Source organism: Pongo abelii, chromosome 19 (assembly GCF_028885655.2).
Source record: "Pongo abelii isolate AG06213 chromosome 19, NHGRI_mPonAbe1-v2.0_pri, whole genome shotgun sequence".
Lineage (NCBI taxonomy): Eukaryota > Metazoa > Chordata > Mammalia > Primates > Hominidae > Pongo > Pongo abelii.
Window position 1 is genome coordinate 10,572,688 of NC_072004.2, and position 58,936 is coordinate 10,631,623.

Here is a 58,936-nt window from a genome sequence, read left to right on the forward strand (position 1 = left end):
CTCAAGAAATATTTAGATAGGGCCCCTGTTTGCCTCTTATAGATTTCATGGCCCATTAATCTGCACGTGGCCCCCTCTGGGCTCTGTGGCTGGGCCACCAGGTGACTGCTGAACACTTTGTCTTCTGATCCTGAACTCTAATGTTAACCATTATTTCCTTTCCAGTCCCCCCATTTCTGCAAAGTTGGTCATAGGTACATAAATGAGATCAGGCCTCAGCCCTCATGCCTTCGCTTGACCCAGCCTCACAATGTCACTCCACTGTGAGCCTCTCTGGTGTGTTTCTGCCTTTCTCCTGGAGTGATGACACAGGCTGAAATCTTTTCTTCTTGCATTGCTATCTTCAGCATCTTATATCATTCAGTCAGCTAAATTCCATCTTCGTGATAAATCCCCCACAAATATTTTGTGATTTCTCTGATCTAAGCAGTGTTAAACCTTTTGATTTCTTGTATCCTTCCTCTCCCCTTTCTTAAAATAGTCTGTAGCGCTCATGTCAAGGACCTGCTCAGCTTCCCTTTCTCTAAAATTGCATAATCCTACAAGAATGTTTTCCCTTCTTTTCCTTGAGGAGCAAACATTCTCAAAACATTCTTAAATGCAAACCCGCAGGCACAGCATGTGTCTATCAACTCCAAGAGCATTTGGATGTTCGAAGGGAGAGGATGTTTGACATCTAACCCGTCGTGGGAAGAGGAGTCTCTGTGAGTATTTCTTTACTTCTTGGTAGGAATAGGGTGAAGGAAGAAGAGTCTGATTTAGGGTATTGTCACAGCTCTGGGTCAGACTCTTATGGGGGTTATTAGAGGTTAGATGAGTCAACTTGGCAGGGAGGGAGTGGTTACTGTTCTGAATTTGGCTAAGGGAGCATGGCAGGGTCCAACTACAGTATAGTATGGGAATTTCAGGTTGGGGGGCTTCTCATCTTATGCCTGTTTTCAGGGTAAGCCCATAAGTGTGGGGGCACCCTTGCAGAGAGTAGCCCAGGTTCATTCTGAATTTGGAGAGACCAAGAAATTTCAGTCTGTGTCAGAGAAACCGACCCTTGGTTGGGCCTGACTTGGGCTAGGGAAGGGATGTCAAGTAGAACAGTGCTTGGCACATAGAGGTACCAGAAATATCTGCTGAATGACGGTGCCGGTGATGTCACTGAGTGGTCGGTAGCCAAGGTCTGGCATGAGACGCTGAGAAAGATTCTCAGGCCAGGCTTGGCGAGAAATGCTGTAATTTACGATTGCTCTGCCACAGGTGCAGGTGAGTGAGTGGAAGGGGCGCGATGCAGGTGCAGGACCTGTGGTGGGACGTCAGAACTGGAGTCTGAAGATGTTGCAGTGACACTCCATTGCAGATGGGAACCAGGGAAGAGTCTGGGCACATCCACTTTTGGATAACCTGAAACTAAGGGACTCTGCTGAGCGTAGACCTGGGCAGATTAGCAGACAGGACACCCCCAGGTTCAACCCAAGGTGGTTAGAATTGAGGCAGCCTCCACGGCAGCTACCCTGGTGGACCTGCATTTGACAGACCATAAAGTGATTCCCCTCATAAGTGACCCAGCCCTGCCCTCTGGTGGTCATTTCCATCAACTGCACCTCGGTTTAAAAGGATTGGTGTGGGAGCTCCTTTTCCTCACCACTTAGTGGATGTCCTCAGCATTGGAGCTTTAGGACTAATTTTACTAATCCACATGAACCCAATTCTGCTTTGATGTGAGTGTAATAAGCAGGAAAAGTCAATGTACTTCAAGACTCCATCTGGTTCCACCCACTATCTGAGACAATTCAGTTATAGTTATAACATGTGACAGGCATCATGCAGGGCCTTGAATTTGCTTCATAGCAGAAATCTTTTAGGGCAGGTACTATAATTTTTCACATGTTACAGAGGAGGAAACTGAGGCCCAGAGAGGAACTCTCACTCTTGCTGCAAGAATATGACATTCAGCTGGGCGCGATGGCTCACACCTGTAATTCCAGCACTTTGGGAAGCTGACGGGGCAGGATTTCTGGAGCCCAGGAGTTTGAGACCAGCCTGGGCAACATAGTGATACCCTGTCCATACAAATTTTTTTTTTAATTATCCAGACGTGGTGGCGAGTGCCTGTGATCCCAGCTACTGGGGAGGCTGAAGCAGGAGGAACGCTTGAGCCAGGGAGGTCTAGGCTGCAGTGAGCTGAGATGGCGCCACTGCACCACTGCACTCCAGCCTGGGTGAGAGAGTGAGACCCTGTCTCAGATAGATGGATAGGTAGGTAGGTAGATAGATAGATAGATAGATAGATAGATAGATAGATAGATAGATAGGAAGAATATGACATTCAGTTCTGGGTGCCACCAACCTGTTAACAATGGTACCTCCTCGCCTTACCCCAGCCCATCCTTCAGACGGTGGAATTGAGGAGAATGGACAGGGAGGGGCACTTTCTATTTTATGTTTTACAAATGTATTTTTAGTATGAGCATATATTATCTCTATAATTCTTTTTTAAATTGTAGACTAAATTCTGGGTGTCATCCCTGATGAAGGGATCTTGCCAGCCTAGGAAGGAGGAGGCAGGATACAGGAACTGGAGCTCCTTCCTTGAGAGAACAGGGGTTCATAGGAGTATGGTGGCTGTCTAACGACCCTGGAAGATCCAAGAGAGCAGATTTACTCCGTGTGTTCGCCCAGACCCAGGGCCAGGAGGTGGAGTTCTCAAAACGGGAATTCAGCTGTGTGACAAAGCATCTTGCTAGCCAGGAGGGGCTGCCCTCTGCTGGAAAAAGTGGGATAACTTTGAAAGAGCTTAAGCTGGAAGTTACTGGGATGTTTATACAGGAGTCAGTGGTGGGGAGAAGATTGGGGTTTAAAGTATTAAAGCTATGGCAAGGTGCTGTGGCTCACACCTGTAATCCCAGCACTTTGGGAGGTTTGAGGCTGGAGGATCGTTTGGGCCCAGGAGTTCAAGACCTGCCTGGGCAAGGTAGTGAGACTGTCTCTACAAAAAAATTTTAAAAAGCATGGTGGTGTGCGGCTGAGCGCGGTGGCTCACGCCTGTAATCCCAGCACTTTGGGAGGCCAAGGCGGGCGGATCACGAGGTCAGGAGATCGAGACCATCCTGGCTAACACGGTGAAACCCTGTCTCTACTAAAAATAATAATAATAATAAAAAAATTAGCCGGGCATGGTGGCGGGCGCCTGTAGTTCCAGCTACTTGGGAGGCTGAGACAGGAGAATGGCGTGAACCTGGGAGGCGGAGCTTACAGTAGCCGAGATCGCACCACTGCACTCCAGCCTGGGCGACAGAGAGACTCTGTCTCAAAAGAAAAACAAAGCAGAACAAACAAACAAAAAAAGCATGGTGGCGTGCGCCTGTAGTCCCAGAGACTGAGGCAGGAGGATCGCTTGAGCCTGGGAGGTTGAGGTTGCTGCGGGTCATGGTTGCGCCCTACACTCCAGCAAAGCCTTTGATATTCGGGTCTCCCAGTCTGTGATCCTACCAGTGGGCTGCAGTACCCACTCCTGCCTCTAGGTGACAGCCTTGGCTCTGTAAAACCCAGGCCTGTTTTTGGTGCCCTGGTTCCCACCGTTGGCTGGGTATTGTTTTCATCTGGAGATTTAGGGTATTGCAATCTACTGATGCCTGGAGCTGCACCTCCGGATATCCTGATTTAATTGGTCTTGGGTGGGACCTGGGAATTGGGAATTTTGAAAGCTCCTCAGGTGGCTCTAAGCCAAGGTTCAGAGTGACTGAGTGCTTAGACCCTGCCATTTCTGTGGGTTCGGTGGGCAGATTGTTTCATTTTATTTTCTTTCACTGTACTCTGCAGGGGGAGACTGGACCCATGGAGAGAAAGTAGGAGCATTAAAAGAGATGTCACCAGAAGCTACAAAACATACCAGCTCATTAAGATAGAGACAACAAAATAGGTCCCTCTAAAAACAGGAGAGAGAGAAGAAACAGGAGCTTAAGCAGTGCCCATGAAGGAGTTACAGGCCTTTAACTCCCCCAGTAAGTGAATTTACTCCAGCCATGTAGAGGGCAGGGGAATGTTCCAGAAGGCAGGGTGACATGCTGGCTGGGGGCCAGAGACCTCTCTCTTTCAATAGCAGTGGCTTTAGCATGCAGCCAGGCAGTGGCAGTTCTAGAATTCAGGACTCTCTGGGGACCTGTGGGCAGGGGCTGGCAGAAGGGGCTTCACAGGGAGAATAAGGGGCCTGTGGGGAATTGGCTCCAGCCAGTGACAGTGAACTGACCCAGCCCAATGCCTCTGTCCCTAGGCATGGTGGCTGCTCTCATATCTGCCCCAGCCCAGCACTGGGATCTCACGGAGAGAAAGGGTCTTCCATAAGGGCAGAAAATAGCTATTGCCAAACTTTTCAAGATGCTGGGCCACAAACCACATTGCTGCGGCCCAAGCCAGGACTAGAGGGAGGCAAGTGAGGCACCCTCTTCGGGCACAAAATCTAAGGGGACTGCAAAAAACCCTCAGTAATCAAGGCCGGGTGCGGTGGCTCATGCCTGTAATCCCAGCACTTTGCAAGGCTGAGGTGGGTGGATCAGCTGAGGTCAGGACTTCAAGACCAGCCTGGCCAACATGGTGAAACCCAGTCTCTATTAAAAATACAAAAATTAGCTGGGCGTGGTGCCACGCCTGTAATCCCAGCTACTAGGGAGGCTGAGGCAGGAGAATTGCTTGAACCTGGGAGGCGGAGCTTGCAGTGAGCCGAGATCGTGCCACTGCACTCCAGCCTGGGCAACAAACTGAGACTCTGTCTCAAAAAAACAAAACAAAACAAAACAAAACAAACTCAGTAATCAAAATGAATCATATTGTATTGCAATATTTTTTAAAATCAAGGTTAGTGCAAAAAACACCCATGATGAACAAAATTTTAAATGAAGATGGGATGGGTGTTCTTGCCTTTATGAGCCTCAATGTCTTCTCTTGCCTTTACTCCGCTGTGGCACAGCACGGTTCTGGACTTCTGTAAGGGAGTCTTCTATTTTTCGCCCACACCTTGCAGGAGTCCCCAGTCAGCTTTGGCACCTCAAGAACTTTAGCGCTCAGGGTGAGGCCAGGCTAGAGATCCTGATGCCTGGCAGAGCAGCAGTGCCACCTAGTGGCTCGCGCCTATAATCCCAACACTTTGGGAGGCTCTAGTGCCAAGGCATGAAGGGTGATGCCAGACAGAGCAACAAAGAGGGCCAGGAGCTGTCCGGGAGAGAGGGTTTTCCAGAGCACAGGAGCACGGGAGCCTCCGCATGGGCAGCTGCACGGGTGGCAGCTGAGGTGGGGCAGCAGGGAGGCTGCATGAACAGATGAGGCAGGAGCAGGGAAGTGAGAGTCAGTGTCGCTGAGACTGATTTTTCCTGCAGGCAGAAAATTCCCATGCACAGTCTTAGCACTGCCACAGGCAGATGGGGTGACTTGGAAGCAGTCGCCCCTCCTTGTCCTCATCTATGAAACAGGACGGTCAGCACAGACCGTCTCTCTGTGGCTTGCATACTCTTCAGAACTTATGCCCAAGTTTCCAGTTCCAGGGACGGGTGTGAGAAATCAGCTTTCAAGCGACAAAACAGCCCCCTGTTGGCAGCTCCAGGCCACTTTTTTTTTTTTTTTTTTTTTTTGAGACAGAGTCTCGCTCTGTCGCCCAGGCTGGAGTGCAGTGGCGCGATCTCGGCTCACTGCAAGCTCCGTCTCCCGGGTTCTCGCCATTCTCCTGCCTCAGCCTCCCGAGTAGCTGGGACTGCAGGCACCCGCCACCGCACCTGGCTAACTTTTTGTATTTTTAGTAGAGACGGGGTTTCACCATGTAAACCAGGATGGTCTCGATCTCCTGACCTCCTGATCTGCCCGCCTCGGCCTCCCAAAGTGCTGAGATTACAGGTGTGAGCCACCATGCCCGGCCCAGGCCACTTTTTTTGTTTTTGTTTTGTTTTGTTTTATTTGGATACAGAAAGTTGTGGGGAGATTTTTTTTTTTTTTTTTTTTTTTTTGAGGCGGAATCTTGCTCTGTCGCCAGGCAGGAGTGTAGTGGCACGATCTCGGCTCACTGCAAGCTCTGCCTCCTGGGTTCAAGCGATTCTCCTGCCTTGGCCTCCTGAGTAGCTGGAACTACAGGCTCGTACCACCACACCCAGTTAATTTTTGTATTTTTAGTAGAGATGGGGTTTCACCATGTTGGTCAAGATGGTCTCGATCTCTTGACTTCGTGATCCACCCACCTCGGCCTCCCAAAGTGCTGGAATTACAGACATGAGCCACCGACCCCTGCCAAGATTGGGTGTTAAAGTCTTAAAGCTATGGCAGGGTGCTGTGGCTCACCTTCCTTCTTTCATTTTCTCTCTCTCTCCTTACTTCCCTCCCTCCCTCCCTTCTTTTCTTTCTTCTTTCTTTCCTTTCTCAGACAGTCTCACTCTGTCACCGAGGCTGGAGTGCAATGGCATGATCTTGGCTCACTGCAACTTCCTCCTCCCGGGTTCAAGTGATTCTCCCACCTCAGGCTCCCCAGTAGCTGGGATTACAGGCATCCACCACCATGCCCAGCTAATTGTTGTATCTTTAGTAGAGATGGGGTTTCACCATGTTGGCCAGGCTGGTCTCGAGCTCCTGATCTCAGGTGATCCACCCACCTCGGCCTCCCAAAGTGCTGGGATTATAGGCTTGAGCCGCCACGCCTGGCCTCCAGGCCACTTTTGACATGACAGTCCCAGGAGCAGCATCACCGGCCATCACATACCCAATCTGAGGGAGAGGAAGGAGGAAAGGACTTCTCCATGTGGATGTCCTCACCCAGCCTCGAGGTTGTGACTTTCTGGAAACTTTAATAACAAGTGCTGTCTGTACCAACAGCTTAGCACTTGGTTATATTGTTAATTAATTCCCAGAATCTTAGACACTAGGGTGGCGAATAGGATTTTATGAGTGCCTGAGTGCCAGAATAGATAAGAGAAAAAAAAAACAGAATGGAGAGGTTTCACACTTGGACATGGAGTTTTGAGAAATCCTCCAGGGCCTGGTTCTCAAAGGGTGGTCCCTGGACCACCAGCATCAGTATCATCAGGGAACTTGCTAGAACCATAAAACCTTGCGTCCCACTCCAGACCTGAGAATCAGAACCTGGAAGGTGGGGTCTGGTGAGGTGGGTTTCAGCCAACAAGCCCTGCAGAGCATTCCGAGGCATGTTCAAGTTTGAGAATCATTGATTTAGAGCCATGCTTCTCAAACCCCTCTGTGCCTGCTGGTCACCCAGGGATCTCATTAGAATGCAGATTCTGATCCAGCCGCCTAGGGAGGGTTCTAAGACTTTGCAGTTCTGACAAGCTCCCAGGTGACACAATACTGCTGGTCTTTGGAAAACTTTGTGTAGCAGAGATCTAGGCCTGCATTTCCCAGACAAGCTTTATGATGAAAGTCACCTGGGTGCTTATTAACTGTACAAGTTACCAGGTCTCTCCCCTGGAAATTCCTGTTTTGTGGATCTGGCTTCAGGCCCAGGAATCTGCTTTTTAAAACAACTGCTCTAAGAGTTTACCTTTAGACAGATCATTAGAATCACCAGGGAGCGTTTAAATGCAGATTCCCAAGCTCCAACCCAACCTACTGACTCAGAATCTCTGACGGTGCAGCCCTAAATTCTGAATTTTTTTTTTTTTTTTAAAGTAAACCAGGCGGCCAGGCATGGTGGCTCACGCCTATAATCCCAGCACTTTGGGAGGCCGAAGCGAATGGATAACAAGGTCAGGAGTTTGAGACCAGCCTGGCCAATATGGTGAAAACCCGTCTCTGCTAAAAACACAAAAATTAGCTGGGTATGGTGGCCTGTAGTCCCAGACACTTAGGAGGCTGAGGCAGGAGAATTGCTTGAATCCAGGAGGCGGAGGTTGCAGTGAGCCAAGATTACGCCGCCGCACTCCAGCCTGGGCGACAGGGTGAGATTCCATCTAAAAAAAAAAAAAAGAAAAGAAAAGAAACCAGGCAATGCTGATGCCCAGCTAGGTTTAGAAACCCTTGGAATAGTTCAGATCTCTCCTTTTTCAAGTAAGGAACCGGAAACCTAGAGAGTGAGATGCCAAAGATTGTGAAAGAAACTGGAAGAAAAGTGAAGACTGGAACAGAGATTTTCTCATTCCTACTTGAGTGTTCTTCCAATGACTGTGTGTGTGTAGCTTTGAAAATACAAAGTATTGGGAATAGGAACTGTGATACAAACAAAGGTAGGTAGGACAGTGTAAGTCATGACTGCTACTCAGGGAGAGTAGAGGCAGTTTTTTAAAATGCCCCTAAAAAGGCACACAAAAGATAGGGGCGTAGCCGCTGGTGGGTGGGGAGGACCAAGACAGCCTGAGGTGTGTTAAGATTTCAAGGGGAGGTGGCCAGGCAGGAGTAGCGAAGGGGAGCCACGTCTGCGGGCACACGTGGAAGGACAGGTTGAGTATTCATCTGAGGCGGCCAGACGTGGTGGCTCACGCCTGTAATCCCAGCACTTTGGGAGGCTGAGGCGGGCGGATCACAAGGTCAGGAGTTGGAGACCAGCCTGGCCAATATGGTGAAACTCCGTCTCTACTAAAAATACAAAAATTAGCTGGGTGTGGTGGTGGGCACTTGTAGTCCCGGCTACTAGGGAGGCTGAGGCAGGAGAATCGCTTGAACCCGGGAGGTGGAGGTTGCACTGAGCGGAGATAGCACCACTGCACTCCAGCCTGGGTGACAAAGCAAGACTCTATCATCAAAAAAAAAAAAAAAAAAAAAGAAGTATCCATCTCTGAGGCAAGCGTACTAAACTGATGGGCCGGGCGGGGGCATTCACCGTGTCTGGGCAGAGCAGTGACAGGTCAGAGCTGTGTTTCAAATAAGCCTAAGGAGGACTAAGTTGTATTAACTAACTTGAATGGACTCAGCTGTAACATTGTCTGTCTTGAACACTACACACTTTGGAGCCAAATGGCTGGTGAACCATGTGTACCCCAGATCAGCTGCTCTTCGTATCACCAGCCTTTACAAGCCAAAAAGTGGTTTCAGTTGAGTCGTGACATACAGGAAGAGACTGCCCAAAATTGCTTCTTCCTTTTCCTGTAACACTTAATATTCAAACTGTCTTTTTAACTCAGCAACACAGGATGATTTAAACTATAGACCTAGTATTAATATTTCCTTACAGAGGTGGCAACAGCCACCGAAACAAACAAAAAAGCTCATGTTCATCTCCACCCCCATATTTCAGACAGTGACATGAAGGCAATGGATTCTCAGCATTCCAAGGCAAGACAGAACTTGAAGGAAGAAGGCTGGGAGGAAACCAAGGTTGAATGAACACTGACTCTGTGCTCAGCCCTCAGCAAGCAGTGGAAATGCCCCTGGGCTGTGAGCCAGGAATTAAAATCCCAGCTTGTAGAGCTGTTCTGGGGGTTAGAAGTTTGGGGTCCTTCGTTGCTGCACTCATTCCAGGTTTGGAGCTCGTACTGCCCTTCTGACCCCTCCCTAAGGTGGACACAGGAGAAGGAGCGGGGAGGAGAAACAGGTGGCCAGAAGACACCCCATTGAGGGCTCCCTCCGCTTGCAACAGGACCTGCTGAGGTTGCAGTTGAAGTGCTGGTCTTCCCAGAGAAAATAACCCCTCATTCTCAAAGGATGAGAGTGAGCCCCATGGGGCTGCGTGCTCTTGGCCGTGGGAGATCAACTGTGGCCACGTCGAGTGTAATCAGTGTGTATTTATGGCTCACTCACTACATGCAAGACCGGGACACGGCCGGGATTTACTGTAGGGCTGAAAGCAAGTCACTTAAAGAGGTAAAAATTCATGTCCTTTTAATCTACTTTTCAACAGGGAACATCATGTCTGAATGCTCGCGGCCTCTGCCTGCCTCGTGGGACGGTGCTGGAAATTATACTCGTGTTTAGATAGCATTCTCTGCAAGTGCTGCTGTTGTCCTTCCATCATCAGCACGGGCAGGTGCTGGGAGTACCCACCTTGGGGTGGGGTGGCAAGAGAGGGCCAGCTTGTATCCGCCTCGTTGTCTTCCTTCCTGACTTGACTCTCTCCTCTGTGGCCTTCTCAGGAGGGGGATGTGATTGTGAGGAGAATGTGTACTTTACCCCTCACCAGTCCAGAGAGGGGCACATAGCCCAAACCTCTCCCCTTCCCAGAAACCTACAAGTGCCCCTGGGTGCCCCCGTGTGATGAGGCAGGCTCCGAGAGCCACAGGCTGGCCGGCCACTAGGGAAGCAGTAAAGGAAGACATTTGATGATTCTAGCTGGAGATAATGAATTGAAAAGCTGGTCTCTGTTTCTGGAAATGATGCCAGGAGGCCCTCAAGATAAACACCCACCTGTCCTTCAGGTCTTAACACCTGTTGCTCTTGGGACAGAGACCCCAGGCCCAAAATAGGCACAGCTGCTGTGGATGCTTGTCTTGCCCTCCTGGAGCCGAGACTAGGCCATGTTTGGAAATACGTCTCCCTCCATCCCCTCCTCCCGTCCTCATTCGGAGCCTTAGGGCTTTAAGACATGAGCTCTTTCCTCGCTCCCCCTCCCAAGTCTTTCTTGGGTATCTCTGCTTCTCCCACCCCCTGTTCCTGGGCATGTCATAGGCAGTTGGTAAATGACAGATGAATGAATACATGTATAAGGAAACACAGATCTGAAATTTCTAGCAGCAAAGTTTGGAGCAGGAAGCTCTGGCTGGCCCTGGGCTTTTTGCTAAGGGTGTCCTGGCTTCGCATGGCAGCACCCCTCCCTGCCGGGCCTTTGCCAGGACGCTGGATCCTCTCTTCGGGCTTCTGAGCAGTGTGAATTGTGAACAGCCACGCCCACTCACCAGGCCAGGAAAACCAAGTTCATGGCCAGGATTGCTCACACGCAAAAAAGAACCACTTCTGCCTTATCATTCTCTCTTTATTACCGAAATGCGGAGGCAGAAAGTCAACAGAGAAAGAATTGTTTTCCCTAAGGCCACACAGATTGCCCCAACACTTGACTTTTCCTGCTAGGAACTCAATCCAAGAGATGGGCTTTCTTTTGTTCTCTGACTATAAAAGTGTGTCACCCTGTCACCGTCTTCTATCACACAGGACCCCTATGGGCTTGGTTTGGTTTTGTTCTTTCATCATTATTATTTGGAAAGTTATATTTCCTTTACTGTCCTTGAGGTGTGAGGCTTCACCTCATCTTGTCTCCATATCCCTGAGTCACTGAGGAGTCCTATGTCAATGACACCTCTCCATATGCTTTACCTAAGCTGCCCCTTCTCTCAGCAAGTTCGCGCCAGGCTTCCCCATGAAGGCCACCTAAAGGTGTCTATCATCCCCCTCCTAAATCTCCCCAGGACTTTTGAACAAGGGCCATGTCCCGTTTAATGTCACACAAAGAAGACTCATCAAAGCCCAGGAGTTGGGAGTTGTTGCTCCTCACTGCCACGGAAAGCATGAAACATCTTAGATAAAAATAATCTGTGCCATCCCCTGACTCCGGATGGCCAGCAGTTGGGGCATGAGCGCCTCCAGAATGTCTCGGCATTGCTGAGGGTAACCGGATCACCGCTGAGATCCAGCAGGCAGCCTCAGAACCTCCCAGCCGCTGTGTTCTGGGTGGCTTACTCACCCCACATTCCTAGGCACACTTGTTTTATTAAAGCTCTCAGCTGTCGGGTGATCCAGGCGTGGAGAAATGAAAGGCCACCCTCACCAGCTGGTGGTGGACTGCAAACTGCAACCAGTTTTCCCCCATAAGGACATGTTACTCCTATTAGAAACTGTGTCCCTCACATGTCCTTAAGAAGCAGGCCATCTGCCAATCGTAAATCAAGATCTCAGCCATTACAAATAAAGAAAGAGTCTACCCTCCTTGCTGACAGCCCTTTTATAGTTGACAGATTTTTTTTTTAATCTTGTGCTTGGCCATGTATTTCTTATGTAATTAAAAAATTATAAAAGGTAATAAAAATACAAATCCACTGCTAAGAGATTTAAGACTCAATAAAAATTTCAGAAAGCCAGAGGTTTCTGGATAGTATGAGGATTACAAGGAGAAGGTTAATAAATTCCATGCCCCAACACCAGAAAAAAAGAATAAAAGAGAAAAAACAAAGCTATTTATGAAAAGGAAAAGTAATTAGAAATGGCCCTTAATGGCTGAGTGTGGTGGCTTATATCTGTAATCCCAGCACCTTGGGAGGCCGAGGTGGGTTGATCACCTGAGGTCAGAAGTTCGAGACCATTCTGGCCAACGTGGCAAAACCCCGTCTCTACTAAAAATACAAAAAAATTAGCCAGGCATGGTGGCGTGTGACTGTAGTCCCAGCTACCCGGGAGGCTGAGGCACGAGAATTGCTTGAAACTGGGTGGCGGAAGTTGCAATGAGCCAAGATCACACCACTGCGCTCCAGCCTGGGTGACAGAGTGAGACTCCTTCTCAATAAAAATAAAAAATATAATAAGAAATGGTCCTTAATTTGGAGAGGCTCACCCAAAAGTGTGAGCCTGAAGAGAAGGCGCCCTTCATTCTTTTGCCACCCTGTTCTGGAGCCCATATACGAAAGAGCCAGTGGATATTGCAAATGAGCTAAAGTCACCCAAGTTCCTACTGAATGGTCAAAGGTCCTGTCTTAAGAGAGGCTCTCTGAGGATGGGGTGGGCTGAGGTGGTGGACAAGAGGAGGGTTATAGAGAAACACCTGGAGGATGCTAACAGAAACAGTCAGTCATCAAAAAGAAAACGTGAAGTACGCTTTGGGTTCTATCAGCCCAGTTTCAACACAGCTTTACTCCGTGCTCCAGCTCTTTGAGGGATTTCACCTGTCTATGTGGCCAGCTGCCCCGGTAGAAGGTCAGTACTTTGTAGGGTAAAGGAGTCTTAGGATCTAGAGAGAATCCAGCTCTGCCATTTTGACCTTGAACAAATCACTCAGTGTTTCGTCTTCATCTGTAAAGCGGGGTGATAAGGTCCATCTCCTCATCGCCGAGTCTGTGTGCTGAGGGCACGAGAGAGTGCGTGCCAAGTGCACATGGGTGGAGTTCAGTAAATAGTGGCTGATCTCATCCTCCTCCTCTCCATGGTCGGAGGAGACCCCCTCCCCGGCTCGTGTGGCACAGCAGCTCCTGATTTGGAATGGAATTGGTGCTTTCATTTTTCACTTCTTAATAATACAGCTTACATTTTCTATAGTCGTGGGCATCCTTTTTTATGGAACAAATGAATACTGGTGACTTTGGTCATAATATTCACTCTGAGAAAAGGAATCTTTTCATTTATATCCTTCACAAAATCAGAGCCTAATAGAGATAGTCACAGGTCACTTCCAGCACCAAACTCCGCACCTTCTCCTTTGTGGGAAATGTCACACTTTGCCAATAAGTGGACACGGGGTCCCACGGCCCCAGGTATTTTCAAGTTCAGAGGCACTCCAGTTCTGCATAAAATGCATCAGGGGCCTCTTTTATTAACTGTTTAAGTCTTAACTTCTGTAAAATAAGTTTACTTCAAATATTTCTCGCTTACTCTTCCTTTCTGGTCTGTACGTATTTTACCACTTTTTTTTTTTTTTTTTTTTTTTTTTTTTTGACAGAGTCTCACTCTATCGCCAGGCTGGAGTGCAGCAGCGTGATCTCAGCTCACTGCAACCTCCGCCTCCCAGGTTCAAGCGATTCTCCTGCCTCAGCCTCCCGAGTAGCTGGAACTACAGGCAGGCACCACCATGCCTGGCTAATTTTTGTATTTTTAGTAGAGATGGGGTTTCACCATGTTGGCCAGGATGGTCTCAATCTCTTGACCTCGTGATCCACCCACCTCGGCCTCCCAAAGTGCTGGGATTACAGGTGTGAGCCACCGCGTCCGGCCTTTACCATGTATTTTTAAAAGATAAGGACTATCTTAGAAAGCATATCACAAAATCACATTAGACCTTAAACTGAACAATAATCTCATGTCACCATCAATATCCAGTCAATATTCAAGTTTACCAGTTGGAGTGTGTGTGTGTGTGTGTGTGTGTGTGTGTCTATTTTTTAACAGCGTGTTTGTACAAAGCAGTATCCTAACAAGGTCCACACAGTGCAGTCGATGGATAGGTCCACTAAGTATCTTTTAATCTACAGGTCTCTCTTCTATTTGTTTTATATTTTTTTCTTTGCAATTTATTTATTGAAAAAGCTAAATGATTTGTTGAGTTCCCCCACATCTGGAGAGAACACCCCTTGGCCTTTCATTCCCACCTGAGTCAAACAAGTTCCCCTAATCTTCTGGAATCAGACAAAGAAGGGAACTTGGCAGCTATTGCTAATAAATTTAATGATGACAATAAACAAAGGATCCCAGGCTAGAAGATGCTCTTTCTAGTAGCAAGTCAACCAGATGGTTATTTGACTTCCTGCCTTCCTTCCCTCTTAAGGTAAAGACAAGATTGTCTTGGGTCAGGGGTGGGATTTTCTGTTGTGCAGCTTTGAAATAGTGCACACTGAGCTAAGATAACAGTAGTAGATTTAGACTGAGCGCTTGAAGGGGCCAGCCTCTTTTTTATTCATTTGTGTATTTTTGATAGCACAGTGCTGACATGAACAGCTGCCCAACAAATATTTACTAGATTTCAGATGTATTTCCCCAGTAGAATGTAAAGAAGGGGAATGTGGGCCTTTGCTTTATAACCCTATTCAACTCAAGACAAGGGCTTTTCATGAGCCTACCTTTGTGTTTCCTTCATGTCATATGAAGAGATGACTCTTTTGAAAAGCTCTCCCTCCCATTCCCCACCAAAGCAAAGGTTAACCCGGAAGTTTTTTTTTTTTTTTTTCTTTTTGATTTAAGCCAAAAGCCATCTCTCCCTCCGCACATGCACACACCAGTTGAATTTACCGAGCTATCTGCTTACAAGGCTTTCACCTCTGAGCATACAAACCATCAAACTAGGAACCATTTCTGCATGGGGAAGAGGAAAACAAATACAGCAAAGCAGCCCCAGATTGAAACAAAGCAAAGTTTATCGCATGTGAAAAAGAGTCACATGGACATTGAGTATCAATGGTCAGGAACCAAGAAAATATACATTTTGCATATCTTCTGTCCTGCTCCAGAAGGGCTGGCTCACTCTTCACTCTCGTGGACCACCATCTACGAAGAAAGTAGGCACCTGGAGTCAAGTCGGGTGGCAGAGACACATTCCCGCCCACCACTTCTGCCGGCTGGCATCAGAGAGTTGCTTGCCTACTTCAGTGGGACACAGGATATTTTTTGGACCTTGGGAAAATGCACGATTGCACACATGAAGTCACCCCATAGCCTGAGAAACTGGCCCTCCGAAAGAGCAAGCCCTGAACGCTGGACAGCCAGCGACCTACTGTTGGATGCTGTGTGTTCAGCGGGCTCTGGAGGGGGCTCCTGCAGCAGCCTTTTGTTACCAGCAGGGGGCGCGTGAAAGAGCTCAGAGGGACCCGCTGGCTCCTTTTCAGGATGGCGGTTTGTTTTGTTTTGTTGGGATACATGTGCAGAACGTGCAGGTTTGTTACACAGGTATACATGTGCCATGGTGGTTTGCTGCACCTATCAACCTATCATCTAGGTTTTAAGCCCCACGTGCATTAGCTATTTGTCCTAATGCTCTCCCTCCCCTTGCTGCCTCCACCCCCCCGACAGGCCCTGGTGTGTGATGTTCCCCTCCCTGTGTCCATGTGTTCTCACTGTTCAACTCCCACTTATGAGTGAGAACATGTGGTATTTGGTTTTCTGTTTCTGTGTTAGTTTGCTGAGAATGATGGCTTCCAGCTTCATCCATGTCCCTGCAAAGGACATGATATCATTCTTTTTTATGGCTGCATAGTATTCCATGGTGTATATGTACAGGATGGCGGTTTTTATTGTGACTCACAGACCTGGATTCTAGCGAGGGTCCAGTCAGCTAAGTGACTTTAAGCACTTTCTCTTCCTGAGCCTGAGACTCCCCAGCTCTAAAGTAAAGGGTTCTCTGAGGTTCCTTCCAGCTAAGAAGTTTCTACAGTCCCTGGGGGGGCTCTTTCCAGCTCAGCGACTCACCCTGCTGGAGGTGAAGTCTCGAGTCTTAGCGCGGAGCTTGTTCACTTGAGATTCTGCGATATCCGCACGTTCCTCGGCCTCCTCCAGCTCATGCTGAGCCTTTCGGAATTTGGTGAGATGAGCATTGGCTTGTTCATCCTAAAACCAAAGAGCCCAGGCAGGTTAGATCAGCACACGCCTCTCTCAGAACTCACCACGGGAAACAGCCCGGTCTGCCTGCAGCAGTCAGCACCTATCTCACTTACAGCCTCCTCCGCCTGCCTCTTGTAGGACTTGACTTTTACTTGCAGTTTATCCACCAGATCCTGCAATCTCAGCACATTCTTCCTGTCCTCTTCACTCTAAGAATGAGAAAGTGGGAATGTTACTGGAGAGGAGGGGGCAGATTTGCACACGGCATGGGCAGCTTTCTGGGCTAAAGTGTTTCTTCCTGTAGTTTGGTAGAGAATCTGCAAGTCACAGAGGACACGATCATGGCGTTTGCTTTCCACTTACCTGGTACGTCAGCTCCTTGACCCTCCGCTCATACTTCCTCAGGCCCTTAACAGACTCTGTGTTCTTCTTCTGCTCCGCCTCAAGCTCAAACTCCAGCTCTCGGATCTGGGGGAGAGGGTGGGGAAATTAGTCTGGGGCTGGAGCGTGACTGGGAGACTGGAAAGCTCGGCGCAGGCGGAGTTCCTCCTGCACACACCCTGGTCTCCAGTTTCTGGATCTGCTTCTTCCCGCCCTTCAGGGCCAGCTGCTCAGCCTCATCTAGACGGTGCTGCAGGTCCTTCACGGTCTGTTCCAGGTTCTTCTTCATCCGCTCCAGGTGGGCGCTGGTGTCCTGCTCCTTCTTTAGCTCCTCCGCCATCATGGCAGCCTGAAAAGCACATGGGACTCGCTAGGATGCAGAGGAAGCTCCAGTGCCTCGGAACTGTCAAAACCTGGGGACCTCAGAGGACCAGAGACCATGCTAAAGAAAAAGGACAGGACAGGCACGGTGGCTCACGCCTGTAATCCCAGCACTTTGGGAGGCCAAGGCGGGTGGATCACCTGAGGTCAGGAGTTCAAGACCAGCCTGCTCAACATGGTGAAACCCCATCTCTACTAAAAATACAAAAAATTAGCTGGGCGTGGTGGCAGGTGCCTGTATTCCCAGCTACTCCGGAGGCTGAGGCAGGAGAGTTGCTTGAACCCAGGAGGAGGAGGTTGCAGTGAGCCGAGATCTCGCCATTGCACTCCAGCCTGGTCAATAAGAGTGAAACTCCATCTCGGGGGTGGGGGAAGAAAGAAAGAAAGAAAAAGGACAACAGGTGAGACTGTGATGAAGCACACTGTGCCACCCTGGAAGAGGGCCAGAGCTACACGCAGTAGATAAAATAACCTAATCAATGAGGCAATGAGAACTTTAGGGACAGGCTGGGAAACAGTTTCTTCCCTTTCTTAAGCTGGCCTCCTTTGAAACCCTCCCCTGCCCCAGGGAAATTCTTTTTTTCATTATCACCAATATATATTTTCAAAGGAGCTTGAGACTTGGAGTAGTCTGACGGGATACCCAGCCTTATAGATTTGGGGATAGTGAGATTAAGGGAAGTGCCACTGGAGAATTAAGGCTGTACAGGGACAGCAAAATCGCTTCAAGGTAAAGTTCTCCCGCCGGGCAGCAGGTGGCGCCATGAGCGCGGTGGGCCGCTGGGAGAAAGCCTCGGAGACCCAGGGAGAAATGTGTGGGATATTGACTCCTCAGGTTCTTGTTTTCATATTTGGAATAAGTCAGATGTTGAAGGAAAGACGTGCACACCTCTTCACAGGCAGAACTACTAGGATATAATCCCTTCCTGCCTTTTTTTCTTATGCCCTTCTTCTAAAGTGCAGGAGGGAACAGGGGAGTTTTGAGCGGAGATGGAAGCGCTCGGGGAGCAGAATGTGCACCAGGTGTGGCTGGGGGAGACCGCACCTGTCTAACTATGTGAGGGCTTTAATGCAATGCAATCCTGGCAGCCCGAGGGCAGAAGGAAGGAGACGCCTTACGTCCGTGATGGCCTTCTTGGCCTTCTCCTCAGCGTTCCTTGCATCCCTGCTGGCATCTTCTACCTCACTCTGGAGCTGCATGAGGTCTGTCTCCAGCTTCTTCTTGGTGTGGATGAGGCTGGTGTTCTAGGGCAAGAGGAGGGCTGTTAACCAGGTGCGTCTGAGGCTGGAACCTCGCCTGTGTTCCTCTCCCTGCCCTCACCTGGGTGTGCAGCAGCTGCACCCTCTCGTTGGAGTCCAGGAGCTCCTGTTCCGCCAGTTTCCGGGCCCTCTCCGTCTGCTCCAGAGTGGCCCGCAGCTCCTCCACCTCGGCCTGCAGCAGGTTGGCTCTGCGCTCCACGATCGCCAGCTGCTCCTTCAGGTCCTCCTGGCCCCGGAGGGCATCATCCAGGTGGAGCTGCGTATCCTAGCCAGAGAAAAAGGAACATTCTATTTGAAGTTGAGGCATTAGGACCACGAGCCTCATCTACATCTCTGAGTTTTTGTTTGTTTTTGTTTTGTTTTTTTGTTTGTTTGTTTTGTTTTTGTTTTGAGACAAGGTCTTGTTCTGTCACCCAAGCTGGTGTGCAGTTGCGTGATCTCAGCTCACTGTAATCTCTGCCTCCTGGAAAGCAATCCTCCCATCTCAGCCTCCCAAGTAGCTGAGACCACAGGCTTGTGCCACCATGCCTAGCTAATTTTTAATTTTTTTGTAGAGATAAGGTTTCGCTATATTGCCCAGGCTGGTTTCAAATTCCTGGGCTCAAGTGAGTCTCTTGCCTCAGTCTCCCAGAGCGCTGGGACTACAGGCGTGCACCACTGTGCCCAGCCTACATTTCTGAGTGTGTGAGGACGAGAGAGGCTTTTCCCCGATGGGTTCTCTCAAACCTTCAGCTGTCCCTGGACACTCCTGAGGTGTTTGAGGGTCTCTGCCGCCTGGCGGTTGGCGTGGCTCAGCTGGATCTCGATTTCATTCAGGTCCCCCTCCATCTTCTTCTTGAGCCGGATGGCTTCATTCCTGCTCCGCACCTCGGCGTCCAGGGCACTCTGCATGGTTTCCACTGTTCTCTGGTAGTTCCTCTTCAGCTGCTCGATCTCTTCATCCTTCTCGGCGATCTTTCTATCAATTTCTGATTTCACTTGTGTCAATTCAAGCTGGATTCGGAGGATCTTGGCTTCTTCATGCTCAAGAGCAGCCTTTAAGAAACAGAAGTAAATCAAATAGTGTCCGTGATGGGATGGAGCCGGCTCCACTTCCCTGCAAGGTAACAAAGCTTCAGTGGAATAGTCCTAAATCTAATCCTACAATATTCACAATTCACTTTTTAAAAGTTCCAAATTTGGCCGGGCTTAGTGGCTCATGCCTGTAATCCCAGCACTTTGGGAGGCCGAGGCAGGCAGATCACCTGAGGTCAGGAGTTCGAGACCAGCCTGACCAACATAGTGAAACCCTGTATCTACTAAAAATACAAAAATTAGCCAGGTATGGTGGTGCCTGCCTGTAATCCCAGCTACCTGGGAGGCTGAAGCAGGAGAATCACTTGAACCCAGGAGGCAGAGGTTGCAGTGAGCCGAGATTGCACCACTGCACTCCAGCCTGGGCAACAAGAACGAAATTCCGTCTCAAAAAAAAAAAAAAAAAAGTCCCAGATTTATCTTCAGGGCAGAAATAAAACTATGTTTCATTGCTTTTTGGTTTTGATTATACTATCAACCAATAATAATGTTTAAATCATATTTCTTAGGGGAATAAAGCATTTTCTAGATATTTTTAATTCATCTAATATTTTGTAAAATCTCGTCTTTAGGCCTATTTAATATGACAGTCTTCTCCAATAAATTTAAGATAATTCACAGATATTATTCAGCCTCACAGTTTTGCTGTGTGACAGGAAAGCAGCAGGCATTAGGACTGTGATTTGACAAAGGCAAAAATGAAGACACAGCGCGGAGCAGCTAGCCTCTCGCCGCGGCTCACCATGGCTGCGTCTGCGCCTGCGCCTGCCTCCCAGCACTCACCTCTGCTTCCTCGAGAGCTAGCTGGATATCAGCCTTTTCCAGCTCAATCTGCTTTCTTGATTTCTCCAGTTCATGGATGGTTTTGCCATTTTCAGCAATTTGTTCTGTGAGATCTGCTATCTCCTCTGTAAAGAAGTAAGTTTCAATTGCATATGAGCGCCTCTGCGTGGGTTTCCAGACATGCAAAGCATTGACTCAATGCTTTTTACCTGGTTTATTATAATCCTAAGGTTTCCTGTTTCCTAGAGATAAGATATTGTATAGAGAGAGGCTAAAACGTAACCCGTCAGATGGTGAACACTTTCTGCATGTGCATTAACAGACATTTGTGTAGGAAACTGAGTGATGAAGCCACACCCACGGAAGCATGCTCTCGGGCAATAGAGCATGAAAGGAGGAGGTTTCAGAGGGTTTCGAATAGCTTACGCTCTAAGTTCTTATTTTCCCGTTTCACAGTTTCAAGTTGATCTAAGGCTTCCTCGTAGGCATTTTTCAGTTTGAAGAGCTCAGTGCTCAAGGAGCGGGACTCCTTCAGGGATGCCTCCAGCTCTGCTTGGCTCTCCTCACACTTCGTCTTCCACTCTGCCAACACCTGAAACACCAGACGGAAGGTCTCTCCATTTCTGAGCTCTCCTCTAGGTTTCTAACTAAATACTAAATAACTAAATTAAATGCAGAGTTAGGGCTACGCTTGGCATCACTTGCCTGGCTCCTTGTTATCGATTATTGGGCTAATCAAGATTTTGTTCCATAAATGTACTCAAGGTAATGAGTCAGGAAAAATTGCCATCTTGAAAAAGCAAATAGATCCTTCGAGAAGGAATTAGCTGGGCATAATTGTCCTTTTCCTAATGCAAAAATGGCTCCGTACTTCTGAATATTTCATTAAAGCATTGGTTCTAATCAACTTTATCTGCCATCTTGAAGGAAGGGCTTCCAGAAAGCCTCCTAATAGGACCTCAGCTTAGACAGACCAGAAGTACAGCAAGGAAAAATGCTTAGGGCTGCACGACATTGTAGAAATTGGTTTGTTTCCATGGACGACATTTGAAAGGGACCTCTACCCCCAGCCCATTCCCATTCTGTTTTGCAGATGAGGAAACTACAGCCCGGTGAAGTTCAGGGACTTGCCCAAGGCCACACTGCTGGTGAGGGCAGAGTCAGGCCCGGGATGCATTCACCTCCTTCCACGGCTGCTAGAAATCCCCTACATCATGGCATTCACCCAGCACACCGCGGACCCCACACCTTGTCAAAGTTCCTCTGCTTCTTGTCCAGAGCGGCGGCCAAAGAATTGGCTCTTTCAACATCAACCATCAGATCCTCCACCTCTCCTTGCAGCCTCTGCTTGGTCTTCTCCAGTGAAGCACATTTAGCATTCACTGCCTCAACCTGTTCCTCGGAATCTTGAAGGCGCTGAGCAAGTTTTTTCCTTAAAGAATATGAAAGAGAAGCAGCTGTTATTTAAGTTTCCATCCACTTGAACATCACTATTCATCAAGTTGGAATCACTGATCTATGTGATTCAGATACCCATGTGTTTTTATACGCCCAGGAGAATTTCCTGTCTACTCAAAATCCGGGATCAATAACTTGCCTTGTGTCTAACCAAGATCAAAGTTGTTTGTTTTAATAAAATGTGCTAATGCCAGGTCCCTCTAATGGCCCAGCACCGCATTTAAAGACACATGAGATGGGGAAACGTCTAGTAATAAAAATAAATTCATCGAATTCATTCCCAAGTAGTTCTTCTAAAAGTAAACAGAGCTGCGCACTTGGCCTCCTCCAGCTCCTCTGTGCGCTGGATGGCGTCTGTCTCATATTTGGTCCTCCACTGGGCAACCTCACTGTTGGCCTTGGACAGCGCCCTCTGCAGCTCGGCCTTGGCTTCCTGCTCCTCCTCATACTGTTCCCGCAGCAGGTCACCGTCATGGCGGGAGGACTGCAGGGCGTGCGCCAGGGCGTTCTTGGCCTGCAGAAGTTAAAAAGAGAAGAGCACCTGATATATTTAGTGCCAGGTGCATGATACAATCCAAGTGTGTCCCTTCTATCACCACCTACTGAATAAAGTTGCCTTTTATTTTTCCTCCTGCAGGTGATATTTAAAAATAAGAGCAAAGAAGCTTTCCTTCTATGATGTACCTTGTTCTCTTCCTCCAGCTGCCTCTTGAGCTCTTCTATTTGCTGGGTAAATGCTTGCTTGCTCCTGGAAAGTTGGGATACTATGCTTTCCTTTTCTTCCAGCTGACGACTCAGCTCACCTATGTCCAGAAGGAAATTGTTTCATTTCATTTATTCACTCATTCACTCGCCAACTTTCTATTATGTGTAAGGCACTGTGCTAAGATCTGGGGAGAGAGAAAATGATAAGATATGGTTTCTTCTTGAGGGAGAAGGTATATTGTTCATGAAAAGGAAACTGAAAACAGAACTGATAAGGTCTTGTTGTAGGCCAGGTGCAGTGGCTCACACCTGTAATCCCAGCACTTTGGGATGCAGAGGCAGGCGGATCACAAGGTCAGGAGTTTGAGACCAGCCTGGCCAATATGGTGAAACCCCATCTCTACTAAAAATACAAAAATTAGCCGGCGTGGTGGTGCACGCCTGCAGTCCCAGCTACTTGGGAGACTGAGGCAGGAGAATCGCTGGAACCTGGGAGGTGGAGGTTGCAGTGAGCCAAGATCGCGCCACTGCACTCCAGCCTGAGCGACAGAGCGAGACTCCATCTCAAAAAAAAAAAACAAAAACAAAAACAAAGATATTGTTGTAAACTACTGGAAGGTGGGATTGACATCTGTCAAAAAAAAAAAATCCATTGAGAAGAACTGAAAATGTAAATGTTACCAGGAGCACCTAATAACTCCCATCAGACCTCCCCAGTGGCAGGTGTTTCCAGCTGTTTGTTGATTTGTTATCAACAAATATGTAGAGAAATACTTAGAGCTTTATATCTCTAGTTAGACTCTTGGGTGAATAGGGTAAGTTCAACTTTATATGCTTACATAGAGGTAAGAGAAAAACATGGAATGGGACTTTATGACTCCAGACGTGAATCCCCCAACAGGAGTGTAAAAGTGGCCACCATAGGCCGGGTGCAGTGGCTCACGCCTGTAATCCCAGCACTTTGGGAGGCCGAGGCAGGCGGATCACAAGGTCAGGAGTTCGAGACCAGCCTGGCCAACACAGTGAAACCCTGTCTCTACTAAAAATACAAAAATTAGCCGTGTGTGGTGGCATGCATCTGTAGTCCCAGCTACTCGGGAGGCTGAGGCAAGAGAATCGCTTGAACCCGGGAGGCGGAGTTTGCAGTGAGCCGAGATCACGCCATTGCACTCCAGCCTGGGTGACAGAGAGTGAGACTCCGTCTAAAAAAAAAAAAAAAAAAAAAGTGGCTCCCAAACTTCTTTTCTTCATTGTCTTGGCTGTGACTGCCAGCCAAGGATGGATTCACCTGTGAGGATGCACCAGGGCTGGGTGAAGCCACATTTTCTAGGCGAAAATTCCATATAACATTCCCTTAAACTTTTTTTTTTTTTTTTTTTGAGACGGGTTTCATTCTTGTTGCCCAGGCTGGAGTGCAATGGCACAATCTCGGCTCACTGCAACCTCCGCCTCCTGGGTTCAAGTGATTCTCCTGCCTCAGCCTCCCAAGTAGCTGGGATTACAGGCACCCGCTACCACGCCTCGCTAATTTTTGTATTTTTAGTAGAGAAGGGGTTTCACCATGTCAGCCAGGCTGGTCTCGAACTCCTGACCTGAGGTGATCCACCCACCTTGGCCTCCCAAAGTGCTGAGTTGACAGGCGTGAGCTACCACACCCGGCCTCCCTTGTATTTTTATTATACACCAGGATCTTTAAACACTGGCCATGTTTCTCTCTTTATACTCAAAAACTTGGATGCAGACAATGAATATCTGAGTTAATGTGCAGAAAGAAGTAGCAAGGCCCTGGCTCTTAGTTTCTAGTCTCATTTCTGCCCATCAGAGTCTGTTTGATGCAAGTTTATATTAATTTTGAAAGAGTTTGAGATGTATTTTGTTTTGTTTTGGTTTTTTTGAGACGGAGTCTCGCTCTGTCACCCAGGCTGGAGTGCAGTGGCGCAATCTCGGCTCACTGCAAGCTCCGCCTCCCGGGTTCACGCCATTTTCCTGCCTCAGCCTCCCGAGTAGCTGGGACTACACGCACCCATCATCATGCCTGGCTAATTTTTTGTATTTTTAGTAGGGACAGGGTTTCACCGTGTTGGCCAGGATGGTTTTGATCTCCTGACCTCATGATCCACCCGCCTCAGCCTCCCAAAGTGCTGGGATTACAGGCGTGAGCCACCACGCCCAGCCCCTGAGATGATATTTTGATATCTCAGTTTGAATGAGATGATATTTCTCATTGTGGTCTACTTCTCTTTCTCTGTTATTCTTACTGAACTCTCAATGTTCTCTCCCTTCAGGCTATTTCAAATGGCTCTTTCTATGAGTTATTTCAATTTCTTCTCGCCTGAAAAGATGCTTCCCTAGAGATTCTCCCCCAAACACACCCTGCCCTTGGTTTTGGCCAGCTGCGCCCATTGGGTGCCAGGAGGTTTTGGCCCCACGGGTTTTCTGCACGTGGCTCACCAGCCTCGGTCTGCAAACGAGACTTCTGTGTGGTCAGCTCGCTCAGGCTCCTCTGAATTTCCTCATTCTTGCCTCTGGCCTCACTTAACTGATCCTCCAGGGTTCGGCAGATTTTTTCCAGATTTGCCTGAAGGATTCAGAAAGGGGAGCAAAGTCAGTCGGCAAAGTCAGGTTTCAATGACCACGGAATCTGTCTGATGGAAAGCCTTGAGCCGCCCCCACCCCGCGCAGCACCTTAGATTTCGACACACTCTCCATGCTGCTGGAGAGGTCATCAATCTCCAGCTTGAACTCGCTCTTCTCCTTCTCCAGCTTCTGCTTGACCCGCTGCAGGTTGTCAATCTGCTCCCCAAGCTCGGCCACACTATCCGCATGCTTCTTCCTCAGCGTGGCCACCATGGCTTCGTGCTGCAGGGTGGCCTCCTCCAGGTCCCTGCGCAGCTTCAGGAACTCCGCCTCCCGCTTCTTGTTGAGCTCTATCTGCGTGGAGGTGACGCCTCCCGCCTCCTCCAGCCGCTCACTCAGCTCCTCTAGCTCCCGGGCATAGTCGCTGCGCTGTTTCTCTGTCTTCGCGCGGGTCGCCCTCTCCGCCTCTATCTCCTCTTCCAGCTCCTCAATTCGAGCCTGTGGAGGGCAGCCATTCACCCCGTGGGCAGTCGGTTCCCCACGGGGACTCTGATTGTCAAGAACAGGCCTGGTTTCCCTTCCCATTAGACAAACTGAGTCTTAGACTCCCCTCCAATGAATATTGCGAATTTCCTTTCACATGAATTTTTTTCTGCCCCAACATGGTAATTACTCCTGCAGTGACCAAATCTGAACATTTTCCGCTCAACTATATGTTAACTTTTAGTTGTTAACTTAAATACTTTAATTATGGATTTTGTCAGATGTTTTGGGAAAACGGTTCATCATGGCCAGGCCAGCCTAGCAGAAAGGGAACCATGAGGCAGGTGGCCCCACAGTCGTGCCCACTTTCTCTAAATGACTTATAGCAGACAGCACCCAGCTCACTGTAAGTGGCCTCACATGGAAGAGAGAAACGCAGAGGGCTCCTACCTGCAACTCTTTGATTTTCTTCTGAAACTGGAGGCCCAGTGTCTGCTCATCTTCCACTTTGCTTTGAAGTTGACAATATTCAAAATCTTTCCTGTGAAGAGAAATGTAGAATGCATGAAGATAAAATACACAGTAACTTGCAAAATGGAAGCCAGTGGTTGAAGGGCATACTTCTTGAGCCTTTCGTCCAGCTGTTGCTTGTCATTCTCCAGATCTAATATGGACTCTTGAGCAAGCTTCAAGTCTCCTTCCAATTTCCTTTTGTTCCTTTCCAGGTCTACGCGGAGCTTCTTTTCTTGTTCTAGGGAGCTTTCCAGCTGAAAAAGGCACCATTTCCTTTTGGGAACAAATGCTTTGCAAGAGGACCCTTGAGGGCTCTTCCAACCCTGGAGTTCTAGGACTCCCGATGAGCATTATTTACTTACGTCTTCCACTTGCTGTTCCAGTTTGCTCTTGGTTTTGTTCAAAGAATTGACTTTGTCTTCTTCAGCTTGGAGGTCATCCAAGGCCTGCTGGTGGGCCTCTTGGAGGGCCTTCTTCTCTCTGGTTAACTTTGCAATTGTTTCATCTAACCCAGAGAGTTCCTCAGTAAGGTTTTTAACCTAAGAAGAATCCGCAAACAATTATAAGCTTAAAGTTTAGTTTGCAATGACTATATCAAGCTAGACACACCTACAATAAGAATACCTTGTTCTCTGTGGCATGCTTCTCCTTCTCAACCTTGGCCAGGGTCAACTCAAGGTCATCAATGTCTTTCTTGAGCTCTGAACATTCATCCTCTAGTTTCCTCTTCTTGGCTGTCAGCTCAGCATTGATCTCTTCCTCATCTTCAGCTCTCTCTGTCACCTCCTTGATCTTGGCCTCGAGCTGGAATTTGGCTTTGATCAGCTGATCGCATCTTTCCTCAGCATCCAACAAATTTTCGCTTTCCTTAAAAAAAAAAATAATACCTTCGTTGAATGATATAAGGTTTGTGACATTCCAGTATTTTGCTATATATGAAGTTCTTTATGAAGCATTTCAACTAAAAAGCAAAAATCCCCACCAATAACCCAATTTTTCTAAATAAATAATCAAATCTAGAAGAGTTAAAAAAAAAAAAAAGGTTGCTAAACACATACAGCTTGTACTTGGAGCTGCAGGTCATTCTTCTCTTGGACAAGAGTCACCAGTTTTTCCTCTAGCTCCTTCCTTTTTGCCTCCGACTTGGCGAGTTCATCTTTGGTTTTCTGGAAGTCTTCCTTCATGGTGGCCATCTCTTTCTCGGTCTCTGCACTCTTGAGGAGGGGCTTGATCTTGAAGAAGAGTTTCATCCAGGGCCAGTGCTTGACGTTCATGAATGAGCGAATGTTGTACTGGATGCAGAAGATGGACTCCCTGAAAACAAGACATTGCTTATTTCTGAGAGAGACTCCCCTTCCCCAAAGAGCTCATGTTTGAACAAAAACCCTGCTGGACCTCCTCTGCACCATCTTCTGGAATTCCACACGCATGAGGAACCCTCTGCACACAGCTTGTGTCCGGGTGATTAGTTTGGCCAGGCGGTCATCCCGCATCTCTTCCAGGGTTCCCAGCAAGCCAGCCTTGAAGAACACCTTATGGGGCAGAAGGGTGACACAAGTCAGTTTCCTGAAGAAGCTGCATCAAGAGGACGAAAGGCAAGCATCTGTCAGGACTGATGCATTACCTTGGTATGTCCAAATTTGTACTGAGTGTGGTCAATATCGATGGATGCCAGAAGCTTTTCACAGGCTTTCTTGCTGTCAATGAATTGTCCCTCAGGGATTGCACTGGCATTCAGCACTCGGTATCTGCATTGTAGACATGGAAATCATCACAGACTGTTGGCAAAAACACAAACTTTGGAGAGCATGCAGTTCAGGCCACTCTTCCTATAGGCAAAAGGCCAAGGTCCCAGGAGATGAGGGAACTAGCTCGGAGTCACACTGCTAGAGAGCAGTCTAGAATCTAGATCTCTTGACTCTTCGGCCAGAGCTTTTCCTGCCATTTTATATATCAGATAAATTCCAGAGAAAAACATGGAAGAAACAAATATATATAACTTGGCCAAATGGTAGGTTGTTCAGTTTACATGGAGGTCCATAACTGTTCTTTTGAAATGGGTCTTTTCATTACCAATATTTCTCCCTCTCAAATTCCAGTGTTCGTACATCTCATCCCCAAGCATATAGAACATGTTTATTACACACCTTTGTTTAAAATCCCCATAGAGAATCCTGTTTGGGAACCCTTTCCTGCAGATGCGGATGCCCTCCAGGACACCATTACACCGCAGCTGGTGCAGGACAAGGCTGTGTTCCATAGCCCCTGGGAACAGAAGCGAGATATCAGACTTACACAGAATTTCTTAAAAACTGAGCACCACCTAGCAAGCCAGCAGGTGTCTCACCTGGAGTTTTGGTTTCATTGGGAATTATACAACGCACAAAGTGAGGGTGAGTAGTTCTTAAATTTGACATCAGCTTGTTCAGGTTTTCCTAAGAGAAAAAAAAATGACATTTGCCAGCCTACTGTAGGTTTTTATGAAGACAGAGATCCATTGTAATGAAAATAAGGTCTATGTTTAAAATTTATCATAAGTCCTTTAGAACTCATGATAACTTAGATTTAACTCTGTCTTTTTTTTTTTTTTGAGACAGAGTCTCGCTCTGTTGCCCATGCTGGAGTTCAGTGGCTCGATCTCGGCTCACTGCAACCTCCACCTCCTGTGTTCAAGCAATTCTCCTGCCTCAGCCTCCTGAGTAGCTGGGACTACAGGCACGTACCACCAAGCCCGGCTAATTTTTTGTATTTTTAATGGAGACGGGGTTTCACCGTGTTAGCCAGGATGGTCTTGATCTTCTGACCTTGTGATCTGCCCGCCTCGGCCTCCCAAAGTGCTGGGATTACAGGAGTGAGCCACTGTGCCCGGCCTAACTCAGGCTTTTAATGGTCCTATGGCTGGAGGTGTAGGCTGGTAACTGATACAATTGTCTTTTGTCTCCCAGTGAGCCAGAGGCTTGCCAAGTACAAAATGCTTTCTGAAATCAACTCAGGTGATGGATCCACTGGGAGCGTGAGGTCTATTGCTGGTGTCCTTTAGGAAAATTGGAGAGTTTGTGCTGGAAACTCAGACCAGCCAACTCAGCTATCTTTGGTATAAGATAATAGTGATATTCTCATCCCACATTGGTTAGACTGTATTTATTATATTTTATCATCTGTCACTTCACCTCAGTAAGTGACAGTAATCAGATTAAGACAACACTACTACTCTCAAATCAAGTTTAGAATCTCAACATTGCTCATTTTGATATGACTTAAACCAATCATAAGCAAATAAACTTGTATTTTTCTTACCCTGAAAAGGGCAGAGACAGTTTGGAAGGAAGAACCCTTCTTCTTGGCAACTTTCTTCTTTCCACTGTCAGCTGAAAGCAATAAAGGAGGGCACGTGCTGTAGGTGCATCTAAAAGGTTTTTTGTTACTGTGGAACAAATGGAGGGAAATCACATGAACACAAAACACTCCTCTTACCATCCGCCGTGGCAAACGTGGCATAGAGGTGTGCCAGGAGCCTGTTGGAGGACTTCTGGTACAGCCCGACCACGGTCTCATTCAGAGGGTCCTTGTTCTTCTCCAGCCAACCTGAGACACTGTAGTCCACGGTGCCCGCATAGTGGATCAATGAGAAGTGGGCCTCAGCCCTGCCTTTGACCACCTTGGGCTTCTGGAAGTTGTTGGACTTTCCAAGATGCTGGTCATACAGCTTGTTCTTGAAGGAGGTGTCTGTTGCCTTGGGGAACATGCACTCCTCTTCCAGGATGGAGAAGATGCCCATAGGCTGGATTGAAGGCAAAGCAAAGTGCAGAGAGGTAAATATGAGCTGCAGTAACGAGCAGAAGAGTCTATGAGAAGAGCTTACGGTGGGGATGGAACTGGATACCTTCTCAATGAGCTCGATGCAGGCAGCCAGGTCCATCCCGAAGTCGATGAACGTCCACTCGATGCCTTCCTTCTTGTACTCCTCCTGCTCCAACACGAACATGTGGTGGTTGAAAAACTGTTGCAGTTTCTCGTTGGTGAAGTTGATGCACAGCTGCTCCAGGCTGTTATACTAACAACAAAATATAATGTTCATGTGAAAAGTTAGACTTCTTTCAAAATCAAAGACCATCAACATTCCTCCTCATTGCCCCAGGTTCTTGTCAAACACATTAATACTTTCAAATACAGTCACAATCTTCAAGGCCTGCCTCAGACCACATCTCCTCCTTGGAGTCTTCTGTAAACTTCCAATTAAAAGGTGTTTCTCCCTCTCCTGAGTTCCCAAGGTCTGGGCATCTCTTGTGTACTTTATTTTGTACTTACTCTTCAATGTGCCATATAGACTTCTATTTCTTCTCTACTAGACTACAAGCTCATCTGTTTTTTTCACCTGTATGTCTTGTACCTGGGAAACCTAAATATACACTTTGATGAGTGGCTATGCACTTTTTTTTTTTTTTTTTTTTTTGAGACGGAGTCTTGCTCTGTCACCAGGCTGGAGTGCAGTGGCACCATCTTGGCTCACTGCAACCTCTGCCTCCCAGGTTCAAATGATTCTCCTGCCTCAGCCTCCAGAGTGGCTGGAACTACAGGCACACGCCACCACCCCCATCTAATTTTTGTATTTTTAATAGAGACAGGGTTTCACCATGTTGACCAGGATGGTCTTGATCTCTTGACCTTGCAATCTGCCTGCCTCAGCCTCCCAAAGTACTGGGATTACAGGCATGAGCCACCATGCCCAGCCGCGGCTATGCACGGTCTAACACAGAACCAGTGGGATATTTATAGAAAATAGTGCGTGATTAACTTATCAAATTCTCTGTATCTCTTTTATGGCAGTCCCTAAATCAGTGATTGCATTTATTTTTTTTTTCTTTTATCCATTTGAAAATGTCCTTTAAAATTCCACTTGATAGACATCTTCTCCTCTTTTAAAATAATACAAACCCAGCCAGGTGCAGTGGCTCATGCCTGTAATCCCAACACTTTTGGAGGCCGAGGCGGATGGATCACTTGAGGTCAGGAGTTCAAGACCAGCCTAGCCAACATGGTGAAACCCCATCTCTTACTAAAAATACAAAAATTAGCCAGGCATGGTGGCACACGCCTATAATCCCAGCTACTCAGGAGGCTGAGGCAGGAGGTTCACTTGAACTCAGGAAGTGGAGGTTGCAGTGAGCAGAGGTGGTGCCACTGCACTCTGGCCTGAGTGACAGGGTGAAACTCAGTCTCAAAAAAAAAAAAAGCAACAACCCTAATACAAACCCTTCTGATAAGTACCGCTCCTCTATTCCATCCACTCTCCGTCTAGTTTCTTACAGGAAACTAAGACAGCCGCCACCTTGCTATCTTCCCTTTAGGATCATGAAACCAATTTCCCTCATATGAAGCCATATGAAAATATGAATATAAGTAACACAAACCTCAAAGATTTCAAAGCCTGCGATGTCCAAAACACCAATGAAGTGTTGTCTTGGAAGCTTCGTATCCAGTTGCTGGTTAATGCGAGTGACCATCCACAAGAACAACTTTTCATAAACTGATTTTGAAAGAGCATTCACAGCATGGTGAACCTATCAGGGGAAAGATCAGCTAGTGGGTATAAAGGCAGTGGCCAGCAGGGTCCTGCACCCTTTCCTGGCCTCGAAGCAGTTACCTGATCCACAGTTTGACCTTTGGTAACGTACTCATTCCCAACTTTCACTCTAGGAAAGCACAAAGCTTTCAGGAGGTCCGAAGAGTTCAGTCCCATCAGATAGGCTGTTTTGTCAGCCACTGGCAAGAAAACAAGGACAGTGCTTAGAAAAGTAGAAGAGCTGCTTTGAAAATCATCCAGAAGTTTCAAAGGTTGGCTAAGTTCATCTTGGTACGTTGTGCATTCCCTGTGGCTAAACTGCATGTACATGGCCAGTGGAAGCTAAGTCACTCAGAGAATATAACAGACTTTAAGAAAAGGCAGGGCTGGGTCTCAGAAAGCCCTGGTCATCCCTCACTGCATCTGAAACAAGACTATTCGAGTGATTCAACAAAAGCGAGTGGTAACAATAGCTATGGGCATCTGAGGCCCAGAAAGGGTCATTCACTTCTCCAGATGGAAGGATTAATCGCTTCCATCCATTTTGTTTTGTTTTGTTTTGTTTTTGAGACAGTCTCACTGTGTTGCCCAGGCTGGAGTGCAGTGGCGCGATCTCAGTGCACTGCAACCTCTGCCTCCTGGGTTCAAGAAACTCTCGTGCCAGCAGGGCACAGTGGCTCACACCCATAATCCCAGCACTTTGGGATGCCAAGGCAGGCAAATCATTTGAGGTCAGGAGTTTGAGTCTGGCCAACATGGTGAAACCCCGTCTCTACTAAAAATACAAAAAAGTTAGCCAGGCGCGGTGGTGTGTGCCTGTAATCCCAGCTACTCGGGAGGCTGAGGCAGGAGAATCGCTTGAACCCAGGCGACAGAGGTTGCAGTGAGCCGAGATCATGCCACTGCACTCTAGCCTGGGCGACAGAGCAAAACTCTGTCTGACTCTTGTACCTCAGCCTCCTGAGTAGCTGGGATTACAGGCGTGCTCCAGCATGCCCAGCTATTTTTTTTTAGTAGAGATGGGGTTTCACCATGTTGGCCATGATGGTCTTGAACTCCCGACCTCAGGTGATCTGGCCCCCTCAGCCTCCCAAAGTGCTGGGATTACAGGTGTGAGCCACTGTGCCTGGCTGGATTAATTGCTTTCAAAAGCAGCACCAAGTGACCTCAGCGGATCAGCCACCCGCTCTGGTTTGTGGCCTGTCACACTGATTTTGTACCTTCTGTGCCATCTGGCTCAGCCTGCTCCTCTCGCTGCTTCTGCTTGAACTTCATGTTCCCATAGTGCATCACGGCTCCCGTCAGCTTGTAGAGCCCAGATTTCTCTTCTGGGGTGAAGCCCAGGATGTCAATGGCGCTCTGGCATGGAAAGGGCAGCACATCAGTCAGTTGGCCCCGGTGATGGAGGAGGAACACCCACCCCTTCTGTTGGTTCCACTTACATCTGTAGCCAGCAGCTCCTCCGCATCATCTATGCTGGCCACCAGGATCTCCCCCTGGCTAATGAACGGGTAGTCGTAAGGGTTGGTCGTAATAAGCAGCAGCTCTGAAATGACAAATAGTTCCAGGAGGTCACGCAGATGCAAAGAAAAAACCCACCCAGTGGACTTGAGCTCCTGCACCCTGGGCTGGAACTTTTACCGCTGGATCCTAAATTGAACTTAGAATTAAAAATCTTTTAGACAGCTCCATAATACTCAGGCTGTCATGGAAAATATAGTCCAGGCAAGACTTTTCAGTCTCCCACACAATGGAGATGAAGGACCCTAGAGAGAACCTTTAAATTCCCTTGCCTTGCACGCTAATGGTGCATATCAGTGTCGGCTGGGAGAAGTTAATAGGGAAAACCAGCTGAGTGTGGGTCAGGACAAGAGCCAACCCAGGTGGTTTGGTATAATCATAGCCTTTTCTAAAATCTGTTGAAAAGCTGCAGCCTGTTGCCAAGCTGGAGACCAGAAGGCTGAGCAAATACAGCCAAAGAGCAAAGAGACCTCTGTGTGCACGGAGACCTCTGTGAGGGGCAGACAAGGGGCAGCGTGCAGTGCCTGCTTGGGCTTGATTATTGTGTTTGCTTTGGCGTCGCATTTGGCCATAGGTTGTTTCTGTGCCAGAACACAAGGGGGCGCCAAAGGACAGTTAGGTGTTCAGTTGCTCAGAAGGTTTTTATAAACCAGAGCTGGTCTGGAGTGGTCTAATCTTGTTGCCCTCTATTTGATTAGGTTTTTCAAATTGGCATGTCACTGCCCAGATAGTCACATCCCATTTCTAAAATAAACTTTTCCTGGCAAGGTGCAGTGGCTCACGCCTATAATCCCAGAACTTTGGGAGGCCAAGTCGGGCAAATTGCTTGAGCCCAGGAGTTCAAGACCAGCCTGAGCAACATGGTGAAAACTCATCTCTACAAAAAACACAAAAAGTAGCCGGGTATGGGGGCATGTGCCTGTAGTTGCAGCCACTCAGGAGGCTGAGGCTGGAGTATTGCTTGAATCCGGCAAGGTCAAGATTGCAAGTGAGCTGTGATCGTGCCACTGCACTCCAGCCTGGGCATCAGAGTGAGACCCCATCTCAAAATAAATAAATAAAATAAAATAAACTTTCCCTGTTGACTGTAGAGTCATACGTAGATACAACTCTCCTCGGTCTAGTGATCAGAGTCAAACTGCCTAAAGGCCAGCCCCACTGGTGACTTCCTCACCTATGAGCTCAGGCTTCTTGTTAGAAAGAATCTGGTAGAAGATGTGGTAGCTTCTTTCAGCCTTCAGCTGGAAAGTGACTCTTGATTTTTCCAGCAGATCTGGAACACAAACACAGGACTCTCTTTCAAACTGTTCCCAGTTAACTCTGAGATGCCATCGAATCCCCATGGATCTACTTACAAGTTTCAATATCTGCAGAGGCCAGCTTCCCAGTGGTTCCAAAATGGATTCGGATGAACTTGCCCTGTATGGGGCGGGATTCGGGGGGAGACCAGATTCTACCATGGACCAATAGTTCCTATTCATCTCATGGGTAATGTGAATAGGAGCCTATTCCCCCTAAAATTTTTGTTTTGTTTTGTTATGTTTTTGAGATGGAATCTCACTCTGTCGTCAGGCTGGAGTGCAGTGGCGCGATCTCGGCTCACTGCAACCTCTGCCTCTCGGGTTCAAGTGATTCTCCTGCCTCAGCCTCCCGAGTAGCTGGGACTACAGGCATGTGCCACCACGCCTGGCTAATTTTTGTATTTTTGGTAGAGACGGGGTTTCACCATGTTGGCCAGGATGGTCTCGATCTCTTGATCTCATGATCCACCCGCCTCGGCCTCCCAAAGTGCTGGGATTACAGGCGTGAGCCACCGCGCCCAGCACCCCCTACAGTTTGAAATTAGAGATGTCCTTCCTCTTCTCCCTTCTTCTTCTTCTTCCAGTTTGGGGTTTCTCCTTATTTCCTTTTGTTTATCCCTTTTATTCTATGCTCCTCCCCCACCTCAACATATCTAGTCAACAAAGCAACTAGAGTGATTGTTTCAAGGTGTAAATCAAACCATATCACTCCCTGGCTTATAGAATCCTTCAGTAGCTTCCTGTTACATTTCGAAAGGAATCCAAACTCCTTCTCATGGCATATGGCTCCCACATGAGCAGGTCTCTCTCTCTCTACCACCTCATCTCATGGAACTGGCCCCCTGCCCTCCTCCCTACAACCACACAGACCCTCTGTAGGTGCCCTGACTGCACCAGGCCCTTCCCCACGTCAGGGACTGCCCTTGCCCTTCCTTCATCCCCCCTCCTTCCTGTCATTTCAAATTGGGCTCCTTCTCATGCTGCGGCTCTCAGCTCCGGTGCCAGCCCCGCAGAGAGACCTTCCCTGCCCACCCTGCGTAAAGCAAGCCTGGCTCCCAGTTCCTCTCTTACATACGCTGTTCATTGAACTTGGCCTGAATTTATCTTTATGTGAAATGGTCTCCTTGGGTTGTTTTGTTTTTCTTCATCTGTCACCTCTGGTCTCTACACTCTTTGAGGACAGGGCTCTTGCCTATTTTCTGAAGCACAAAGCAAATTCCATCTTAACCAAACTCAGACTCACAAAACGGGAGGAGTTGTCATTCCTCACAGTCTTGGCATTCCCGAAGGCCTCCAGCAGGGGATTGGCACTGATGATTTGATCTTCCAGAGTCCCCTAATGTAAGAAATTGAGGGAAGAAGAGGAAACTTTTTTTTTTTGAGACGGAGTTACACTCTTGTTGACCAGGCTGCAGTGCAATGGCACGATCTTGGCTCACTGCAATCTCTGCCTTCCGGGTTTAAGCAATTTTCCTGTCTCAGCCTCCCAAGTAGCTGGGACTCCAGGCATGTGCTACCATGCCTGGCTAATTTTGTATTTTTATTAGTGATGGGGTTTCTCCATGTTGGTCAGGCTGGTCTCGAACTCCTGACCTCAGGTGACCCGCCTGCCTCGGCCTCCCAAAGTGCTGGGATTACAGGCGTAAGCCACTACGCTCAGCCTGAGGAAACATATGTATATATATTTTTTTCTGAACGGAGTTTCATTCTTGTTGCCCAGGCTGGAGTGCAATGGCACAATCTTGGCTCACCACAACCTCCGCCTCCCGGGTTCAAGTGATTCTCCTGCCTCAGCCTCCCGAGTACCTGGGACTACAGGCATTGTGCTACCATGCCCGGCTAATTTTGTATTTTTAGTAGAGACGGGGTTTCGCCATGTTGGTCAGGCTGTTCTTGAACTCCCTCCCGACCTCAGGTGATCCACCCGCCTCGGCCTCCCAAAGCGCTGGGATTGCAGGCGTGAGCCACCGAGCCCAGCCTGAGGAAACATGTTTTTAAGCCACAAAATGACAGTAAAAAATGCTCACCCACTCTGTGACTCTGGCTTGCCCTGATAAAGCCCCACCCTCCTTGACTTTCCAATCCGAGGACCAACCAAATCAGCAGCACGTCTTACTCAAAACACTTTTGCCATTTTGTTATATTTGGCGCTACAGTTGGGGATCTCTTGACCGAACATTCCTTTAACACTTCAATCCCTTGATTCTCCAGTCAGTTGTCCGTATTCATTTCATGCTGCTATAATACATTTGTTTCAAAAGCCCAGGATATGCTGTGAGTCACTCACATTAGTATATGTGATTCTGCCATAAAAGAACCAGCTCTCTGAGCCGTCTGCAGATTGACCTTTAAAGTTTAGCCCTAGAGCCTTGTCTTCTAAGAAATCCCGGGATCTAGTCCTACAAGACCAACTCGACACTGCGTTGTCTAAGGTGACTGGCTGTCCTTCAAGATAGTAAATCCTAGCCTGTTCTCCATTCTCTGAAGACGGGGGAATGTGAGGACATTTGGCCCCCTCATTCTGACGTTAAGACCACGGTTAAAAGTGGAAGCAAAGCAGGCCTTCCTCTCCCATCTATACCTTCATTTTGGAGTCCTTCTTCTTGGCCAGGTCCCCAGTAGCTGCAATTGTTGCAAAGTACTGGATGACCCGTTTGGTGTTCACAGTCTTTCCTGCCCCGGATTCTCCGCTGTGCAGAGTGATCAAAAGAGAGAGAAAGAAACAAGTCTGTTAGTATAAACAGGCTTTCCAGGATGTCATACTGAGGCCTGGGCATGGTCTGAGCCACCTCTGACACACACCCACCACACTAATGTGATAGACCACTTGAGAAGGCAGAGGCCCAGGGCACAGGTGCTACAGCCACTTGCTCAGTTGACCCAAGGATGAGTAATTCCATTTTTCTGAGGCCTTATGCAGACCTTCCTCCCCATCCCCAAATTGATCTTTTAATTTTATTTTTATTTTTTCTTTCTTTCTTTCTTTTTTTTTTTTTTATTTTGAGATGGAGTCTCGCTCTGTCACCCAGGCTGGAGTGCAGTGGCGCTATCTCGGCTCACTGCAAGCTCTGGCTCCTGGGTTCACGCCATTCTCCTGCCTCAGCCTCCTGAGTAGCTGTGACTACAGGTGCCCGCCACCACACCCGGCTAATTTTTTTGTATATTTTTAGTAGAGACGGTGTTTCACCGTGTTAGCCAGGATGGTCTCGATCTCCTGACCTCGTGATCCACCCGTCTCGGCCTCCCAAAGTGCTGGGATTACAGGCGTGAGCCACCATGCCCAGCCTGGTCTTTTTATTATAGACTGTGCTCCAAACACTTTCTAATGAACAGAATAGAGTCAGTGGAGCTATGAAACCACTCTATGCCATGGGTACTTACGTGATCAGAATGGACTGGTTTTCACGATCTGCCAGAGGAAAAAATAAAATAGAGTTGATGGCAATAGAAAAAGAGCTTCCCGATTCTACCCAACTCTCAAGTAGCCAGCACAATTCCTCTTCCTTTACATTTTTTGTTTAGTCTTTAGGTGGGAATCTGAAGAGCCTCCATCTGCTTTTTATTTTATTTTATTTTTAATTGACAAACAATATTTGTATATATTTATAGGGTACAATGTGATGATTTGATATATGTTTATATGGCAGAATGATTAAATCAAGCTAATTAACAAATCTGTCACCTCACATACTTATTTTTTTGTGGAGAAAACATTTAAAACATACTATTTTAGCCATTTTGAAATATACAATGCATTATTACTTATCGGAGTCACCATTCTGTGGGACAGATCACCAGTACTGATTTCTCCTGTCCAGCTGTACCCTTGGGTCAATATTAAAAGCCTCCTTGAGACTGAGACTCAGAGAGGTCAAGTCTCTACTCAGAATCAGCCAGTGGCAGCCGGGTGTGGTGGCTCATGCCTGTAATCCCAGCACTTTGGGAGGCTGAGGCAGGCAGATCACGAGGTCAGGAGTTTGAGACCAACCTGGCCAACATAGTGACCCCCGTCTCTATTAAAAATATAAGAAATAGCTGGACATGGTGGTGCATACCTGTAGTCCCAGCTACTCGGGAGGCTGAGGCAGGAGAATTGCTTGAACCCAGGAGGCAGAGGTTGTGGTGAGCCGAGATCACACCACTGCACTCCAGCCTAGTCAACATAGCAAGACTCCATCTCAAAAAAAAAAACAACCAGCCAGTGGCTTCTCATCGTTCTTGTTGTATTAGGCTGAACTATATAAAATGATCAGTCTTTGGTTTTGACCCATGAAAACATCCATATCCGTTTTGCATGTTCTAACTTGCATTAAATCCAAACTCGTCACCTTGGCATGTGAGGCCCTACATGATATGGCCCCTTTCTGCCTCTTTTGACTCCTTCTTCCTCCTTTCCCTGTGCTAAACACCAGATGGGGTCCGGCCTGGGACTAAGGGGCAGCTGCCGCTCGCCTCATGCAGTGCCTTCTCCAGCACCCCATGCTTCCTCCTGGGAGACTCACCAGTCAGCATGAACTGATAGGCATTGTCAGAGATGGAGAAGATGTGGGGCGGGGCCTCCTGGCGCTTTTTGCCTCGGTAGCCCTCCACCACCTCGGGGTTGTACACCGGCAGCCACTTGTAGGGGTTGACGGTGACACAGAAGAGGCCCGAGTAGGTCTGTGGGAGGAAAAACATATATGTGTGTATATGTATGTATGTGCATATGGAAAACCCCTTGCCTTTATTATTATTATTATTATTGTTATTTTATTTATTTATTTTTTTGAGACGTAGTCTCGCTCTGTCATCCAGGCTGGAGTGCAGTGGCTCAATCTTGGCTCACTGCAACCTCCACCTCCCAAGTTCAAGTGATTCTCCTGCCTCAGCCTCCCGAGTAGCTGGTACTACAGGTACACGCCATCACACCTGGCTAATTTTTGTATTTTAGTAGAGACAGGGCTTCACCATGTTGGCCAGAATGGTCTCGACCTCTTGACCTCATGACCCACCCGCCTTACCCTCCCAAAGTGCTGGGATTATAGGCGTAAGCCACCATGCCCGGCCACCTTTATTATTATCTCATGTTTCTTTGGGATAAACTTATAAAGGGGGGAAGCTATCATTCCTATTTATAGTGAGGCACTGAGACTCAAAAAGGGGAGTAGCGACCCTCCCACAGTTGGTAAGTCACAGAGCCCCGTGACCAAGCCTGGCCCCAGCTTCCACGCTCTCCGGCTCCTGGTCCTCTTTCCCACCTTCCTTCTTCCTGCTGCATCCACCTCTTGCTTTCTTGCCTTCTTTCTCCTCCCTCTTTGTCTTTTGTTCATCAGCTAGGCAAGCACTCATCTTCCAGAATCCCATGGCCCTCCCCCGCCCGCATATCTAATGCCCCAGGGAAACCACGGCGAAAGCCCTCGCTGACATAGATCATCCAGGATGTGTAACGGTCCTTCAGGTTGTATAGCACGGCTGGCTCATTCAGGTGCGTCAGCATAGCCATGTCTTCGATCCTGTCGAACTTGGGGGGGTTCATGGCATACACATCCTCTGGTTTGACCACCAGGGTCTAAAAAGGAAGAGGCACAGTGCTTCACTAAGATTGTCTGCACGTCTTTTTTTTTTTTTTTTTTTGAGATGGAGTCTTGCTTTGTCGCCCAGGCTGGAGTGCAGTGGCGCAATCTCGGCTCACTGCAAGCTCTGCCTCCCGGGTTCACACCACTCTCCTGCCTCAGCCTCCCAAGTAGCTGGGACTACAGGCACCTGCCACCACGCCCAGCTAATTTTTTGTATTTTTAGTAGAGACGGGATTTCACTGTGTTAGCCAGGATGGTCTCGATCTCCTGACCTCGTGATCTGCCCACCTCGGCCTCCCAAAGTGCTGGGATTACAGGCGTGAGCCACTACGCCCGGCCTGTCTGCACATCTTGTCTGCTGCCCCCACCAAGAGACCAAGAGACTCGAGCTGAGATGGAAGGGCCGAACCCTAGAACAAGCCCAGCTCACAGCGAGAGGAGGAAAGGCTATGAGGCGGCTTGTGGTGGTACTGATGGAATGGGGTTTGTTTCTGTTACTCAAGGTGGCTTTTTCCTCCCCAGTGGGCCTGAGGTGAGAGACAGATGTCAGAAATGAGAAAAGAGGATCTGTGTGGGTGGATATGGGTGATGGTGGCTGGGAACAGGGCCAGCAGGAACCTTTCAGCTCAGTCAGTAACACTGCCTGGACCAAAATCCAGCTCCAGCAGCTGACTCCAGCAGCTGGCTCTTTCCTGTCTACTGAGAGAAAATGACACGTATGTCCCCTGCAGTCGTGAGGCAGGGACCGAAGAGAATGAGGGAGGGGCATTGGATTGCCAGGCTGGTGCCCACAGACTGTCAACATTCTGAGCTCTCTGAAAGCAGCTGTCCAGCCCCCGGCCCACCTCTTCCCCCTTCACCACCCAGCCCCAGCATGCTTAGGAAAGGGCCCCTCAGCTGCCCTCCCCACCCCTTTCCTGCCCTTTCTGGGATCAGAGTGTTGTAAGCCAGGCAAAAGGCACCATGAGGCAGAGCAGTGGTTCCGAGCATCTGCACTTCTCTCAGCAGGAGAAACCCCCACAACCTCGGGAAGCTGGAGGACCTCAGGCACAGGGGGTGGGGAACTTGTCTTCCCCTCCCCTGCCCTATCCTCACCTCCTTTTTCTCTGTAACCTCCTCTGAAATGGTCAGTTTTCCTGGTTCTGTCTCTGGGCAGTGTGGATGGGAAACCTGCCTTTTCCCTGCCTTCAAGCAGGGATTCATTCAAACCATCCTGGCCAATGGGCCCTGGTTGTCTATGATGGTTTCTTAGGTTCGTCTTAGATTATCATTCACTGTATCTAGCTTCCTCCTTCCCTAACGTGTTAGGAGCCCATTCTTAGCTCCTTATCTGAAATACACAGAGAGCCACCTTCTCGGAGCTCCAATGCTTGGTAGCACTGAAGGGCGGTTCTGGTTTTTTTTTTTTTTTTTTTTTTTTTTGAGACCAAGTCTTGCTCTGTCGCCCAGGCTGGAGTGCAGTGGTGCGATCTAGGCTCACTGCAAGCTCCGCCTCCCGGGTTCACGTGCAGGGCGGTTTTTAATGCCTTTTTTCCTTTATGCCCAACCCAATGATACTATTTCCTTTACTTGTCTCTTTTCTTTTCTTTCCTTCTTTCTTTCCTTTCTTTCTTTCTTTCTTTCCTTTCTTTCTTTCTTTCTTTCTCTTTCCTTTCTTTCCTTCCTTCCTTCTTTCCTTCCTTCCTTCCCTCCCTCCCTCCATCCCTCTTTCTCTCTTTCTTTCTTTCTTCTTCCCTTTTTTTTGCTTTTTACTTTTCTTGGGACATTTCCAGATCCTCCCGATCTGGATTTTAGAAACTAGTGAGGTCCAGAATTCCTCGCAGCATCCCCACAATGGCTTGGGCCAGAATGTAGTGGGCTGCAGTGCTCATCCCCTTCATGATACAAGGAGGCTGCTATTTCACTGAGCTTGTGGTCCCCTAGGATCCCTAACACATTTTCCTTACTTCCTTGGTTAGATGGCCATGGCTAGAAGAATTTGGGACAAATCTAGGCTACCAAAGGAGAGTGTTGTGAAACAACACTCATTCATGTTGAACTCCCAACTCCACACCCTTGGGACACGTGGAGCTGGGCCCCTCTGGCCTACAGTGAACATGGACAAAAATACCTGAAAACTAATTGTTTTAATCAGCCACAGCCAGACTCTATTCCCACCCTGGAACCTGAAGCCGGTATTCACTCTGCTTTCTCTGAGGACACCTGGGAAGCCCCAGGCTACACGATATGCAGCATTCCAGTGCTGGAGCCACATCTGGAAGTGGCTGGGGTTGGACAGATGCATACCCCAGGCAAGCACAAGGACCAGGTGGAGGGCCAGCAACCTGTGGAGGGTACAGAGTCTTACCCTGTTGTCCTCGGTTTCCACGGTGACCTTCCCATCCTGAGAACTCTTGATTTTCCCCTTGGCATATTCTTCCTTTGAGTCCACCACAAAGCAATACGTTTTGGCATCAAAGGGCTGGTTCTGAGCCTCGATCCGCTCCTTTTCTGACTTCCGGAGGAAAGGAGCGGCTATGCCAAACACTTCCATTTCAGTGTCACTACTCATGGTGTCAGCTGGAAGGCAAACCCACCCGGTGAGCACAGCTGCCCCCTTGCCAGGCATCCAGCAGCTCCAGGCCTGTCTCAGCCTCTGCCCTGCCCTCCTTCGACTGCAGGAGCCCTCAGAGTCAGGGCCCCAAGAACCAGGCTGTCCTCATGCCTGGAGAAGCTCCACCCAAAGGGCTTCAGTGCTGGGAAATCACACGGGTGCACATTTATTGAGGGGCTTCTTGTGCGACAGGCTTACAGCCTGTTTAACCCAAGCTCCTCAAGCATCTGAGGCTTGAATTGGCGATAAGGGGCTTGGAAGTGAGCACCACTCTTGGGACCACCTTCTCTGCTTCTATGACACCCAGGTGTTGCTGAGGGAACATTTAAAAATAAACACCATTAAAAAATAAACGCCGTCTTCAAAGAGAGTGTGCTAATGGCAAAGAGCAAAGATATTTTTAAACCATTTCAATCAAGGTGGCTACATGCTTGCATGCGGGAACGTGCCTTTTGCTTCCTTGGGTTGCTACGAACAAAAGCAAGCATCTGACATCAGCATCTGTTTGACAGTCCCCCAAATGCCACCTCCTCTCCCGCTTGACCTGTCCTTGTCTTTTTTTTTTTTTTTTTTTTGAGACGGAGTCTCGCTCTGCACAGGCTGGAGTGCAGTGGCGCGATCTCTGCTCACTGCAACTTCTGCCTCCCGGGTTCAAGTGATACTCCTGCCTCAGTCTCTTGAGTAGCTGAGATTACAGGCACTTGCCACCATGTCCTGCTAATTTTTGTATTTTTTTAGTAGAGACGGGGTTTCATCATGTTGGTCAGGCTGGTCTCGAACTCTTGACCGCGTGATCCGCCCGCCTCAGCCTCCCAAAGTGCTGGGATTACAGGTGTGAGCCACTGTACCCAGCCATGACCTGTCCTTGTCTAAACGTGCTAGTTCCCCTGTCCCTCTGTGCCCTTATGGCCGGTGGGAGGAGGGAGGAAGGAACTGGCAAGCTTGGATTGCCTGGAGACCTCCAACAGCCGAGGGACAGGGCCCAACTTCTCACCTGAGAGTCCCACCTGCAGGATGAGAGCAGAAGAGAGCAGCAGCCAGGAGATCCAAGACCTGGAATAATACGCCCAAACACAACTTAGCGGCACTTGGGGTGGCTGCGTCCATGTAGAATCAGCTTCTGATGAGTTAACTAAAAAGGATAAAGGGGCCCGGCGCCGTGGCTCACGCCTGTAATCCCAACACTTTGGGAAGCCAAGGCGGGCAGATAGCCTGAGGTCAGGAGTTTGAGACCAGTCTGGCCAACACGGTGAAACCCCATATCTACTAAAAATAAAAAATAAATTAAAAAAATAGCTGGGCGTGGTGGCAGGTGCTTGTGATCCCAGCTACTCTGGAGGCTTAGGCAGGAGAATCGCTTGAACCCGGGAGGCGGAGGTTGCAGTGAGCCGAGATTGTGCCATTGCACTCCAGCCTGGGCGACAAGAGCAAAACTCCGTCTCAAAAACAAACAAACAAACAAACAAAAAATACTAATACTTTAAAGAGGCAGACTGGAAGAGCAGATGGGAGGTGACCCACAGGAAGCCAGGCAGGGAGGAAAAACCCTCAGCTGTGCAGAAATCTGGTTTCTCCCAGCCTGCACTGGCACCTTCTTCAGTATTCCTGACTCCCGTTTGGAATCGGACAGCAGGGGCCGCATCCCTGCTTAAAGCCAACAGTTTGAGGGCAGGGGCAGGTCTCCTTGTCTGTGAACAGGCGATATCTCTGAGATTAATTCATACGCAATGCCCACAGCCAGTGTGGTCTTGAGAGGACAAGACACCTGGCAAATGTACAGCCCAGGTAGGGAAGGTAAGGGCAGGGTGAGGCCCCCAGTCCTGTTGACCCTTCATGGGTCACAGAGGCAATGGGAGAAGGTCAAGCCATGGCAGCTGGGCTCATAGGGCATCCAAAAGGATCCTGCCCAAGAGGACACTTGGAGAGGAGTACAGGGGAGAGTCGGAGGAGGAGAGAGAACCTGCAGGGCTCCTGCTTGGGGGAGGTGCTGGAGCCAGAGGATGCTGGGTGTTTGGGCCCAGGGAAACCTCGCTCTCTACACCTCGCTTATCCTAAGAAAACTCAGAGAGGCATGAGGCGCCACCTCACCAGAGCCAGGCAGGGCCAGGGAGCCATGCACGGGGCTCCTCACCAGAGCCAGGCAGGGCCGGGGCGCCACGCACGGGGTGTGGATGTGCTCACCGGGTTGGTGTGCTCCAAGCAGCTGAGACCTAGAAGAGGAGCCTGTGACTTACCTCCGCCCACAAGCGAGCCACAGAGGGCTGGCCACTCCCCGGGGCTTTTATAGGCCATTGGTAACCCCCATGGCTCATTCCTTCTCTATATTTGGAAAGAGGATGAGTGGCCCCCCAAGCTGAGAACCAGCTTCTTCCACATGTATTTTTGTCGTTGCCAAGGGAAAGGTATAATTAGAAATGAGCAGGATCCATCACCATTTTCCGACCGCAGAATGTCAGGAGCTTGGGATGCCTTTCTCTGAACTTGGGGCCGGTGCTCCCTCACCTGATGGGATGGGATGGCCTCACTCTGGGGGGAAGTGAGGGGGGGCAGCCGCCTCCGTTCTTAGGTGCTCATCACACCCTGAAGGCAGCGTGAGCCCCTAGCTATTGGGCACCAAAGACTGAAGTCGGACGGCTTACTTAGAAATCTCATCATATGGAAAAGTGAATAAGACTGAAGGTGAAAAGTTGAAATCCTTTTTGAATTTTGAGCAAGATTTTGTCACAACCTTGGGTTGTGATTGCAAAACCTGTGCCAGGAATAATTAATAATAATAATAATAATTAATAGTAATAATTCCCCTCCCCCCTTGCCCTCTTCTCCCTTTTCCTCCTTCTATTCCTCTCCTTCTTTCTCTTCTTTTCTCCTATGCAACGTTCTGTCTCATTAGTATCATTATTAACTTAGTTATTTCTTAAGCTCTAATAAGACCAGCAAGTTAAGTTAGTGACGTGGAGCTATGCCGCCAGCTCGTATTCCCAGCGACAGCTGCCTGAGGACCCGTGGCTATTAAGATAGATTACCAATTAGGAAAGACCAGCTGCTGGCTGGGATGGGGTAGGGGGAACGGTGGTGGCCTGCAGAGAAAGGGCGGACAAGGGGGGGCTGTCTAACAAATGTGGTCATCTCTAAATCAGGAGTGGAAAAATAAAGCCTCAAGAGAAGAGTAAAGTGTGTCGGACGCTTTTGCCCATTCTCGTTCTACTTTTTTTTTCTTGACAAATCTTTGGGAGGATGGCTGGGTGGGCATCCTGTGGTTGCTTATTCTAAATAGAACTGTTTGTCCATGTTTCCCATAGAAACTGCCCCTTCCATACACAGCAGTACCAAGCCCCAATGTGGAGGCCACTCCATGAGGTGTGCGTGGGACCGGGGAGGCAGGGCTGCGGTTTCAGGGCAAAGGCACCTGTATGAAACATCCACTGTGCTCTGGCCCGTACACACAGTGCTTCGAGAAGACGCAGAGGAAACAGAAGACGCAGCCTTTACCCTTAAGGGTTTGTATTCTAAATGATGAGTCCCGTGGATGCTACAGACGCATTTACAAAATTGAGGTGATTTCACATCGAAGCAACACATGTTTATGAAGCTCCTGTTCCGTGAATGCCAGGCAAGGCCAGCGGCCGCCAAGGGAGTCAGTTGGGCAGGGCTCACTCACCCCTTGCCTGCCCACCAGCCACTGAGCGTTGCTCCCGCCCACCGCCCCTCTTCCTCCAGGTGAGACTGACATGTCCATCCTTGGAGCCCCTCCTCATCCAAGGAGAGGGTAACTGTCACTCCTAAAGTGTCCATCCATGTCGTGAAGGGAGTGGTCCCCTGGGGCTCTGCCCTATTGGCCCAGTGATGCACTGGCAGAGGCTGCTGTGCGATTGGTGGGCTGTCTCCTTGGGAGTCCCGGTCAGGACAGCCACGGACAGGTAAATATCACCGAGGGGAGCAGCAGTGTTAACAAGCTCCGTGCAGGGGACAGGGCGAGCGGTCCTGGCTACATCTCCAGCAGTGGTGTATGCAGGGCAGGCTGTGGGTGGGGCGGGGGTAGGTATGGGAACTTGCAGTTCCTATGTCAACACCCAGACCTGTTGACAGGAGGAACTGTGTGGAAATGAAATAGGGGGCAATTTTGCTTTTTCTCTTTTGCAGTGACCAATGTACTCATCTATCTATGTAACTACATCCATACTCACCTCCAGGAGACAGAAAAGAAATATTCCCTTCAACATTTCTTTTAGTTCCTTTAAGAGAGCACCCATATCACGTTAGGACCTAATACAAGCTCTAAAATGCTGATGGCTTCTTGCCTGGCTTTCCGCACTGTCCTTGCTTCCTTCCTTGTCTTCATCAGAATTCTTCATCTTGAGCAAACAAATATAAGTGAATCTAGGAGAAAACGTCACAGACTCCTAGAGTGTTCAGCTGTGAGATCTTGGCAGTTTCTTTTAGTCTGGATCATTCCTCCTATCTTATGTATTTATTTTTCAGTAATATAGACATCACTGGACACTTTCTATGTGTCAGGCACAGAACCCAGAACTTCCAGGGTGATCCACATGGAGATGGCCTGGTCCCTGCCTTCAAAGAGGCGTTCATCTCTAGGGGTGAGAAGAGGAGGACACATTCTCCCAGATGAACTGTGTGGTAGAAGAGCAAAGGTGTTGAGTAGACCAGAAAGGCACCCATGCTGATGGCGTTTGAATGAGGGAGAAAGAACATCCTGCTGAAACGTCTCCTTGGCTGAACTGTCTCCTTTTCAGATGAGGAAACCGAAGGCAGGAGCCACAGGAAGCTTGCTGGAGGCCGTGAGAAGAGGGCCAGCATCAGGGATGGAGGTCAGCTCTCCAGGAGAAATCCCGCAGTGGCTGGAAGGGAGGGCACCCACGGCAATCTGGAGAGCAGTTGAAAAGCTGGATATCAGGAATCACAAAGCCTGGTCATTTGGAAACGTATCTTTAGGAGAGGTGAGAACTGCATGTACTTCCACAGCAGCAGGTTGGAGCAGGAGGAGCATGGAGCTGAGAGTCCTACAGGCCTGGGTGTGGATCCTGGCTTGCCTGCTCGCACACCACGTGATGGCAGGCAGTGTGCTTCTTTGAGCCTTTGTCTTCTCCTCTGTAAAATGGGGGTGACATACCTGCCTCCCAGACTAGTTATGTGCATTCAGCGGGCTAACCCAACATTGCACACACCATGCCTCGCGCTGTGTTTGGTACGTTGCAGGTGTTTGCCAGGTGTAAGTTTTCTTCTCTACCTGCAGATTATGGCACAGTATGACTGGTTTTCTTAATGAGAACCCTGAGTAAATTACACTGAATGTATGTCTTATTGAGATGGGGAGGGAGAAAGAGACATATGTAATATTAAAAAAAAGTTTCTGGCCAGACGTGGTGGCTCACGCCTGTAATTCCAGCACTTTGGGAGGCCGAGGCAGGCGGATCATGAGGTCAGGAGATCGAGACCATCCTGGCTAACACAGTGAAACCCCGTCTCTACTAAAAATACAAAAAAAAATTAGCCTGGTGTGGTGGCAGGTGCCTGTAGTCCCAGCTACTTGGGAGGCTGAGGCAGGAGAATGGTGTGAATCTGGGAGGCGGCGCTTGCAGTGAGCTGAGATCACACCACTGCACTCCAGGCTGGGCGACAGAGTGAGACTCTGACTCAAAAAAAAAAAAAAAAATTCTATCCAGCCGGGTGTGGTTGCTCACGCCTGTAATCCCAGCACTTCGGGAGGCCAAGGCGGATGGATCACTCGAGGTCAGGAGTTTGAGACCAGCCTAGCTAACATGGTGAAACCCTGTCTCTACTAAAAAAAACACAAAAATTAGCTGAGTGTGGTGGTGGGTGCCTGGAATCCCAGCTATTCGAGAGGCCGAGGCAGGAGAATTGCTTGAACCCAGGAGGCAGACGTGCAGTAAGCCAATATTGTGCCACTGCACTCCAGCCTGGGCAACAGAGTGAGACTTCTTATTTTTTTATTTTTATTTTTTTTGAGACAGAGTTTCACTCTTGTTGCCCAGGCTGGAGTGCGATGGCGCTATCTTAGCTCACCGTAACCTCCACCTCCCAGGTTCAAGCAATTCTCCTGCCTCAGCCTCCCGAGTAGCTGGGACTACAGGCATATGCCACCACGCCTGGCTAATTTTTGTATTTTTGGTAAAGATGGGTTTTCACCATGCTAGTCAGGCTGGTCTCGAACTCCTGACCTCAGGTGATCCACCTGCCTCGGCCTCCCAAAATGCTAGGATTACAGGTGTGAGCCACCACACCCAGCCTGAGACTCCATCTAAACAACAAAACAAAACAAAACAAAAAAAACAAAATTCCATCCAAAGAGAAAAATCTTAAGGAAGAGAGTCTCTTGCTGCTTCAAGAGATAGCTTCAGGAGTGAACTGGATCCTCTCTTGGAATTCCTCCTCTGATGAACAGGGGACAGATGACTTAGTGGTATATTATTAGCCGGCTTTTGGGAACAGAAGGAGCCCTTATTCTTTCAGCCATCACACAGCCAGGGATAATCCCCACAGCCAGGGCAGAGCTGCATTTATCCCTTGATGGGCTGGAAAATATATGTATTGTGTCTCAAGAATGCAGGCCGGCTCAGCAGGCAATGACCAGGCGGCTGCCCCCTCCTTCACGATGCTCGGTCACTTCCTGCCCAGCTATTTTCTCCACCGCCGCCATTTGATGTTCAGTCCTGAGAACGGACACTGGGGCTCCCAGCCTCGCAGCAGCATGCCCAGGACCGCTGTCTGCCAGAGCATGAAGTCAGCCTTGGAGAGCACATGGCTCCTGGATCAAAAGCCTTCTCCATGCCCCCACTGTGGTGGGGATTAGGTGTCACTAGAAATGAGGAACCCGGTTATCCTGAGCCAAGACCATTCCCTGGCACTGAGGTGAAGGGTGGGGGTCCTAAGCCAAAATGCCCAGAGTCCCAAGAAGAAATTCAAGAAGAGAGAGGCATAAATCTCCTTTTAGTTCAATTCAACTATATGCACCTTCCCCAGCTTTCTTTCTTTCTTTTTTTCTTTTTTTTTTTTTTTTGAGACAGGGTCTCACTCTGTCACCCAGGCTGGAGTACAGTGGCGTGATCTTGGCTCACTACAACCTCGGCCTCCCGGGTTCAAGTGATTCTTGTGCCTCAGCCTCCCAAGTAGCTGGGATTACAGGGAGGCGCCCCCATGCCAGGCTAATTTTTGTATTTTGAGTAGAGACCAGGTTTTCCTACGTTGTTCAGGCTGGTCTCAAATTCCTGTCCTCAAATGATCCACCTGCCTTGGCCTCCCAAAGTGCTGGGATTACAGGCAGGAGCCACCACGCCTGGCCCCCAACTTTCTATCATGAAAAATGTCAAGCATATAGGTAAGTACAAAGCATAATAAATGAACACCCATATCTAAATGCGACCACTGTTAACACTTTGCCAGTTTGCTTTCTCCCTCTCGCCCTTCTCTTTCTTTCTCTGTAGCTAAGTCTTACTTTGCTGTGCCATTTGAAAGTGGTAGACATTAGGCAAATTCACCCTTAAATATTCAGTATATATCTCCTAAGAAAAAGGACAATCTCCAAAATGCCATTGTTTTACCCAATAAAATTAGTAATAATTCTATATCATGTCTTAGGCAGTTCGCATGTAAATTTTTCCAGTTCTTCCAACAATGGTATAGCTGGGTTCTCCCCAACCCCCGAGTAAAGATGGAATCTTTTTTTAGGCATTACACTTGATGATTACATCTCTTTAGTTTCTTTTAGTCTGGATCATTCCTCCTACCTTATTTATTTTTCTGTAATATAAACATTATCGGGGCTGGGTGCAGTGGCTCACGCCTGTAACCCCAGCACTTTGGGAGGCTGAGGTGGGTGGATCACCTGAGGTAAGGAATTCAAGACCAGCCTGGATAACATGTTGAAACCCTGCATCTGCTAAAAACACAAAAATTTGCCGGGTGTGGTGGTGGGTGCCTGTAATCCCAGCTACTCAGGAGGCTGAGGCAGGAGAATCACTTGAACCTGGGAGGCAGAGGTTGCAGTTAGCCAAGATCACACCACCGCACTCCAGCCTGGGTAAGAGAGTGAGACTCCATCTCAAAATAAAATAAAGTAAAACAAAGTAAACTGAAATAAAATAAAATAATAAAATAAAATAAAATAAAATAAAATAAAATAAATCTTATTGGACATTTTACATGCCAGACACAGAACCCAGCCCTTCCAGGGAGATACAGATGGAGACAGCCTGGTCTCTGTCTTCAAGAAGGCGTTCATCTCTAAGAGTGAGAAGAGGCAGACATATTCCTCCAAATGAACTGTATGGTACAAGATCAAAAGTGTTGAGGGGATCAAAAAGGCACACATGCTGATGGTGTTCGAATGAGGGAGAAAGAACGTCTCGTGGAACAAGGTGGCCCCAGGGAGGGAATGCTAGGGCACTCTGTGAAGAGGCATTCATGTGGGGCCCTGTGGAGCAGGAAGAGGGTTTGAGAAGTCAAGGGTGCAAGAAGGCCTCCTCAGCAAGGGGACAGGAGGGCCAAAGGCAGAAGTGGGAAAGCTCACAGGGGCCCAGGAAATGAAGGCTCCTGGAAAGCTGTGGTACAGCGAAAGCCAAATCGACAGACATCAGACATTGATGGATTTCTCGAAGGGTCCTTTCCTCTGGGAAGGGAAATGGGTGGCTGAGGGGACACAGGACAGGAGGGGGACTTTCTTTTGGCCTCTTACTATTTACCTTTCTGTAACTTTTGAATTATGTGCTTGGTATATGTATTACCTATTCCAAAAACTAACTAACACTTAAAAAAATGGTCTAATATGGCCAGGTGCAGTGGCTCACGCCTGTAATCCCAGCACTTTGGGAGGCCGAGGCAGGTGGATCACCTGAGATCAGGAGTTCGAGACCAGCCTGACCAACATGGTGAAACGCCGTCTTTACTAAAAATACAAAAATTAGCCGGGTGTGGTGGCGTGCACCTGTAGTCCCAGCTACTCAGGAGGCTGAGGCAGGAGAATCGCTTGAACCTGGGAGGCAGAGGTTGCAGTGAGCTGAGATCGCACCATTGCACTCCCGCCTGGGCGACAGAGTGAGACTCCATCTAAAAAAAAAAACAAACAAAAAACAAAACAAAGAAAGTCTAGTATGAAAAATGCTTCTGACCTTGCAAATACAATAAAAATAAATATTATGCCTGCTTTCAAGAAGGTTATGTAGCATCTTATAAAAACTCACTGTTAATGCAGGAGTCAAAATTGCTAGCACATTTTCATCTCTGCTCTGCTAAAGATATTGTGAGCATTGGTTCATCTAATGCTCACATAAACTCTGCGAGGGAGGCACTATGATTAGCTACGAATCCCAGAAGAGGAAACCAAGGCAGGAGACAGGTAGAAAAACTTGCTTGGGGTAGGTAGCTAGTGAGTGACTGGCCAGGATTATAATGGAGTCTCCGGTTTGATGTCAGAGCCTTGCAGTGAACCACCTCCCTAACTATTAATATATGAGAAGAGATTAGGGGATGGACGGTTCAGGAATTATGACATAAGCTGGAAAGTTTGCAAAGTTAATCAGAGTAAATTTCCTGAATATGTCAAACCTCAATCTGTGAGTGAAAGGGAGAGCTGGTGCTGAAAGATGAACAAGTAAGGAGTTGACAGGGAAACCTAAGCCACGGGGAAACTTAAGGAGAGGACTCAAGATGAGAGTCAGGTCCAAGACACTCGGCTGGCAAAAAGGAGACGACCTCATATCTATGGTGGGGCAGGTGGCGGCTACCGTCGCAGGCTGTATTGAACTCAGATGATTGACGGGACCCTGTGGTAGGGAGCACAGAGCAACATGATTGAAGCCGAGAAGAATGATTTGAGCAGAACAGGTGAAGACAGATTCCAAGGGCAAAAAAAGGAGGCAGGCATGGCTCAGGACCTTGCCAGGGGATTTGGAGAAAGGAATTAAAAGTAATGGATGGGCCTGAACAATGACATAGACAAGGAAGCAGATAAATTAGTCTGCCAGCTATATATCAGGCATGGAAGGGAAAGATCGAAGATCACTGTGAGGTTACCAAAGGGATGAAATCGGGAACAAATGGCACCATGATAATAGAAAATATGGAAGAAAGGTGGCCAATTTGGGAGGTAGGGGTTGGTTAAAATGTAAGCCATAACCTTTACTTATTCATTTATTTTTATTTTTTATTTTTTTATTTTTGAGATGGAGTCTTGATCTGTCACCCAGGCTGGAGTACAGTGGCACGATCTTGGCTCACTGGAACCTCCGCCTCCCGGGTTCAAGTGATTCTCCTGCCTCAGCCTCCCTAGTAGCTGGAATTACAGGCACCCACCACCACGCCCAGCTAGTTTTTGTATTTTTAGTAGAGATGAGGTTTCACCATGTTGGTCAGGGTGGTCTTGAACTCCTGACCTCCAGTAATCCGCCTGCCTCAGCCTCTCAAAGTGCTGGGATTACAGGTGTGAGCCACCGCACCCAGCCTATAACCTTTAATTTAACACTGAATTTTCATTTAAAGCAGTGATTTCAAACCTGGCTATCCCTTAGAATCACCTGAGGAGCTATCTGTACAATCAATTGATTCTGGAAGAAAAGAGTCTACAGCAACGGATAGGATAAAATACTTAAGAATAAACTTAACAGGAGATGTGCAAAACTTTAAACTGCTGAAGGACACAAAAGTAGATGTTCCTTGCTTTGGATAGGGTGATTCACCGTCATAAAGATGTCTATTATCCCCAAGCTAATATATAAATGTAATTCAGTCCCAATAAAAATACCAACACTTCCTTTTTCTGGAGCTAGAAAATTGAATTTAAATTTTGTGGATGTATGGTAAAGAAAATACTGAAAAAAGAAAAGCCACAGGAGGACATTCTGCCAGATACTAAAACATACACTCTGAAGTCTACATAATGAAGAGGGCAGTGCTGTGCATGAAGAGACAGACTGACCAGCAGAACAGCATAGAGTCCAAAAGGAGGCCCGGATACTTATGGAAATGTGATACCTGAAAGGCATCTCAAGTCAGTGGGCCGAAGATGGACTCTTTAATAAGTGGTGATGAGACAACCAGATGGCTATTTGGAAAAAAAATGAATCTGGATCCATACCTCGCACATACACCAGATTAAATAACAAATAGATCAAATCAAAATGCAAAGCAAGGAAACAGGCACTAAACTAGATCATGGTAGATTATTTTATAATCTGGAAATGGGGAAGGCCCACCATGACTCAAAAGCAGTAAAATAAAAAACAATAGATAAATCCAACATCATAACAATTAAAAATCTTTATAGGAAAATTAAAATAGAGCCAAAAGACATGACAGGCTAGGCACAGTGGCTCATGCCTGTAATCACAACACTTTGGCCAGCTGAGGCAGGAGAATTGCTTGAGCCCAGGAGTTCTGGACCAGCGTGGGCAACAGAGTGAGAGCTTGTCTCCACACACACAAAAAAAACTTAAAAAACTAGCCAGGCATGGTGCTGCATGCCTGCAGTCTCAGCTACTTGGGAGGCTGAGGTGGGAGGATTGCTTGAGCCCATGAGGCTGAGGCCACAGTGAGCTACAATCACGCCACGGCAGTCTAGCCCTGGCAACAGAGCAAGACAAAAACAAAAACAAAACAAAACGACATGATAAAATGGAAGAAAATATTTGTAATTTACATCACAAAGGGCCAACTTCCTTAATGCATAAAAATTCTTAGAAGTTACAAAGAAAAAGACAAGCAAAACAACAAAACCCCGCAGATAGCAACAAGCAGACGGTTTATAGAAAATGTTACACAGAAGGGCTTTAAACATACGAAAAATGCTTACCTTTCCTTATTTTACAAAAATGCATATTGAAAACACACTTTCTAACCAATCACATTGGAGAAAATCCAAATGCTGGGCAAGACATTCTGTTGACAAAGCTGTAATAACACACACACTCACACTTTTCTGGTGGGTGGAAAATTGTGCAACTGCTACGGAGAATTTAGAAAAACAAACTAGCAAAATGCTATGTGCAATTTCCCTTCTATTGGGAAAACCACTTCTAGGAACCTACCGTAAGAGATATTTTCACAAATACTAAAATACTGTGAGCATAACGATATTTATTCTGGCACTGTTTATAATAGTAAAAGATTGGAAACAGCCTATGTTTATTGACAGGAGGCTAATTGAATAAATTATGTTATATCCACATGATACAATGTTACGCACCCTTAAAAAAGAATTAGAGGCCGGGTGCAGTGGCTCAAACCTGTAATCCCAGCACTTTGGAAGGCTAAGACAGATGGATCACTTGAGGATAGGAGTTTGAGACCAGCCTGGCCAACGTGGTAAAACCTCATCTATACCAAAATACAAAAATTAGCCGGGTGTTGTGACAGGCGCCTGTAGTCCCAGCTACTTGGGAGGCTGAGGCAGGGGAATTGCTTGAATCCAGGAGACAGAGGTTTGCAGTGAGCCGAGATTGTGCCACTGCACTCCAGCCTGGGTGACAGAGCAAGATTCTGTCTAAAAAAAAAAAAAAAAAAAAAGAATTAGAAAGGTCTCTATGAGCTGAAATAGGTTAATTTCCAGGATATAGCATTAAAAAAAAACAGTGTTCTGGAATGTAATATTTTGAGACAAGAACATCTAACATAGGAAGGATAAATCAGACACAATTGGAAATGATTACTTATAGAGGGTGAATGGGACCCAGGAGAGGAGTGCCTTCTCATATGATTTTGACTTTTGAACCGTGTAAATGCTTTACAGATTCAAAAATAAATGTAAATATAAAGGAAGGAAAAAGCAAATCCTGAAATAGAATATGAACAGAACATTAATAAATCTAACTTATATCAAACTAATAACATAACTACACTTACAAAAGACTTAATTCCTGTCAATTTTGAAGAGTACTCTGTACATTCTTAGTGATATATATTCAAAGCATAAAAAGAACTGCAGTGGCTGGGTGCGGTGGCTCTCGCCTATAATCCTAGCACTTTGGGAGGCCAAGGCAGGTGGATCACCTGAGGTCAGGAGTTTGAGACCAGCCTGACAAACATGGCGAAATCCCGTCTCTACTAAAAATACAAAAATTAGCTGGGCATGGTGGCACGTGCCTGTAGTCCCAACTACTGAGGAGGCTGAGGCAGGAGAATCGCTTGAACACAGAAGGCGGAGGTTGCAGTGGGCCGAGATCACACCACTGTACTCCAGCCTGGGGGACAGAGGGAGACTCTTCTATCTATCTACCTATCTTTCTGTCTATTCAAATCTACAGCCTATTTTAGGTTGAAAGAGATCAAAGAGATAGAACAAAATGTAACTACATGAACCTTGGTGAGGTCCTAGATTGAAAAGAAATAAGGAAAAAAGGAAAGGAAAAAAAGAACAATCTGATGAGACATTTGGGGGACAAATTGAAGAAATTTGAACATAAACTGGATATGAAATGATATTCATGGAATTTGTTAATTTTCTTAGGTGTGTAAATAGCATTACAGTTACATAGGAAAATGTTGCTTATTTATAGGAGTTTTAGACTGAAATATTTGGAGAAAGATAACTAATACAACACACTTCAAACAAAAAAGAAAATAAAGAAGTTTACATCAGTAATTTTGTGATGCTTTAGTTTGTTTTCTTTTATCACAAGTGAGGTTGAACCTCAGCTTACACACTTGCTGGTCATTTGTGGTTCTGTGAATAGTCTTCATATCCTTTGCCCTTTTTCTCTTAAGATGTTAATGTTTTTCTATTTTAAGAACTTTCACATAGCAAAGATTTTAGTAATCACTGTGTATATTGCAAATATTTTCCCCATTTGTTTCTTATCTTCTTTGAACCTCTCAACAATCCCAGGGGTTAGGCAGAGCAGGTGGAATTATCCCCACTTGATTGATGGGGAAACTATGACTCAGTGGGGAATGTTTGCCCAGGGCAACAGGGCTGCGGGAAGACCTCATGTCCCAGGATGTCCTGCTGCCCTGCAGGGATGTGAGCCCTAATAGCATCTTTTAGGATTACGGGACAAATAATTTTCCCTATACAAATTAAAATTTCTTAAATATTTGGGCCTCAGTTTCCTCCTTTCTTACCAAAAAAGTGGAGTTGAGGCCGGGTGCGGTGGCTTACACTTGTAATCCCAGAACTTTGGGAGGCCAAGGCGGGCAGATCACTTGAGGTCAGGAGTTCGAGACCAGCCTGGCCAACATGGTGAAACCCCGTCTCTACTAAAAATACAAAAATTAGCCAGGCATGGTGGCTGGTGCCTGTAATCCCAGCTACTCAGGAGGCTGAGGCAGGAAGGCTGAGGCAGGAGAATCGCTTGAAACTGGGAGGTGGAGGTTGTACTGAGCCGAGACCACACCATTGCATTCCAGTCTGGGCGACAGAGCGAGACTCCATCTCAAAAAAAAAAAGAGGAGTTGAACTAAATGACCTCTTAAGTCATGTTCAGGTTGGGCACGGTGGCTCATGCCTGTAATCCCAACACTTTGGGAGGCTGAGATGGGAGGGTCTCTTGAGCCCAGGAATTTAAGACCAGCCCTGGCAACATAGCCAGACCCCATCTCTACAAAAAATAAAAAACAAAAAAATCAGCTGGGTGTGGTGGTATGTGCCTGTAGTCCCAGCTACTCCAGATGCTGAGGTGAGAGGATTGCTTGAGCCTGGGAATTTGAGGCTGCAGTGAGCCACGATTGCACCACTGCACTCCAGCCTGGGTGACAGACTGAGACCCTGTCTCAAAAGGAATAAAGAAAATAAAATAAAAAGTCGTCTTCAGCTCTGCTATCTTTTGATTCTGTGATTTAAGGCACAAGAGATATTTACTTGGACCAAAGCACTGTCTTTATCTCAAAGCTTGTATGTATGTTGAAGGTGGGGAGGGGGAGGCAGCTGGGTTATCAGTCCCACGTATGACATTCTCCAGGGGGAATGTCCATGACAGTATGTTACCAACAACATTTCCTTCATAGGCTTGAGTCCCGAAATGCCTCTCCAACCGAAAGCAATCTATTTCATGGCCGAAGAGTAGTAGATTAAGGGAGATACTATTTTTTCCCACAACCCCTGCAGGCATCATCAGTGGATCACAGCACACAACATTTGAGCCTGGCCACGGCTTCATAATCATCCTTAGTGCTGTATTTTAGGAAGCAAATGACTTGACTGAAATTGACCCAGGGATGAACTATCTTCCTGGCACTGGACTATTTTTCCTAATGATCTTTTTTTCACTTTCAGTTTCTCCAAGTGAAATTTACGGTTTTTGTGTGTTTGTTTGTTTGTTTGAGATGGGGGTCTCACTGTGTTGCCCAGGCTTGTTTTGAACTCCTGGGCTCAAGCAGTCCTCCTAGTTCAGCTTCCCGAGTAGCTGGGATTACAAGCACATGCCACAGTGCCCAATTAATAATGACTCTTTCTTACTGCAAAATTAATATATGTTCGTTTAGGAGGGTTTGGAAAATAAAAATCATCCACAAACACACCACCATTATTAACCATTATTAAGGTTTGGGTATTTTTTGTGCTTATGCAAACAATGGGATCAAACTTTTATGGCTTACTTGCTCACTGAAAGTATATATTGGATATCTTTTCGGATCATTAAATATTAATCAATAGCTCTATTTTAATGGTTCTATGGTACCCCACTTATGAATGTACCAGTTTTATCTGCTGTAGTTGTTTTTGTTTGCTTATTTTTTGAGATGGAGCCTTCCTCTGTCACCCAGGCTGGAGTGCAGTGGCGTGATCTTGGCTCACTGCAACCTCCACCCCCTGGATTCAAGTGATTCTTCTGCCTCAGCTTCCCTGAGTAGCTGGGACTACAGGCACGCACCACCACGCCCAGCTAATTTTTTTTTGTATTTTTAGTAGAGACAGAGTTTCACCATGTTGGCCAAACTGGTCTTGAAATCCTGACCTCAGGTGATCTGCCCGCCTTGGCTCCCAAAGTGCTGGGATTACACGGGTGAGACACCGTGCCCGGCCTCTGCTGTATCTTATGGATGCCCTAGAGTTGGGCATCTAGGTTGTTTTCCATTATTTACTATTTCCATGATTATTACAAAAATACTGCAGTGAACAAATTCTTGTGCATATCTATGATTCTGTTAATAAATGCATAAAGATGGAATAGCTGGCTTGCTGTATATCAACAAATTGCTACCCAGAAAGACTGCCACACTTCGCATTCCACCGCTTTCCATGTGAGGGTCCATTTCACTCCCATCCTCAATGAGTAACATCATTCTTTTAGTGTTTTGTCAAACTGAGACAAAAATTCCACTGTTTGAATTAAATTATTAACTATTTGTATTCCTCTTTTCTGAAGCTGTTTGTGTCCTTTGCCCTGCTTTTTCTCAGGGTCTTCATTTTTTTTTTTTTTTTTTTTTTTTTTTTTTTGAGATGGAGTCTTGCTCTATTGCCCAGGCTGGAGTGCAGTGGCGCGATCTCGGCTTACTGCAAGCTCCGCCTCCTGGGTTCACGCCATTCTCCTGCCTCAGCCTCCCGAGTAGCTGGGACTACAGGCACCTGCCACCGCGCCCAGCTAAATTTTTGTATTTTTAGTAGAGATGGGGTTTCACTGTGTTAGCCAGGATGGTCTCGATCTCCTGAACTCGTGATCCGCCCGCCTCAGCCTCTCAGAGTGCTGGG

The 58,936-nt window shown here is 47.6% G+C and overlaps 1 protein-coding gene and 1 long non-coding RNA gene across 2 annotated transcripts; one reads left to right on the forward strand and one right to left on the reverse strand.

Annotated features, from left to right (window-relative positions):
* Window positions 1-309: 309 nt before the first annotated feature.
* LOC129051011 (uncharacterized) lies at window positions 310-11,978 on the forward strand. Its single transcript, XR_010137923.1, has 2 exons — window positions 310-704; window positions 9,209-11,978. It is a non-coding gene; the product is annotated as an uncharacterized LOC129051011 (long non-coding RNA).
* A 2,958-nt stretch (window positions 11,979-14,936) lies between these two features.
* MYH3 (myosin heavy chain 3) lies at window positions 14,937-42,240 on the reverse strand. The gene is made up of 39 exons (XM_002827037.5): window positions 42,037-42,240; window positions 39,539-39,682; window positions 38,637-38,793; window positions 37,516-37,543; window positions 36,716-36,824; window positions 35,378-35,470; window positions 34,189-34,252; window positions 34,008-34,106; window positions 32,755-32,858; window positions 32,533-32,671; window positions 31,394-31,512; window positions 31,161-31,310; window positions 29,633-29,803; window positions 29,224-29,530; window positions 29,047-29,117; window positions 28,097-28,184; window positions 27,897-28,014; window positions 27,374-27,497; window positions 27,145-27,281; window positions 26,808-27,063; window positions 26,374-26,616; window positions 26,112-26,288; window positions 25,858-26,003; window positions 25,687-25,777; window positions 24,862-25,251; window positions 24,628-24,754; window positions 22,156-22,274; window positions 21,789-21,985; window positions 21,262-21,445; window positions 20,440-20,605; window positions 20,014-20,138; window positions 18,883-19,191; window positions 18,218-18,421; window positions 18,016-18,141; window positions 16,694-16,864; window positions 16,498-16,602; window positions 16,248-16,343; window positions 16,003-16,140; window positions 14,937-15,084 (listed from the first exon to the last, which is right to left on the reverse strand). Exons 1-39 carry the CDS (start codon window positions 42,238-42,240, stop codon window positions 15,058-15,060), a joined length of 5,823 nt encoding a protein of 1,940 aa, XP_002827083.2. The 3' UTR covers window positions 14,937-15,057.
* Between the last annotated feature and the right edge of the window lie 16,696 nt (window positions 42,241-58,936).

Excerpts from the sequence above, each read along its gene's own strand:
- MYH3 (XM_002827037.5), bottom strand. The coding sequence starts at position 42,240 with ATGAGTAGTGACACTGAAATGGAAGTGTTTGGCATAGCCGCTCCTTTC. Across the intron at positions 32,672-32,754 it reads AGGAGCTGCTGGCTACAGAT|AGCGCCATTGACATCCTGGG; the intron begins GTAAGTGGAACC and ends TTTCCATGCCAG. Across the intron at positions 25,252-25,686 it reads AGAAAATCAAAGAGTTGCAG|GCTCGAATTGAGGAGCTGGA; the intron begins GTAGGAGCCCTC and ends TGCCCTCCACAG.